The sequence below is a fragment of the Epinephelus fuscoguttatus genome, linkage group LG1 (genome assembly GCF_011397635.1).
Source record: "Epinephelus fuscoguttatus linkage group LG1, E.fuscoguttatus.final_Chr_v1".
Lineage (NCBI taxonomy): Eukaryota > Metazoa > Chordata > Actinopteri > Perciformes > Serranidae > Epinephelus > Epinephelus fuscoguttatus.
In genome coordinates, this window is record NC_064752.1 from 5,827,580 (window position 1) to 5,899,668 (window position 72,089).

Consider the following 72,089-nt stretch of genomic DNA (forward strand, 5'->3'; position numbering starts at 1 on the left):
CATTGCCAGATTGTTCTTTGACACTCATGCACATTTCTCCAGTACTTAATTCGGGAGTCATTTCCCGTCGCTGACCCTGCCTGCCTCTGACCTGCCTGCTTCATCTGATTCCAGGTAAATGCAATAGCATTTTGTCCCTGACCACGAGACCTGCTTCCATGTCCTTGGTTCCCCTTTTTTCTGTGGCTGCTTGGTGTTACTATCCAATGCTGCGATGAGTGTTCCAGCCCATGGTTTTTCTGTGGTCCAGAGATTTTCACCATGTTGCCACACGCACCATTGTGCATGTGTCCTGTGAGTGTACCTGCTGGTGTCTCAACCAGCTTAGACTTAGACTCACCTTCAGTCTGTTTCTTACTGGTTCTTCTGCTTGGACCACGTACTTACCTGGTTCTGGATCTTCTGCCTCCACAAAAATGTTCCCTGTGTGCTCCTCCACAGTACCGTTGCCTGTTATTGAAGTGAACTGTGTTTGTTGTAGGGCTAATGCCACCACTCACTAGCCTGCCTCTTGGCCCTGTTCAGCCAGCCAAATGAGTCAGGCTGCCAAAAAATTTGTGGAGAGACTCTGCCGGGGTGTTTTATTGAATTGTGTGCTGTTTACCTGTCCTATCCTGTTCCTACTGAGATGTAACAGTAAATGTCATTATCAACTGTTTCTGGTTTCCTGTGTGTTGCTATGGGTCCGAATACCACTTAGGCTATTACACAAAAATTGTATGTCAAAAAAGTCCCATCATAAAAATGTCAAAACTCATAGATTGTCATGAAAGTTATATTATAGTATGCCATGAAAAAAGTCATGAATTAGTCACAGTGTAGTATGTTATGTCAAAAAAAGTCATAGTATAGTACACAATAAAAATGTCAAAATGAAAATGTAAACAGTCATTATAAGGGATGTCATAAGTTGCAATCAAACATATGTCAAAAAAGTGTAGTTTCTTATTCAAAATATAGTATGTCATGAAAATGTCATAAAAAAGGGTCTAAGTATGGTTTGTTTTAAAGAGTAAATAGTATAGTATATAACACAAAAGTCATGAAAAGTCAAAGTATAGGCCTAGTATTTCAAAGCAATATCAAAAGCCATAGTACCTTAATAAAATGTCAGAAAACGTCATACTATGGGATGTCATCAAAATGTCTAGAATAGTGTGCAGTATAGTATGTCAAAAAATTCCATAAAAATTTTCAAATGCCATAAAATATCATACAAGAAAGTCATTGTATAGTTTGTCATAAAATGTCATAATATAGTGACATAGTCATAAAAAAAGTCAAAAAATATCATAATAGTATGTCAATAAAATAAATCATTGTATAGAATTTTATTTTAGAATTTCATAATATAGTGTGTCATAAATATGTCACATAATACTGCATTAAAAACTTTTTAAAAAGTATGTTTTTTGTTATTAAAAATGTCCAAAAAAGTCATAGTACAGTATAGTATGTCAAAAACAGTCTTATTCCTTTTTCCTATATCTTATTCCTCTGTGCAATAGAGCTCCATCGTTGTCCAAAAAGTTTATTTAAGAAACTTTAATGTGCCTCACTGTTGCAGTGGGTGCGCTTTTTATTTTAAAGATGACTCATTCAGGAACCAATGGGTTTAGACCTGAGTCCCACAGACAAGTTTAAGGAATTCAGAAAGTTTTTCAAGACAGACTAACACATGGATGGTTTCGGTCTTTTCCTTTTATTTTTAAATATACCTGAATTCACATCACTTTGGTCCCGACATGAAATAAAACACCAAACACACTGTTTCATAAAAAAATTCACATGAAGTTTATTCTTACAAAGCTTCATAAAATATTTGCTTCTGCACTTTTAATATATTTCTGTGTCATAAAGCAATGAATAAAATAATTTGAGCAAACATATCAAATTTATGTGTATTGAAAGCTCAAAGTAAAATAAACATTTGTGATTGTAATATCAGTTTTATAAGCAGTAAACCATGTACAATATTAGGGAAGTTCTCTGTGGCGCAGTCCTCTGTAATAAAGTGCTTTCATGCAGAGAATTTTGGGCAACGTTACAAACAAAGGACTAGAATTGAGTGACCTCTTACTGTTCACTTCAAGTGGTTGGCTCTAACATGTTTTGTTGTTTTAGCTTGGGGCTGGGCCGGACTGCGGGTGGCTGTTCAGCATCGAGGGTTGCCCATTCGACAGAAACAGACAGTTCTGAAGAGCCGACACTGGCAGAAAGCACAAAAGTCACAGCACACATTGTTTGGAGATTTACAGCTTCCCCACAAGGGAATGCAGTTAGCAGGAGGAGGAGGACGCTTCTTCACACTTAATTTCTTCTGAAACAGAGAGCGACAGACAGACAGAGAGAGAGAGGCAGTAACAATTCAGGAGATTGAACTCTTGGAACAACTGGCAAAAAGAAGACAAAGCAGATTAGGTTACACAACAGTTTATGTTGCACGGAGGCCACTTGGAGAGCAGAGGGCAAGTGGGAGGGGGATAAAAATGGACGGCATCTGCCCTTGTTCAGCTCGTTCAACTACTATGACTCAACCGCCAGCTGTAGGCTTAGAGCCGCACTCCCTTTTACAAATCATCAGAAATACCTGCAGACTCATTTCAATCAGGTAAAGGCGTCTTCTGCAGATACTTGCAATACATTATCATTTTAAGGTCCTGTACCTTGTATACAAAGCCCTACATGGGCTGGGCTGAGCTACATTGCTAACTCCCTTTTTAACTATTTGCCTTCAAGAACACTGCAACCATCTGCTACTGGTTTGTTGGAGGTTCCCAGCAACAGCTGGAAGAAGATCAGGGGTGCAGCCTTTATCAATTACGCCCCAAAGCTATGGAACACACCACCTATAGATATCAGGAAAGCTAGCTCGCAAAGTATTTTTAATAGAAAGCTAAAATGTATCACATGTGTGATTTTACTAGCCTGGAAATCCAGACCCAAATCTAGAAAGATTTAGGGTCTGGCCATGAGTAATGCAAATGGCCCAACTCGAGGGGCGGCACCAAGCATTCATTTGAAAATATCACTGCGTGCAATTGGATAACACTACGACCAATCAGAACAATACACAGGGTAACGTATCCAGAGCTTAGCTACCAGCGGAGCTAACTGGTAGATTAGACTCTTGCCATATGCGGTTGGCAAAACAGCAAAAACGTCCTTGCAAAGGAAAGACTCGAGCGCCGTCTTCTGTTCCTCTTTTAGAGAAAAAGCCAAGTCTAACTCGTTCATTGTAGCGGCCAAAGCCGTTTCAAACAACTGGTGTTCATCCGTAGCCATCTTGCAATGTTTATTGACTGATTCCGGACTTCGTCGTCGCAGCGCTGTCGTCATCTGTTTAGCTCGCCTCTGGCCCGCCTATATCAGATACACTGATGTGATTGGCGCAGCTCGGCTCCAAGGGCATGGGTAATGAGCATCATTACTGATTACTCATAAGCTGTCCATTCTGGGTCCATACCCACTTAGTATTCAGATGGCTCTACCATAACCCATGTGGGGCCTTCTTGGGTAGAACCACCCAACTGACAATTGGGCAGTTGGCATAAGGCCATTATGGAACCCGTGGACAGTCCTATACAGGGCACATTTTTCGGTTAATTTGCTAGCCACCAGAGTGTGGGGTCTGGGGGGACATATTGGTAGAAATGGAATATAATATCTACGTAATAAAACTGAATTTAAAATCCTTCTCCACACTTAAATGGCCAGGCTCTGTCATATCTTAGTGAGCTCATAGTATTTTATTATCCCACCAGAACACTGCTCTGAGAGTGCTGGGTCACTTGTGGTTCCTAAAGTCCTCTTCTGTGAAACCAGAACTGACAAGCCAAACCCTGAACCTAGATAGGACCATTCATGTTTTTGCGCTGGCCACCATAGTCAGCAGGCCCTCTGAGACAAGAGTGTCAAAGAAAACCCGATTTTATTTAATGTGAATCTGGTTTATTCCGTGTTTTTACCCAGTTCTTTTGATTTGGAGAGGAAGAGACCTCTGTGGGTGATTCAGCTCCCAGTAAAAACCTCTTTAACAATGAACTTTAGCTCGTTGCAATCTGCAATCATCACCGCAAGATACCACTAAATACCCCTAAATCTTATACCCTTAGGCAACCATAGTTTTACAAACATTACTGCAGCCTAACCATGGATGTATTTTCTTCCACCACATGCCTAACAGAAATTGCACTGTGGGTGGTATACACCTCTGGAGTGACTATGGTTGCTGATTGGCTCTATCAGCCCTCCAAGGATCAATCTCACCAAGTCCAGTTCAGTTTTTCAGACAGATGGAATGACAGTTAGGATGACAGCAGGGATTTCCCTGAAAGTAAGTCAACGAGGGCGTGTTGAATGACTAATGAAACACAGCCGTGATCGGGACCATGTGACGCAGCTGAAAGTTTAGAGGGAGCTAGTAATCGTATCTTTTGAGTTAAATTTATTCGATTTACTTGTACTGTGTATCATCTAATAACGCATGTTGCAATAGCTACGACATGATTTCTGAATAAACTGTCATCATAAACAGTCAAAAACATTTCTTTTTTGGAAATACCTTTTTTTGTTTCTTTGTTTTCTTGTTCTTCCTCGACGATTTCGGCAACTCTGAAAGAAAACATTCAAAAATAAAGATGCTTTAATAACTTTTACAAGAGAAAAAACATGTATCATCTGCATACAGGATGAGAAATGGGAGAGATTCTGTTTGACATCCCAAAAGCCTGTTTCAGAGTGCATCAGTTGCACAGCATCCAATCTCACAAACACAGTTGTTTAAGTTTGACTTTATATTAATTAATTTGTGGTGGAGGTTCAGTTAACCCGCCACAGTTTACATTGTGCCGAAAAATGCAAGATAGCTAGTGACCTAACTAGAACAGTGTTCCCAGAAGTTATGGTGGTTGCCACTGGTCAGAGTAAAATGAATTACAATGGCAGCATATGTTAATTAATTCTCCTAGAAGAAGAGATAGAAGAAGAGATAGAAGAAGAGCGTTCTTTGGCACTATGCTGGTCTGTTCAGTTCAGGCGCTGTATGCAGGGGCTGAAACTATGTATTTCCAGATGTTGATGTTAAATGCTTGTGATAAAGTGAAAGATGAAGTGTTAAAGTGTTACCTTAGTGTTGAGAAAATTATCCTACCTGTCAAGCTAAATTAACTGTTTAGAAACCCCCTTGGATCAGATGTTTGTGATAAACTGAAGGCGAATAAGTGTATAATGCAAAATCATGTTACTTGCTTCATTCACACTGTTTAATTCCTGTATTTTGTATCATTCGTGTTGCATGCATCGCACCGCCCCTTAAGAATTCAGGTCTAATCAGGTTTTACATTGACTTTACATGTAATTTACCAATTGTTTATTCGTGCCCAGTGTGAACACAACATAAGAGATGTGTGGTTCTCACAGGACAGTCTTCACCACAACGGACCGGTTAAGCGCCTGCATTACTGCTGATGCCGCCCCAATCTGCCTGTCAATCTCCCGCTCCATCCTACCCTTACTTGTGAACAAGACCCCGAGATACTTAAACTCCTCCACCTGAAGAAGGACCTCCCCCCTGACCTGGAGTGGGCAATCCACCCTTTTCCGGCTGAGGACCATGGCCTCAGACTTGGAGGTGCTGATTCTCATCCCAGCCGCTTCACACTCTGCTGCGAACCGCCCCAGCAAGAGCTGGAGGTCACTGTTCAATGGAGCTAGGAGGACCACGTCATCCGCAAAAAGCAGGGACGAGATCCTCCCGTCACCGAACCTGACACCCTCCACCACTCGGCTGCGCCTAGAAATTCTGTCCATAAAAGTTATGAACAGAACCGGTGACAAAGGGCAGCCCTGGCGGCGTCCAACCCTCACCGGGAACAGGTCCGACTTACTGCCAGTCACACGAACCAGACTCATGCTCCTTCGGTACAGGGACTGGATGGCCCTTAGCAAGGGGCCACCAACCCCATACTCCCGGAGCACCCCCCACAGGATGCCCCTGGGGACACGGTCGTACGCCTTCTCCAAATCCACAAAACACATGTGGACTGGTTGGGCAAACTCCCATGCCCCCTCCAGCACCCTGGCGAGGGTAAAGAGCTGGTCCACGGTTACGCGTCCGGGACGAAAACCACATTGCTCCGCCTCAATCTGAGGTTCAACTATCGACCGGACCCTCTTCTCCAGCAGCCTGGAGTAGACCTTACCGGGTAGGCTGAGGAGTGTGATCCCCCTGTAGTTGGAACACACCCTCTGGTCCCCTTTCTTGAAGATGGGGACCACCACCCTGGTCTGCCACTCCAGAGGCACTGCCCCCGATGTCCACGCAATGTTGCAGAGGCGTGTCAACCAGGACAGCCCTACAACATCCAGAGCCTTGAGATATCCAGGACGAATCTCATCCACCCCCAGGGCTCCGCCGCCTCGGAGTTGTTTCACTACTTCAGCAACTTCTGCCCCAGAAATTGGATGACTCGCCCCCGAGACCCCCATCTCTGCTTCCTCACTGGAATATGTGTTGGTGGGATTGAGGAGCTCCTCAAAGTATTCCTTCCACCGCCCGACAATGTCCCCAGTTGACGTCAGTAGCCCCACTGTAAACAGTGTGAGCAAGTTGCCCCCGCGGTTTGCCAGAACTCCTCCCACGCCCGAAGTCTTTTGGCCTCCACGACCTGCCGCCGAGCTGCGCCTCCGCTTGCCCGCCGCTGACCAACCATGCCCTGTAGGCCTCCTTCTTCAGCCTGACGGCTCCCCTCACCTCTGGTGACCACCAGCGGGTTCGGGGATTACCGCCACGACTGGCCCCAGCGGCTTTGCGGCCACAGCTCGCAACAGCCGCCTCAACAATGGCAGAGCAGAACAAGGCCCATTCGGACTCAATGTCCCTCTCTGCCCTCGGGACGTGGTCAAAGCTCTCCCGGAGGTGGGAGTTGAAGATCATCCGGACAGGTTCTTTCGCCAGGCGTTCCCAGCAGACCCTAACTGTTCGTTTGGGCCTGCCAGGTCTGCGCGGCATCTTCCCCCACCATCTGATCCAACTCACCACCAGGTGGTGATCAGTTGACAGCTCTGCTCCTCTCTTCACCCGAGTGTCCAGAACATATGGCCGCAGGTCAAATGATACGACTACAAAGTCGATCATTGACCTGCGACCTAGGCTGTCCTGGTGCCATGTGCACCGATGGACATCCTTATGTTTGAACATGGTGTTAGTTATGGCCAAACTGCGAACCGCACAGAAGTCCAGTAACTGAACGCCACTCGGGTTCAGATCGGGCAGGCCGTTCCTCCCAATCACGCCCCTCCAGGTCCCGCTGTCATTGCCCACGTGAGCGTTGAAGTCCCCCAGCAGAACAATGGAGTCCCTGGTCGGGGCACTGTCCAGCACCCGTCCCAGGGACTCCAAAAAGGGCAGGTACTCTGAACTGTTGATCGGTGCATAAGCACAGACAACAGTCAGGACCCGTTCCCCGACCCAAAGGCGCAGGGAAGCAACCCTTTCGTCTACCGGGGTAAACCCCAACGTGCAGGCAGAGAGTCTGGGGGCTATCAGAAAGCCCACCCCGGCCCTCTGCCTCTCACCCGGAGCAACTCCAGCGAAGGAGAGAGTCCAACCCCTCTCAAGGACTAGGGTTCCAGAGCCGGAACTATGTGTCGAGGTGAGGCCGACTATATCTAGCCAGTAGCGCTCAACCTCTTCTACAAGCTCTGGCTCCTTCCCCACCAGAGAGGTGACATTCCATGTCCCAAGAGCCAACTTCTGTAACCGAAGCTGTCAATTTACCGGTCAATCTACGTTCCAACCCTCACCTATGGTCATGAGCTCTGGGTAGTGACTGAAAGAATGAGATCACAAGTACAAGCGGCCGAAATGAGTTTCCTCCGCAGGGTGGCTGGGCTCAGCCTTAGGGATAGGGTGAGGAGCTCGGACATCCGGGAGGGACTCAGAGTAGAACCGCTGCTCCTCCACATCGAGAGGAGCCAGTTGAGGTGGTTCGGGCATCTGGCAAGGATGCCTTCCGGACGCCTCCCTTGGGAGGTGTTTCAGGCATGACCAACCGGGAGGAGACCTCGGGGCCGCCCCAGAACACGCTGGAGGGACTACATCACCCGGCTGGCCTGGGAACGCCTCGGGGTTCCTTCGGAAGAGCTGACGGACGTGGCTGGGGAGAGGACTGTCTGGGCTTCTTTGCTGAGGCTGCTGCCCCCGCGACCCAGACCCAGATAAGCGGAAGACGACGAGTACGAGTACGGATAATAGAAACTAATATGCACAGATCTAAATACAGCAACATTCTGTCCCTGAATTGCAGGTTTGTTCCTAACAATGACTATTTTCAACATTGTTTTGACAGTGTAAGAATCAGTGCCATGTGACATATGTTTGTATGAGTGAAGTTTGTGTGTGCCAGACAAATGTCTGCAAGTTTGACTAATGTTAATGTGGTGACAAGCGAGAGGGGTAATTTTTATGACAATATCCTGTCTGTCATCTATTCAGAGGGAATTTTTCACACATATTTACAATTCATATACATTTTAAATTCATGGTTTTTATCAGTTGTGTACAAATCTAGATGTTATGGAAATTCATGGTGTATTTTGTAAGTTTGGGAGGACAGGGAGACACTAAATTTCTCTTTTAGGTGTTGAGCTGAAAAAGTTTGGGAACCCCTGAACTACAGAAGCTAAACAGTGGCATTATTTGGAGAACTTTGTGGTTTGGTATCAGTATCCCCAGCCTTTAAAGAAAAAAAGCTACCACTTATTAAATTCTGCGGCTATCAGCTGGTCTGGCTTGCAGCCTCGAGCATTTGTGTCTCATCAGGAAACATCAGTATTACCAGTTTGATATGCACATGACATAAATCATAAAAATTGGAAACACTTACATATTACTATTCAATCTGGACTGTGACCTTAGTGATAAAGTGAAACACTACAGTTTAAAATTGCAAACTCACCTACAATAACAACAGGAGGTGGGCCTGTGTCGAGGCTTTGAGACAGAGCATTGGATACAAGGACCTTATTGGTGGCGAGTCTCTCATCAGGGATCATGTGGGCTGAGGTGAGGAGGTACTCTGTCGCAGCAAGTAAAAGGCAGCCAAGCAGCAGGAAGGCATGCATCTTTATCTGGAACGAAAATTACAACAGTGGATATTTAGAATCAGTTTGAGCAAGCAAGAAACTGAATTCAAAAACATAAAGTACGGGAAGGTCTGTTTTTTTAATTTAACTTGAGGTATATTAACATTTCTTAAATCAGCAAGTGAGTTCCAATCATCAACTTTGCATCAGGTTTGATCACTGGTGGAAAATCTTTTCTACCCACAGGCAAAAGAACAGCTGATCAGTCACTTTGGTCCAGACTGAAATATACAATACTTTTCATTAGCCTGCTCACTATGTCTTGATACATCATATTGTTTGTCTGTAGCATCATGTGTCCATGAATGGGATATCACTGTCCAACTGCCAGAAAAAAAGGCATTGTACATTTCTGGAAACCATGGATACATTATATTTGTGCGTTACTCTGCCAAATCATACAAAATAATAAAGTAGCCTAACATAAATATGCAGATGACACGCATATATACGTATTACTTTCACCAGGTGAATATGGACCCATAGAATGTCTGTGTCACTGTGTTGAGCAAATCAGTGATTAGATGCATCAAAACTCAACAGAGATAGGACTGACATAATTGTCTTCGAGCCACGGAAAGAAAGACATAGTGTCAGCTCTCACCTTGAATCCCTCTCGCTTATAACTAATAGTCACGCAAGAAGCCTTGGTGTTATCCTGGGCTCGGATTTAATTTCCCATGGCCACATCAAATCAGTAATGTCATTTGCCTAGTACCATTTACAAAACATTACCAGAGGCAGATTCTAATTCTAAAATCCATAGCTACCTGTCACTCAGAGAATTAATTTAAAAATGTTGCTGCCTGTGTATAAATCACTCTGTGGCTCACTGCCCAAATATATCTTTGACATGCTTGTGACATATGAAGCTTCTAGGACCCTGAGGGCATCTCAGTCCAGCCCACTGACCATCCCAAGAGTCAGAACAAAACATGGTGAAGCAGCATTTTGTTATCACGCAGCACAAACCTGGAATAACCTCCCAGATGTTAGACAGCCCCGACTTCCTCTCTACACTGCCTGCTCCACCCTGTAATGCCTGCAACCTCAATTCAAAACTCAACTTTAAATCATTTTAAATAACATTTTTATCTTTGGACCTCTTATCTACATTTTGGCTTTTTTTAACTGTGTTTTTTTTTTTTTTTTTAAATTGTAAATCCTTTAGTAATTAATTTGACCTTTATATATATTTTTTCTCTTCACTCTTTCATTGTAAATCTGAAAAAAAACTTTGTGTTTCAATGTCACTGTGGTTTACGTGTGGTTACGTTTAGGCACAAAACCCACTTGTTTATGGTTAGGAAAAGATCATGTTTTGGGTTAAAATACCTACTTTTCATGGTGTTTTCCCAGCAGGAAACATTGCCATGTCTCAGTAAAAAACAACCGCTTTTTGTTGCTGTGTCCCCACTGGAAAACAGCAACGGGACACTAACAAAGCACCCACGTTTGGTGGCTAAAAAGCTGCTGTAAACAGCCACTAAAACACAACCATCTTTGCTGTTTGTTGGTCTCAAACAGTGGTCTGCAGCTTGGCATGCGTATGATCTCGGTGTCACACCTTCTACCATCACCTCCACCTACAGATGACAAAGTCAACTCGTATACTACGTCACTTTAGAAACATTGGTATGATATGTACAAATATAACGTATCCATAGTTTGCAGAAAGGATGACTTCTTCAGGACTCTGAGTCACCTGCATGTCTCTCTGCTCACCGCTCCTCAGCATTACATCCAGACCATTACATCAGTTATTTATTTGCCTGGAGTTTATGAAGCAGATTTATAGCAACTGTCTGCTGATTCTTGAATTGTTCCAGTATGTGTTGTCATCTGTAAAATCCGCTCGATAAATTCCAGGTGGTGTTTTATTTAAACAATAACCAGTCCCTGATGCTTTTTTGCAAATTTGACACAATACAGGTCAGTTCCTGCTGCGGATAACACTGTGGTCACGTTTTACATTCAGTGTTGAGAATAAAAATGAGAAAACCCCTGCACTTTCAAGCACTTCATTCAACTAGCATGTCGTTAATTTGATGAACGTGGGGCTTTTTTTTATTCTCGCTTCATCTTGTACTTCCTCCAACGTACGACAGGTATGTTGGAGGAAGTACAAGATAAAATGTGCAGAAACTACAATTTTTCAAGGACATCTGTCATTTTAAATTGAGAAGCAGAGTGCACATTGACCTAAAAACTGAGGTACTTACAAACTTTTTCTTGTTTTACAATATATCAATGCCGTTTAAAGTGCAGTCTGCAACATGAGCACACTTTATGAATGGGGCTTTGCATTTGTTGCTGATCAAAGCCATAAACCTCTGAGTTACGTCATTTGAAAATTGGAGGTTTTGGATTTAAAAAGCTACATTCAGAAATGTTTTCCAGCAATAGAACTCCAACTGAAAACTGAACTGGCCACAGAGGGTCAGTACTGCACAAAGTAACACAATGCTTTCATTTAATTACCAGAGTGTAGATGTAATACTGAAGTATACATCATGTCCCACACAGCAATTGTCAGATAAATAGACAACTAAAATAATACAGACAACAACAACAACAACAACAACAACAACAACAACAATGGCACCAAACAGGGCACCTTTCCATTATCATAGACAGACCACACATCATGAGGCCTCTGAAACATCTTGGGGTGGCAAACTCAAACCTCAGTTCCACCATGTTGAGTTAGTTGATGTCAATATTAAGAGTTCAGGAACTCCATACTGATATATTTTGGTTTCTTATTTCAGAACTATTATTACTAATTATTTGATCTGCACAGACTAATACCAGTACAGTCACAATTTAACTTCCACAGCAATCCTGTTTAAATTAGGGGTGGGGGAAAATCAATACAGCACAGTATCATGATATTTTGCGCAGTACTGATACATGGACGCCAAGTTTCTTTTGTTTTAATGATATAAATGATTAATACTGCAAGTACAAATGAAACTTTTGCTGACCTACTAGAATTTAAAAATCTATTGGAACACTATTATTACACTGGAATTTCTCAATTGTGGGATCAATAAAGGTGTATCTTATCTTATCTTATCTTATCTTATCTTATCTTATCGCTTTGTAGTCCAGTGGATACAATTTGCTGCAATAAAAATGACTGAAGTGACAAACGTTGTATTTAAAACTTTATCTAATTAGACAAAACAGATGTTGACAATTTCTTTTTCCTTTGGGGACGCAAGTTACAGTTGAAAAAAGGTCATAAATTGCAAAATATCACAATATCTGTTAATGCAATACTGCATAGCGTGATGTATAAAATTGCAATAATATTGTATTGTGACCAAAGTGTCGTGATGACTGAAAACTGTGAGGCTGCAGCGTTTGCACTGTCTGAGGAAACTGTCCAATTTTTATGTAGACTAAACCATCATGACCCTATTTTATCGTGCTTTTATTGAATCCATTTTATCCTTTTCCTTGGTGTCATGGTTCGGAGGCCTCTCTGTTAAGAATAAGAACTCTTTAAATCAAATTGTGAAATGGTCTAGTAAGCTCATTGGCGAGTCCCAGCTGAACCCCTCTTCCCTCTATACCAAACAGTTACAGCAGATAGCCACGACCATTTTAAATGACAGTTTGCATCCTCTGGACAGCGAGTTCCAGCTTCTTCCCTCTGGACGGAGGTTTTTAGTCCCAAGTTGTAGAACTAAACGATACAAAAACAGCTTTGTTCCAGCTGCAATGACACCGGTAAACAAGCTGTAGGATCTTGCACAAGTCAGTCACTTTGGAGCATGTATCTTATTTTTTATTCATTGATTGATTTTATCTCATTGTTTTATTTTTATTCTATTGAACTGTTTTCATTCCTTTAACCTATGTCTTGTAGGGAATTTTGCTCTTGGCGTTTTTTAATTATTTGCTTTTATTTCATGGATTGCAGCACTTTCTGTCGTTTTAAATTTCTTTCTTGTATTCTGTGTTCTATGTTTTGTTTTGATTGTTCAAACTGTGATGGATGTTTTGACTCTCGACTGCAAAACTAGCTTACCCTTGGGTATCAATAAAGTAACCTGAACCTGAACCTGTGATATTATCATATCGTGGGGCCTCTGGTGATTCCCTCCTCTAGTTTTAATGTGTTACGTTATCTATACAGGTTTGGCGATTCACTGTTCTTCAAATAGGCTTGCTGTCCTTATCTTTAAAAAGACAAATATATGACTTTAATTTTAAGGATTACAAACAAGCCTTCTCAAGCTTAGGGGAGACTAGTGGGTACCCACAGAACACATTTTAAATCAGATACTTTGAGGTGAGAGTTTAAGGGACCCCTTTGAAAATGCCGGTCGTTCCCTGACCAAAATTTGGCGAAATTTGGAGTGTTATTTAGCCCCTTTGCCGACAAGCTGCACTGAAACTGCTGGTGTTAATGGATGCCTTCTGTTGTGTAGTTTCACAGGATACCACTACCACTACCTGGCTTAAAAATAAGGGTGGGGGGGCAGCAATTGTATCAGCAGCACCACTGTTTTTAGGTGCTAAATAAAGAAAGATTGCATGGACTGAATATGCTTTGCCTGTTTCATTTGTTCAGTTTTACCAATGCGTTTATTTCTGAGATATTATGGAAACAGTGTTAAATTATTTTCTTTTATATTTTAAAAGGCAAAAATAAGGAACATTTGTGGACCATGTATTTATCCCCTGAAGGGACTTGACATGTTTATTCATCTTTTATCCACGACGAACACAGTCAGTGAAACAGGAAACAACAAAACTCTTTACAGACACCTCTAAAGCCCACGGGGGGTTCAAGTGTTTGATACTCAAAAGATACATTTCGGACGAAGAGCTCCCTAAGCATTAAGCAGTCCCTTTGAAAGCAGTGGAAGCATCCAGCAAGAATTCCAAACACATTGTATATGTTAAATAGCACCTCAAACCACCTTGATACATCTCCTGCCCAGCGTCTGTTTCGACTTTGAAGCGTCAACGGAGGATCAGAGTGGCTGTTTTTCATGAGGTTTTGGAAACCACACTTTAATGCACTGATCCCTTTCAAAGCGGAATGATTTAAAGAGGTGAAACAACGACAGAAAACTCGGTGGGGAAGTTTACAAGCAACAAAAACATGTGCAGATGTGTGGGCAAAATATATAGTGTACAGTCAAGTTGCTTTGCTGTCCACATACACAATGCAGACTGTGAAACAGTGCAGGGACAAGCAAACACTGTCATTACAGCATTTCCTCGACACAAACATTCAATCATTACAAGGGGATTTGGAGGTAAGAGTTTAGATTTTAACTGCCTTTTAATGACCACATTTCAGAATGAAGTAGATCCTAACTACATGTGGAAATAATGGGCCCTATTTAAACCATCTGGAGCTCTAATGTGCGTGGTACAAGTGCATTTAGGTCATGTCAAATTCCACTTTAGCTCATTAAATGGCACATAGTCTGGGTGCAAACTAAGGCGCTAGGGGCAAAGTGGTTGTGGTTAGTCTCTAAATTAATCATAGGTGTGTTTTGGGCGTAACATGAGTACAATCAGTCAGAATGTCATCTCCCATTCCCTTTAAAAGCCAGGTGTGCCTGCACCTGTCGTGTTTACATGGGGGATTCAGCAAATTGAAGAAGCAAGCGTGTTTTCTGCAATTTCCTGTGTAATAAGAGCAGTTATGTCTCTGCAGCAAATACCATGGCACATTAAAAGTGCAAAACTAAACAGTAGATATTAACTTTACAGGGGAAACAGAATAAAAATGTTTAGCTTTTGAACTAATCAATGGAGTTACTCTGCTCCCTGTGCATAAATGTGCACAGCGTCTCTCTTAACTGCTCTCTATGGAGTAGAGAACAGGCCCTTGCAAGTGATTCAACACACATTAAAAAATGCTGTTAAGTGCTATCTTTACCCGCAAGAAGGCAAACCCTCTGTTAATGTTCCTTTATTGTTTTGTTTTGTTAAAAAGTCAGTGGCAATCTATAACAACATTATATGTTCATTGTACATAAACTATATAAACTATAAATAAGCTATTTTTAAAAATCAATTTACGATTAATTCCTTATTTTATCTGCTATTCTACAGATTTGTGGTGATAACTGATAATATGTATGTTGATGCTGTCCATCGTCAAGTCTGCATTTGATCATGTGACGATACTATAAAATATACAGAAGCTATTTCAAGCAAAGTCTGGCACTGGGGCCCGTCATCACAGTGTGCACTGGGGCCCATCCTTACTACTGTACGCCACAGATGTGCCCTTTTAATAGTGGAAAAATATGGAGCTATTGACTTTAGACCAGGTTTCTTTCACAGCATCATCCATCTGGGAGGATGCCGTGGAGGCGGCCTACGAACGCAAGAGCCTTAAGAATGTCGAGCTGGAAGCCGACGCTGAGCAACATGGCTGGAAAGCGAAAGTTTGCTGAGTTGAACTTGGCTGCAGAGGCAAGTCAACTACCAGGCCCCTTAAGATGATGGTAAATCTGGATTAAGAGGAGAGGCACCACTTGGGCCCCAAAATAACACCAACAACAGCAGGGATAGAGGGAGTAAAAGCAGAGGGGTGGTGGACCTGCGCTGCCAAATGTTACAGATGAGTCCTCTGGAGGTGTTGTAGGCCTATTATCAAAACGCCAGAGAAGAAAGGTGCCCAACCTATGACCCCAGTGAAGCTTTTATCCCCCACCTGCCAACGTGGCCCCCACTCAGAAACCCTCACCATCACTGATAATCTCAAGTATGTGCAGCAGCAATGGACTGACCAATCTACACTTACAGAAGTTAAATTGCACCTCAAGTTTTCTCCTTTTAGTTTCGTCTCTCTTCTTCCCTCTCTTCCCTCATAAAAGTGATGGAGCTGGGGGAGGCAGAGTGTAGAGAAAGTTCAATCCAAACAGACATCTATCCTCGGCTCTACCTTCCCTGTGCTCTTTTTTTCTTTCCTATAAATCTAATCTTAACCTAATGGCTCCCACTTTCAAACCCTCAGATGACTCTGTCACTCCCACTCATAGTCTCAAGTACGTGCAACAAATAAAGAATTGCATCATCTAGTGCTACACTGATCTGATTGTTGGTCAATGTTTCAATCACTTTCTGTTGCCTCAAACAGCAACCTGCCTCACTACACGTAATTTAAAGACTTAGACGCCTATGGGTCCACAGATGGGCGCAACTTGCTAACTAAATGTTGGTGCTGGCCGTGTACATCTTATACAAAGAAAGTCTTGTTTCAGCTTCATTTATCAGTGTCAGATGTTTCTCCTTAATCCCAACTTTGACATAATACTTTATTAATAATTTAAAGAGCACAAAGATGATGTGAACCATGTGGACATGTGCTAAAAAAATCAGCAAATGTTACACAAGGTTAAAAGAAACTAAAATTATATATCTCAACAGACCTGCCAGATTTATGACAGTCTGATCTCTCCTGTTGTCCTGTTCATTGGAAAACTTTTTATCGCATTTCAATACAGGTGTAAATCAGTGGCGGCTGCTGGTCTTTCAAACAGGGGAAGTTCACTTTTACATCATGAAATTTGTCATATTGTAGCGAGGCAGTGACTTACAAAAGGAACATTTAATTGAAGCTGCGAGACCAGCGAAAGCACATGAACACACATGAAGGACGTTTTAATTCAATTCAGTGAAATTTTGAAATTGTGTTTTTATGTTCATATTCTCAAGACCCTCTGCCATCATATGAGGACATCACATGGGTTTACTTGTCCTTATACTTTATTCTACTTGACTTAGACCTGTTGTCCTCGTTTGTGGACACTTTTTGTGCCATCTAGTGGCAGTAAGAGCACAATACACTAATCCATGTAAAAACAAGATGGTGGCCATCTCTGCCAAGTCAGTCTGCAGCCGATCCCGACACAAAAGTGGACAAAACCTGATCACATTTTTGGGTTGAAACTTGTTTATTTATGATTAATAATGTTTGTAGTTTGACCAATTTTAGCAACAGTAACAAGCTAAGATGCTGTTACTCAGGAAGTACTCATTTGAAGACATTGAGACTTTATTATCGTCTTGTGTGAGGACATTGGGACTTAATTATCATTGAGAATATTTCGTTTTTTTATACTTACCAGGTCCTACTGATCCCAAATAGCACAGAGAAATTAAAAATGCACACCAAAGAAAACTTCAAGTCTCAGGAGGATATAAAATAGAATTAAATGTCAGACATAGGTCGTGTGACACACTTATTTTGTGTCTGATGTACTCAAAACGTTTCTGTTACTGTATTGTACCAAACCTATTTTGGAAGCAGCTTGCACTCAGGACTTTTAGTTGAGTGAGCCAGTTGGAGTTTACAGTACAGCACATGAACGACAGTATGTGGTCTCTGGAGAAGTGGAGAATCAGATTTCTCTTTCCTTTGCCCTCCGACAATCGGGTCAGTTTATTAGAAGTTTAAAATAGCACAGAGAGTACGCACGCACCAGCGCTTCCAAATGATTGTAAATCATCTGATTATTTGCAAAATGGTAATCATTACCCATGATTACATGCTGCCAATTGGAAAGCGGGGAAAAGGCAGTTCGGCTGCGCTTAACGGGTGCATACTTTGATTAAATTAGGCACATCATTATTAGATTAAAGTGAAGAAAGTAGGTGAACACAGACCTTGACAGCAGAACAGATGGTACCAGTTTCAACAAATGTGCCCCTGAGCAATTGGCTCTCACAATCAAACAGGAGTTTTTGCACTGATGCAATCTTTTTAATATTGTGACTAATAATGGGAACCCATATAAACATGTAAACATGCTCAACAACAGAAGGCAGAAACATGAGTTATTTAAATAATATGTCGATATGAAGACTGTGTAAGATGGAGATCTGATAGGTCAAAAAAAAAGTTCAACTGTAGTTGATCAGACAAACAGGTTCTTACATCAAAGATGGCCGGACTGGGTTTTTCTGACCACACTAAGACAAACATCTGACTTGCATTAGGCAGAAATTAATCCAAGGATCCTCCTCTGTACTTTGTTTGAACACACACACACACACACACACACACACACAGGTGGAAATAAACACACAGAGTTCCTTTTCAAACTGATCTGCTCTGCTGCAGAAGCTGCTGTTTCCACTTTCACACACAGGCTTGTGTTACTTCCATTTCTTTTCTTTCTTTTTATCTTTTTAAATAATGACCTAAAAGAAGAAGATGTTGGGGAAACAGAGCCAAATCAGCTTTTGTTTATTAATATAAAAACAAAAGCCATTTAACATGACTGAAAACAAACGTATTAGAAATCAGAAACAGAACTCGACTGGGACACAACACAATCACTAACTTTAGTTTTAAAAGACAAATATTATATAAGTTATAGATAAATAATTAACATTTAATATGCATTTAATTTAAAACTGTTAAAAACTGATGCAAAAAACAAATAATTTATTAGTTGCCTTTTTGTTTTTTGTTTTTTTATGAACTTCTTGTCTCAAAATATACTGTGACCAACAACACTGTATTGAAATGTACTGTAAATTCAATTAAGAGAAAGTGTACACTCACCCTCTGAAACCTGGAGCGGCATCACTTTTCTTGTGCTGCTTTTAGACATCCTTCGCAAATATTTAAACCTTTGAACCACGAGCAAATTTGTGCAAATTCTTTCACAAACATGACAAAAAAAGGCAATGAGCAACTTGGTAAGAAATGTTCCAGAAATTGCAAAAAAATTCATAAAGAAAATTATATTTAAGAAAAATAAAACTAGGGAAAAACTTTATTTATAATTAGAATTAAAACATTTTAAAATTGTTAGATTTATTTATTATAAATTTTAAGCACTTTTTCATTTCCTTGTTTGTTTTTAACTGCCTGTCTTTCCCTTAAATACAAACAAACAAACAAACAAAAAACGAATTGTCTTGTTTTTAACTCTTTTATTGGAAATTTTTGGGTTCGTTTCCTCGTTCATTGCTCGTTGCCTCCTTCCTTTGTTTTTGAACGAAATCGAGCCAATATGCTGAGGTTGTTTACAACAATCTAATCTAGCGCTCATACTTTTATGATAGAGTCGATTTTTTGGCCTTTGCAGAAAAAAACCCAGGAGAGTATTTATGGGATGGAGGAAGGCACATGTTCCCAGTTTCACTTTGATTTTCTCAATGAAATCTCTCTAACAAGTTGTTGGCCCCTGGTTTGAGAGGAAGTCTACGGTATTTCCAACTCCTCTGTACAAGTAAATAAAACATGAATCAATGTTTTTATTTAGTGCGAATCCCCCATCAAAGAATTTTACATGAATCAAAGACAAACATTTATTGTTGCAGTAACGATGCAAATGCAACATACTCTGTCATTATGTGTCATGTCTCTATTCAGGAATACTACTACAATAATTTTTTAAAAATTGTTATTATGGAAGTCACATTAAACAAGTTGTTTTATGTTGTCTTTTGCAAAATAAGAAGACAACAATAATAACTCATGAGAGTGTTTTCTAAATGACGTTTGTTTTGCGGTCACATCTTTGGCAGATCTCACTCTGCAGAACTAAATTATTCGCTTATTCACTTCCCTCTGCGCCACATGTCTGTGTCCAGTCCAGCTGGTTAAACATTGTGTGTGTGTGTGTGTGTGTGTGTGTGTGTGTGTGTGTGTGTGTGGCTCCAGGGAACACAGACGGAGAGCATGATGAGCACAGTAATTCTTAAAAAGAATTATAGTTTCAAACATTGTGGTCTTACAGAAATTTGAAAATGTTTTTATCTCGCTTCTTCATGGAAAAACGGAGGACATCATTGGATTCCAACAACAACGCAGTTTCACAAACGAATACAAAAAAATTAAATTAAATTCCACAGAAACTACACAAACCCTCCTGCAAAATAATAATCCACTGTTGATCCCAACCTGGTCTCACTCTGAAGTCATCAGATTCTCACAATGGGTCAGTGACTTCCAGCATCAGACGCCAACGGAAAAAGTTCTTCTTTCATGTCAGCATCATACGCAGCATGTTGCCGTTACTGTTTAACAACGCCCGGCGGCATCAGAAGGGAAACGCAGTGTGATGATAACAAAAGTTATGCCAGCGGAAGTTCAAGTAGAATGGGTTAGAGCAGTGGTGGACGCCTTTCACCCAGGAGACCAGAGTTCACTTCCCGTAAGATTAGTAAGCCAAACCCTGTTAATTTGTCCTAAACCCTCCACTGTGCTTTTGTTGCCTAAACTCATCATGCAGAACGTAATGCCCCAGAGCATCAACAACCAACGCACCCTTGCATGGGGATCTTTGCATGTCGTATCTTGGCGTGGAAAGTCCATGACCAAACGTCGATATGTGACGAGGTCAGAGTAAGAATGTGTTGTTGATCCATGTGTTCTGCGTGTTCGAAACACTCATAGGCGTAGGATTCGGGTGGGATGCACCAGTATAGTAGGGGGCAGTATGCAGCCTAAAATGCAATGGTTGCAATCTGCCATGAAACAGAAGAAACAGGCTGTGCGGAAAAATGGATGTAGCCACAGTGATGTCACTAATTGGTTCGTGAATCCCAGTTTTGCCATCTTGGATCTCTAGAGCCAGAAGTGACCATATTTGCAGGAGAGGGTGAAGCTGTGAAGGAGTGAGAGGTGGATCTAACTCAGAGACTGTGGTGGTAGCTTGCAGACAGCCGTCACTCAGAGTCACCACGTCCTAAGGCTGTAAACATGTTTATTTCAGCTGTAAAGTTTGGCATTTTAACATAGAGATCTAATGTGATTGACTTGCTCTTGGAGCCAGCCTCAAGTGGCCATTCAAGGAATTGCAGTTTCCGGCACTGTGTTGGCTTCATTTTTAAGCCCTAGAAGTTGCTGCAGTGGGAGGAGTCCTGTGGGAGGACGAAACACGGCAAAAGCTGCTCTAATACAGCTGCAGCTCAGTTAACCAAAGGGTTGGATTCAGCTCTGTTAAATACAATATTTTAGGTCGACTGTTAAAAACAGATCATACTTAGAAGAAAAAAGAAAAGGTTGCTCTGACTCTTGTGTGCATGATTTAGTATTTCCTGATAGCAGCCTTGGACTTGTAAAGCGTGGTGTCTTTCCTGTGAGCGGTACCTCTGTGTCTCTGTGTCTGCGTCCTCCTGGCTCAGAGTAACCTTTGCTCTATATGGGACTGTCTCACTCCTCCGGCATGCTTCCCACTGAAGCAGCTGTGAGCTGCACTACATCAGAGGTGATGATGTTTAATGTTTTTTGGACAACAAGCCACACAGTGATGGGATTTATACCTGATCAGAAGTGTTTTGAGTCACTTTCAGTTTTCCACCTCTGATGAAGAGCAGTGCAGCTGCTCAGCGAGAGAAACCCAAACTGGGTTCTGTGAAAGCATCAACATAATGCACAGCAGACCTGGGCAAGTTTTATTCTGAAACACTCTGACGTTATTCTCATAATATCAAGACCTTTTTTATATCAAAATATTATAACTTTAATCTTGCTCCAAGAGAACACAGATGGGGGATTTTAAATGTGCAGAGCGTTTCAACATGAGCAGAGATCTTGCTTAAGTAAAATCAATTAAGACACAAAAGCAGCGGGCAGAGTAAATCATGCCTACATGTGCTGACTCAAAGCATTCAATAAGAAAACTCACTTTACTGGAGAATAAATACTTAAAATCAATACAGTATGCCCGAGAGCCTTGCTACATTATATTCCACTATATTCTTATATTTTGAATTGTCACCTGCCACCTGAATTGTGTGTTTTTCACCACAAATAAAGACATTTCTACCCTAAATTGGTGCTTACACATTCACCAGAAGTGTTTGAGGCTTAAAATTTCCTGGAAAGGTTTAACTTTCTTTGCAGCATAATTTCTGTTTACCTTAAATGAGAAAGTAGTGTTTTCAAAATCTTAAAGCTGGCTACTCAGAGACTGCATTTTTGTCAGTGTTTAACTAGTTTGGATTTTAAACGGGAGCTGTGATCCTGTTTTACACGAGTCGTAGAATTATGGCCACTCCTCTGAAGATGAGCTTAACCAGAAGACGAAGAAAACTTTCTAGAATAATCCCTGCGGGGAAATTCAATTTTTCTCACTGTATGTTTTACATATGTTACGTTCACACAGGCCTGTATACACACACATGCACACACAGGACTTACACACATTCATTAAATGGAGAGATAACATGTTTAATTTGTTTAGAAATATATCACTGATTTTGCTTTATCCAAACTTTAACAAGTCCATTTCGGCTTTGTACAAAAACACAAAAGCCTAAATTATGTCAGTTTTCATACATTAAAACATTTAAAAAACAAGGAAATTTCTCCGGCATTTTAGAAACAGAATTATTTCTTTAGTTTGTATTTATTATATAACTACATAACTACATTTTATTTTTCATAAGGAGCTGTTTTTGTTTTATATGCTGCAATAAAGACACTCTAGAAGACGGGTCACTTAGGTATCGCTTCATCATTGTTCAAGGTCACAAAAGATCATACTTTATGATGTTAGTCGTAATAAATAAATTGATTTAAATAATCAAATAAAATAAAAATTAAAATCAAGAAAATTTCTCACTTTTTTGGCTGTATCAAAAACATACCAGGCCGTTACACCACTGCATCATATCAAACCATGCTACAAACTTCATAATAACCTCCACACACCACACAACAATCCTCCAGATGTCCCACTTTACAGTCCTGGAGAAGCGAGGCAGCTTTCAGAGGAAAAACCAGAGACTAATGGCAGATTTGCGGGGATGACTTTGGCAGGATAAATCAGGCCGAGAGTAGTTTTTAAGTCTGAGTCACGTCTATCTGACATCTGGGCCTGCTCCACTCTGCTCGCCTTTCATCTGTGAGTGGTTCCACAGGTAGACATAAATTATTCTAATCAGTAAAGTGTTTTGCGTAAAGGCATTGCCTTATTAATTCCCTTTAGCTCTCCACGTTGGGGGAAAAAAAAGTTCATCAAATATGTTCTGACGTCCCGTTGTAATTTAAAGATGTTTTTAAACTAAATATACGAGAACTCAAGATAATATCTGACCTCAAGGATCATAATAACACGACTTCTTTCTTTAACGCCATCCAGCATATTAAAGTAAGCATACTCCGCAGGGTGGATTTAAAAACAGAACAACTGAAGAAGTACTGTGATACAGACGATATCTCTTTCCTTTCGTATCATGACACAAAACCACACCGACAGGTTCGTTTCCTGGAGATACAATACGTCTCATTTGCTGTTCTGTCACAGTGTGTGTGGAGTGTGAGAAGAAATAAGAAAAGCCACAACGGCAAAAGAAGTTAAAAACAAAACCGATAAAGGCATAGCTGGAGTGGTTAATTGTTGCTGCTTGTTTTAACTTGATTTCGTAGACGTCATATTCGTTCTCCTGATGCATTGACCGTGTAGCAGCACTGACCTCATGAATATATCCAAACCAACAATGCGTCAGTCCATCTGTTAACTCTCTATCTGTGGCACTCAGCACAAAGCCCACTGGCTCCATCTTTAAATCAGCTCACAATGTTTAATAAAAACAGGATGAAATAGTGCATTTGATAGGGACTATTTTCAGTGGCGGATAAATCCACATTTGGTGCTCTAGTGAGTGTTGGGGCAGCAGGACAGGAAATGTAAGATTGCGTCACATAAACTACAGTTGTTGTTTTTTTATAGGAACGATGCACTTTAACATAGTTCCAGAGTTTATAGCTGCACAATACCTCTACTACTACAGACATGCCACTATACACATATTAAAGTACACATAGCACGACACACCAATACACTCACACTAATACCCCTCAAAAGTCTGAGCGCAGTGTGTGCAGTTGTGCTCATGGTAATGGCGGAACGTTTCAGCAGTGTGTCTCGCTGATGTGTTTTTTCTTTGCATGGCGACGCAGCTCTGTAGCACAGAGAAAGAGGACACATCAGACTTCAATACACACGATACTTATTAACAGGCTTAATCCTGTTGGTTTTGGTCATTTCATAGGATTTGATGACAAGTATAATAAAATATTGCCAGACTTTCTGCAATGAGGAAAACCCAGTTTCTGTGAGTGCATTTGTTCAGAAAAAAGTCGATTTTGAAGCCAAATATCCGGGTGATCAGGTTTCGAATCAGCTTTTTTTCATGTACGCATGTGCAGGAAAAAGCTCAGAGAGGGAAAATAACATTAACACTTAAATATTGTGCTCAAAATAATCAAATTCAAAGTGCGACAAAGTGACACTAAAGAGCGTTAAATTCAGGCAGAGTTGTAGAAAATGCACTTCCAGTACCACACACACACACACACACACACACACACACACACGCTGAGGCTGGGTTCAATAAATAATTCCAAAATTATTCTGAAACTTGCCGTGTGCAGATTTCACAGTAACCAGTGCAGGAAAACGCCTCCGATTTTCTGCCAAACGCGATTATTAAGCTGAATTCAGTTTCTCCGGCGCACGTCAACAAACTGACACACGAGGAAACAATTTGTTGTAAAATCTGTGTGAACCAAACCATTAACGTATTACAGAAAATTACTGCAGAGAAAAGATGACAGCAATGGATATCTCACATATAACAGCTTACAGGACGTTTATTCTCAGGCTGTTACGTGGATGCAACGTGTTGTTAGTCTTACAGGACGGACTTTGGTAAAAAAGAAATGAATAGGCTTTTTATGGTTTGATTGTCACATAGTTCGGTTGATTTACTACGGAGTGTGTGCAATATTTCACCCCAGTTTTTGTGTCCATGTCATGTACATTGTTTTCTATTTATGTACTTGTTTATTTGCTTCATATGTAAAATGCAAAGTAGATGTGATGCATACAGGTTTCTAAGCATGGCTAATTTGCAAAACACTAAGTGTAAGATTACTGAGCGTGGAGTTATTCCATACAATAATACGACACAGTGGATACAGTAAAATACAGACAAAGACTACGCCGAAGACAGACCACAGTCAGAGCAGAGACAAAATATGACTATGTTACTTAAGTATGAGGGCTTTGTGTTTGTGTGTCCGTACACTGTGCCTAACACATGTATCTGTGCATGTGTTTATATGTGTGAGCAGAGACTGTGACCTGCATGATACTGTGTTGTATTGAATGTCATGAAGCTCGACTCACATCATCATCTCATCTCATCTCATCTCATCTTATCTTCCGACAGCAGAGAGAGTACAACAAAGCACAGGTTTCACATCTGGACGTAGTTGTTGAAAGGTCAGAGTTCGATTCTTCTGTTCCTTTGAACCGTCTTTGCTAGAAGCTTTTATTTATTTATTTATTTATTTATCCATTGATTATAAACAGAGCTCAAGCTGGACTTCTTCCATGAATCAGTTAAGTCCATCAGTTAATACCAGAAATTTTTAAACACGTTTTGGTCATCTGAGATCCTTAATAGCAGATAAGTCCCCAGACTCTGCAGCCAGTTTTTTTTTGTTTGTTTGTTTTGTTTTTTGTTAAATAAATGCTCCAGCAGTACGAGCGCCTCGAGTCGAGCAGTGATCAAATTTCTAAAGGAACGAGCAATGAACCATCAAGTTGCTGGTTAAAATGATGTTTACCCAGAATTCTTCATGATAATAACCATCGCGTCTCACAGTTTCACCTCAGGAAATATGGTCACGTACGGTTAGAGGCGCTGCTCAGTGACCCAGTGATAATAAAGCTTAATAATTACAGCTGTTATTGTTCATTATTATACATGACTGTCTTTTGTACTGCTGATGTTTAACAGCTGAATTAATCTAATATTAATTGGATTAGATAATTATTTTTTAATTTGATTTACTTTATTAATCCCCCTGAGGGGAAATTCAGTTTTTGCACTCTTTTCGTCATTAACACACACACAGGTCCGAACACACACACACACGCACAAACAGGACCTATACATGCACAAAGTGGAGAGATGTCAGAGTGGGGCTGCCTTGCTCAGGCGCCCCGAGCGGTTGGGGGGTTCGGTGTCTTGCTCAAGGGCACCTCAGCAGTGCACAGGAGGTGAACTGGCACCTCTCCAGCCACCAGACCATGCTCCATATTTAGTCCAGACGGGGACCCTCCGGTTCCCAACCCAAGTCGCTATGGACTGAGCTACTGCCGCCCCTTAATGCTTTAGATTTACAGACAAAGATTAAATAGTTATAACACCAGTGCATGACATCTGTTACATTACGCATTATACATAAAATGTCCAGATTTAATCATTATTTTGCATTTAATTAATTTTACTGCCGTTATCAGAAATAATATGTTGCAGAAATTTCATGTTTATGTAATGATATGTTGCTCAGATTACACTGCATTGTTTTCTCTAAACTGAAAAGTGTGTTCTCATTTAACGGAGAGCCGAATCAGCGATAAGGTCTACGAGATGATAGCTCTGCTGCGTTTATGTTAATGCCCGTTTATTTTTCACATTTGACATTTTTAATTTCTATTTTTTGCTGTCACTTTTTTATGTCACAAGCAGGACGGCAGAGATTGTTTTCCACATTAAAAGAATTTTGACTGATATTGAAAAGCAGCTTTAAATTATTTGACAAATGCTACAATTATGGAAAAATGTTTTTTTTTTTTTAGATATGTATCATATAAAAGATAGAACTTTATTTATCCCAAGTGATTTTTTTCTTATATATATAAGTCATGTTTTATTGACCTTTTTGCAACTTTTGGCTGCAGAGGTTAGCTCACAGAAAAGCTCTTTAACATTTGATCACTGTCTTAACAATTATAACACATTTGTGAGTTAACAAAATTAAAATATGTGCTTTTAATGTTACATGTGATGATGTCAGAGGTGTCATTTAAGTGTTAAAATGAATCCTGAGTGTTGAATTTTTCACTGCAGCAGCTTCAGTATCAGACAGATTCTCATCTGATCAATAATCTGCAGATAAGAGAATAAAAACCAGCTGTTGTGCTCAAACACAGCTGAAGCATTTCAGCTGACTTCTGATGATGAAATGATTGTGACCCCTTATCTTTCCCGTTTAATCTATTTGTTTCTGACGAGGCTGGAGACACACTGATGACTTAGGATTGATGATAACCGACTGAGAATCGTGAGGTCGATAGATGGAGCCCTGACAGCGTCGCTGCTTTGCTTCAAACTGAATCAGGAAGAAAATGCTCACATTTTCCGCACATGTAGTAGTGAACATATACATATAAAGATGTGAAGGAACAACTTTAGTACCACTGGGATTTACCACAGAAGTTGGTGTAAGCACTTATAGTTCTCCGCCATAATTTACAACCTGATCAACCCTGTTCCTGCCGAGCGTGAAAACATTCCAAGTCCCATCACGGAAGCGATCCAAACATTGGAAACATGCAACAAAAATTCCACTTTACAGCTCTTTAGTGGATATGTTCATTTGGGATTTGTTCATTTTTATTGGGATTGCGTAATGTGCGATGCACTTCACAGGCCACATCACAGGAAATGTTTTCAGAGCAGCTGGCACACAGAGGAGAACTGTTGAGGAATTTCTTCTAACAAGCTCACAGAGGATGATTTACTCTGAATTCAGCTGTTTTTTTCTCTGACATCCAAAATTAAGGTGAAAGGAACATTAACGATTCCTCATATGTTCTACAAGTGCTTGAGCCTCAGATGTCTCTGTGGTGAACTCTCCTCGCCGTGCGTTTTTATCGCTCAAACGATTCCATGGAGCTGCAACTAGATAAGATCAAAATTTCTGTTCACCTTACCTGTGGTTCCCGGCTCAGTTTCTGTCTCGTGTGTCGCTCTCCTTTTGTCCCCTTTTTCTTTCTCGCTACACGTCTTTATTTCTCTGCCTCTTTGGTCCACAAGTCACAACTCTCCTATCCTGTCCTCTGACTTCACCTCTGACTCTCTGTTGCTGTTTTTTGCCTTGTTTATCTTCTTCTCTCTCACTGTCACGACTTCCCTTGTCTCTGGTTCTCTCTCACTCTCTACAAGGTTCCCCTTTTATCCCCCTCTCCTCCGCTTCTTTTTCTAGCACTACCTTGCCCTGCTGTTGATGATGAAGACATACTGGGAGGTTTGTACAGGAGGCGGGACCAGCATAGCAGCCGCTTGGGGGATGGGAAAGGTCAAATTATGCAGAAGATGGACAGATAAATGTGAAGCAGACCCTCCTGGGAGGTGTTGTTCCTGGTAGGTGTTACCACGGTAGCCTATATCGGAGGCCGGCGTTGGCCTTTAAGGGAAATCTTCCCTTTCACCTGTTAGATCAGTGAAGTTTAGTTATTCTGTGACTAATGTTCTTCTCTGTGAACCCACTCACAGGTTAGTTCTCATTCTGTGTTTGATTTACTATGTTCAGGACACACAACATGAGCTGTGCATGCGCCCTCAGTGTGTTCACACTGTAGAAGTGACAAAGACTGAGAGTCTACGGCCACACTCGCAGCGCTGTGAGGCTCCACTGGGTGCTGTGAGTTAAATGCTAATGCTAGCATGTCAGCATACTGGCAATGACAATGCTCACACGCTGATGTTTAACTGGTGGTTTCATCATTTCCACCATCTTAGTTAAGCACGCTAAGATTTGCTAATTAGCACCAAACGCAAAGTATACCTGAGGATGATGGGAGTATCAGTGTTGAGCCATAAAGAATGAGACAAATTGAAATTCTGACCTGAAGATGGCACTAGATGAAAAGTTAGAGAGCCAAGGTAACACAGCCAAATCATCCTGAGGGGCAGGGCCGTGAATGTCTGCAGTGTGGGCGGTGCGGTTGCACTGGGACCTGTGAGGCAGGGGGGCATATAGTGAGAGTGGGCCCTTTAACAATGTGTTTGGAGGAGAATGAGTGAGTTTTGAGTGATTGCCATCATGAACCTGTGTTCAGAGGATAACTCTCATTAAATTCAAAACAGTGCCATTTGCTATGAAGCCCTAACCCTAACCCTTTTTTCTTTTTTCGTGAAAATAGTCAGCAGCATCTGTAATAAAATGAGATGCTTATTCCAAATAAACTATTAAATTGTTAAATTAAATTAATAGTTTCTGCTTTTCTTTGGTATATTTTGATTTTTTTATCTGTGTCATGCACACTTACATGTGCCCAACCCTCATGGGTTTACAGGACACCATTATAATGTTGCAGTAACAATCAAAAGTACATGATTATTTAACCACTCAGTCCAGAAACAGAATACTGTGCTTTCTATCCCAGGCCTGGTAAAGGTATTCAGCCACAAAAAAGATTCCACTTCTGAAACAAAACTCAAATTTTTCATGATCATCCAACCAAAAGAAATCAACGTAGATAGAGCTCATTTTACTGAAAAGTATGTTCCTTATGTCCTCATATACAGGACAGTAAAACTTCTACACAACAAACAAATTCTGTCCTCCTCTGGGGTGGCGTTAAACCCTCCAGTCTCTGAGGGCGCATTCACACCAGGATAGTCCGGGAGACTCAGTTTGATTGGGCGGGTAATGCCAAAAAATTTCACACTTCATTTGGTTCGGTTCACTTTCACACTGCACATTTTAAAGTGGACCAAACCACCTGGACAACATCACGCAGTTACAACAGCTGCTTGTTTGGGGGCGGTATTCTCAGAACCCATCGGTTGTATTCGGCGTCTGACTTCCGGCAGACAGCGATATAGCCTCTGGAGGCAGACCCCAATTTTTTGGCATTCTGGTTTGATTTGGGCGGAGGAGGCGAATTTCCATTTCCGACTAACATTTATATATAAGTAAATATGCTTGTTCATGCTTTCATTTTCAGCAGGCTGGACTATTGTAACGGTGTCTTCACAGGCCTGAGTAAAAAAATCAATCAGGCAACTGCAGCTTGTCCAGAACGCTGCTGCCAGAGTCCTCACCAACACCAAGAGAGTGGAGCACATTACACCAGTGCTTAAGTCACTGCACTGGCTTCCTGTGTGTCAAAGGATAGACTTTAAAATCTTGTTACTTGTCTATAAAGCACTAAATGGTCTCGGGCCTAAATACATCTCTGATATACTTGTACGTTATGAAGCATCCAGACCCCTCAGATCATCTGGAACAGGTTTACTCAGTGTTCCCAGGATCAAAACCAAACAAGGTGAAGCAGCCTTTAGTTTCTATGCTCCCCGCCTGTGGAACAAACTTCCAGAATATCTGAGGTCGGCTGAAACTGTCAACTCATTTAAATCAGGGCTTAAAACATTACTATTCACTGCAGCTTACCAGTGAAGTAGATATGTAACTTATTGTTAGGATAATCTGTAGCTATTGGTTTTATATTTGTCTGCTGTTGCTTTTGCTTTATGTTTGCTTTTTAAATGCATTTTCTGCACTGTTTTTCTTGCTTTTAGCTTTTGTTTTTAATGATCTATTGTTCCTTTAATGTTTTATCTTAACGTATTTCTCTTGTAAAGCACATTGAATTGCCTTGTGTATGAATGATGCTATATAAATAAAATTGCCTTGCCTTGCTGAACCATCGCAATGGATTCAGAGTTTGCAGTGACGCCAATTATGTTCCGCCTTGTCAGTTCACCGCACGGACCGTTTAACCTGGCAACAACTGCAGCCGGCTCAAACGTGATTGGTCAATATCACGCGGACTACAAACAGCCTACAACCAGAAACCAAGGCTCTTCCGCTCTTCTTTGGAGATCTCCGGGGTTTGCCTACAGACTGCATTCACTGAATGCAGAGTCTGTATAGAGACTACAAGTCCACTAATTAATAGTTGTACAATTTGTCTATTTTATCTATCCACTCTTCATAAAGAACAAACTTGTCTGGGCAAAAAGGACCTGGCAGCAGGTGAAATAAAATACAAGAACATTTTCCAGGCTGGTAAGTGACTTTAGTGTAGACAAATGAGGCGATGAGGAAAGGTGTTTGCTGACATATTGAATGTCTGTATGATTGCAGCAGTCAAAAAAAATCCAGCCTGTGGCCCTTTGCTGCATGTCATCCCCCTCTTTCTTTTCAGCTTACCTGTCCTGTGCATTAAAGGCAAAATGCTGAAAAAAATATCTTTAAAAATAAAAAAAGGCCTATAAAACTGGCACGGGGGGCGGCCCGCCCAGCCAGGACCTGACCACAGCAGAGGAGCTGGCACTTGATTTGAATAAAGTGAGGCCAGTGATGGAGGGGATCCAGAGAGGGACGGTGACAGACTCAGTCCCTGCAACAGAAACTGGCTGCTTCATACAAGGTACACATTGCAGTACTACTGCACATGGAAGACAATCAAAAATATTATACCGTCTGACTTTGGATTTCATTGCAGTGTCTGGGGACACACTTCTACTTCTGGAGCCACCAGAAGATGATCTGGCTCGTACTGTACATTTTATTGAAATCACAGGCTTGGCATGTCCTGTCAAAATTCTAAATACATGTTCTCTTGGTACATGTATGTATATGGCAGGGGGAAGGCACATCTGCAGCTGTAGAATGCACATCTGCAGATGAGGAGACGGTGTCACTGGACTCCAGAAGGCTTGAGGTATCATGTCAATTTTGTGGAAATATCCTGCTTATTTAGTCCATAATGGATATGAAGTCAGTGATGTGGTGCTAATAGAAGATGTTATGTGTGTAACAGGACCCAGACACTGCACAGCCTCAGAAGCAGCCTGGTAACATTGTAAGTATTGGCTAAAGTAAATCTACATTATGCACAGATCCTGCTGTGCTAACTGACATTTCTTTTACAGAATTCACAAACTGTCAGAGCTCTATATGGAAAACATCCTGTGAGACAGATAGAGCTGGCAGAGGTAAAAATTCAAGTGGAGAAAAGAAAGCTGCAAGAAATGGAGATTGATCTTGAAGTTAAAAGAAGGACCCTTGTGAAACTGGACCTAGAAATCCAGAAATTAGAAAGTGACGTGAGTATTTCAGTGCACACTGTAACCATATCTGTAATACAGTGTATTAATAGTTGTTACCTTTGCTTTCTATTTCAGGTTCCAAGCAGACTCCCTTTTTCATGAATGTGTGGTATACCATTGATTTGGTGAAGTGGAATTCAAAAGATAACCACACACTGTGTGCTACCAATGCCAGATAAAATGCACATACACAGCAAAAAGTAACCTACAAGATCCTTTATTGAAGAGAGGCTAAATTTGTTGATTTAACCTAAGTGGAAAAGTGATGCAACATATTTAGAAAAAACATGGAAATGATGTACAACACATGAATTTGTCACAGGATTGACAGTAAAACTACCAGATGAATCACTCGGATAAATCTTAGCCTGGTTGTTAGCCTGGTCTGGAGCAGGCTAGCTGCAGAGAATAAATCGCCATAGTAACTGGGTTAAATTTGACCTGCTTTCATGCAACTGACTTGAGGCTAAATTCAGCCAGGATAACCAACATATCCCGGCTTAATCCCTTAGCTTGGTTTTGTGCAATACCCCTCAGGTCAGGCTGAGCATCAAACGAAAGGTTTAAAGGTCAATTACAACACGGCTGGATCACTGATTGCAATCAGCCACACAGTGTTTCAGGTCCCTGTGGGGCCACACAGGATCATCAGGGCCCTGACTGAGCAAACTATTTACTGCCTCAATCTCACGAACACACTGAAACGTATTGGAGTGTTTTCTAAATTCATTATCACTTAATGGTCTAGTGTGAAGGATTTAAAGGGATTTAGTGGCTTGTAGCAGTGGGGATGTCAGATTGTAAACAGGTGTAATAGTACTCATTGTTTTCTGGAGGTTTGTTTTTACCAGCAGCTGAATTATCCACAGAGGTCTCTTCCTCTACAAAACAAACTGAACCAGTGATTCACACCTGTAAAAACACTGAATAAAACTGTTCCACATTAAAAATTAACATTACTCCAAAGCCACTGGGCATGACAGAGAGGAGCAACTCGCCCAAGTAACCATCGTCCTTCACCTGGGAGGGCAGTGCTTGCTTCCCCTAAGATTGTAAAGACTGGGTTTGTTTTCCTAAACCCAGCCACATGTGTGTTGGAAAAACATAACCACGTGAGTTTGTTGTTGAAGGGAAAAATTGTCCATTCGCGGTATTGTGCCGAAAGAGACTGTTTGGAAAAGATACAAAACTGACAATGCTTGTAACAGGCAGAACTTGACAATGTCAACAACCAACACAAACTGAATAAATCCAAATGTCAGCACTCACAAATATCATATATATCAGTCTTTTAATAACGCACAGCAGTATCACAAACGGACGCATTTCAGCACTTGGCTTTCCTCAACGTTAATGCACAAAGTGGGTATAGCCCACATATCTAACAGCCGGGACCTTGCTGAATCACTCCAGCTGGCATGAATCAGTCAATCATCCAATCGGACCCAAAGATCCACAGAACAAGATATAAAGACAATACAAAGAGTGGCCAGTTATTGTTAGTATGTAAGGCAAGGCAAGGCAATTTTATTTATATAGCACCATTCATACACAAGGCAATTCAATGTGCTTTACAAGGGAAATACGTTAAGATAAAACATTAAAGGAACAATATATCATTAAAAACAAAAGCTAAAAGCAAGAAAAACAGTGCAGAAAATGCATTTAAAAAGCAAACATAAAGCAAAAGCAACAGCAGACAAATATAAAAACAATAGCTACAGATTGACCAGCCTTGTTCCAACTGGAATATTCATAGGATGACATCCTGCTTACTAGCCACATATTTTCCTGTTGTATTTTGAGCTATCTGGGCCAGGCCCACAGTCTCCAGTGGCACACTGCAGGTGATCCACTTACATTTTTGTATATTTTTTGATTTTATACCTATTATTAATTATGTCTTGATGAGGTAGATTAGATACTAGTCTGGCTACTGTCTTACATGACACTGAACTTTGAAAGAGAGATGTTTGTTTCCTGTATTATTCCATAGCTGGGTATCAGCATGTGCACATGTTACCTTTAGAGGAATTACACTTTTTTCATGTCATTATTTTGTTTCTATCTGGATGTTTACATATGTATTTATACTTGATCTGTTCAATATTTTGTTGATCAGTCACTGTTGAGATAGTCTTTGACGTACTAAGGATAGTCATCTGATTATTTTAATTTTAATTTAATTGGATTGTAGGCTTTTTATATCTTGTTCTGTGGATCTTTGGGTCCGATTGGATGATTGACTGCTTCATGCCAGCTGGAGTGATTCAGCAAGGTCCCGGCTGTTAGATATGTGGGCTATACCCACTTTGTGCATTAACATTGAGGAAAGCCAAGTGCTGAAATGCGTCCGTTTGTGATACTGCTGTGCGTTATTAAACTTTTGTTATATAGATTTTCCACCATTTTGAATTTTTTGAAAAACACTTCAAATGGATCTCTTCCTAGGAAGTTTGAGCGATCTGCATGAAACTGGGTGAACATAATCTAGGGACCAATATCTAAAGTTCCCTCTTGGCAAAAGTTGGAAAACTTCCTAAAACTGAGCTTCTATAAGGCAATGAATATTGCGGAGGGCGTGGCTCATCACATAAAGGTGTATAACATCTCAAGGGTTTCACCCATCACCACGCAACTTTGTAGGCATATGACCACACATAATCTGAGGGGACCCCTCCATTAATGACCCCATCAAACAAAATGGGGGCGCTAGAGAGCTCATTTCTTATCTAGGCCTAACCGCCATATGGATTTTTACTAAACTTGGTAGATATGTAGAACAGGACGCCTCAAGGTGACTGGAGAAATTTAACTCTAATTGGCAACTGGGTGGCGCTATAACAACAGAAAAATGCTTAAAAATGGCTAAAATGTGACCGATCGCTGTGGCTCCCCCTGTGGACCAATGTTGTTGTTTTTTTTCTAATTTTTGGTATGACTAAGTCATGGTATTGTGTGCTGTACTCAATGGGGACTAGTATATTCCATTTTATAATCCATTTCTGCCAATATATCCCGTTAAATCCTACACACTGGACCTTTAACATGCTTGTAATGATCTGGTGTACTGGGGGTGGAGGTGTTGGAGGATGGTGGGAATAAAGCTGCATTAAAAAAAATAATGTCAATACCAATCACATTTAAAGAACACATTAAAGTCAGTTGTATTTAACCCTCTCTGAGTCTCTAAGAAACCAAACAGATGTAACATGTTTTCAGCATATCCCACTCAGACTCAAATCCACTCCGCTGATGTCTGTTGTCTCTTGATCTCTGTATTTAAATAAAAGTAATACAGTCACACCCTGCGCACTCAGACATGTTGGTCCATTTTGGTTTATTCAATCACGAGACTACAAGCAATGCAGCAGCATGCCTTGGAAGCTTTGGAAGGCTTTCATTTCCTCTCTCGTGAATTATCCCTGTTTTGGAATGAAACTCCTCATGTGGCCTTAAGTTGTTTCTTATTCTTCTTTTGAAAAGAGCCACCCTGTGGGGTTTGATTTAAATCTTGACATGCAATAAATGAAATACAAACAATTTGGAAAGTGTACTTTGATTTTCGTGCATGAAAGCAGAACTCACTTTGTTATGATTTGCAGGAGATTATTTGGAGTCCCTGCAGGTTTCCTTATTAAACAGTAACATCCGTGAGGCTGTAAGGGGTTTCTCCTTTTTCCAGAATGTCTAATTTTTCAGAGTAATCATTGAGTGAAAGTTGTGTTTCCAAATACTTTGCAGATTAGAATTTATATTCACTTGTGGCACCGTAAACAGATAAAAGGCGTGCACTGTTTAGCAGCTCCAGATGTCACATTATATACGTGACACAGACGTTAAAACTGTCGGGCTAATTTATCCTCCTGAAGTCGTCCCCCCCAAATTTGCCTCTCCTCTTTTAAAGTTACCTCAGTGACTGGAATAGGTAAACTTCCTCAGCTCTCAGATTCCTTGGTCTGATGTTCTAAGGTCCGTCTCAAGAGAGAAAGGTCGAGACACGCGGGAGTATTATCCTTGTTTGACCTCTGACCTTGCTACGGGCGATTTCTTGAATCGTAAAAAGGAAGATTTGGTAGGTGACCTTACGCTCTGTAGAGGAGAAGTCCAGAGTGTGAAGACCACTTTATTGTAGCTGACTTCTGAGTGTAACATGGGACACTAAAGAGCACTGCCTGTAAAGATTTTATTACTGCTATAACTTTATATAAGCATGTTGATGGTGGCACAATATATTTTAAAGCTGCTACATGGGTGGATCTACCAGGGTGGCATCCCTGTAAGAAAGCCTTACCACCCCTGCTGCCACCCCAGTTGGCAGCAATGAATTCAAAGAAAAGTTATGGCCAATTTGACATTTACAAGCATGAATCTCCAATGTCTGACAGCAGTGAATGCAGCACGAGATAACACCAGAGCTGCAAGAGACTGCTTTGTTTGGAAAACTGAGTGAAGCCAGGAGTCGCGAAGAAAGAGGTAAAAACTGATTAACCATCTATCAAGAAATGAAATAATGAGAGCACAGTGCCAGTATAGTTGCGATGCTGATTTTGAAGACAAGGTGCAAGGAGAGAGAGAAGGGCAACAGAAACGTGACACAGATAGAATACAAGGCCAAGGCAACCAGGGCGCCACAGCGGTGAAGATATGGAGGAGGGAGAGCATCACGGAGACGAGGAGGGAGAAAGCGAGAGACAAGACAACGTGCAGGGCTCAGACAGTGAAAGGGAAAGGAGAGTGCCTGAGCCATCACCAACGATCTCCAGTCGAGCTGGTCCACATGGTATGGAAATTGTTGCTGCATTTAAGAAGAATAAGAAGAAATGACAAAAACGGACATTTTGCTATAAGGTGCATTTAAGAGACATTGCTTAGACTTCTTCAAATAAATATAAATATTCATGTTTGCTTAAATATGAATAATTGGGGAAACTTATAAGTGTGAAAGTGTGATAAGATGGGGACAGAGTTTTAATATTTTGTGTACAATGTATTGTAGATCGATTGCTCAGATTAAATTCCAAAATTAAATTATAGCTGCTGCACAGTGATGGGTCAGGTCCAGGCATTTTTAGGCAATTCTGAGCAACAAGCAGAAGAATTGGAAGACATTTAGGAATTTAGCAACACAATCTGCCTTTTGCATCAGCTGAGGCTTGAACTCACAAACTCTGAGACTAAGAATCAATTTCTATCTCACTGAGCTAATTAGTCAGTGACAATTCATGTGTAGCTTCACAGATTAACTAAGCCAGACGTGCAGGTTTAGCAGCCGTCAATGCATGGAAAAGCAGATTTCAAACCACTGTAAAAAAATTCAGTTATCGAAACAAAAATCTGAAAATACACATATTGCATCTAGACAGCATGGAGATGTTGGTAATTTGTTTGTAACAATGATTGATTTGCTCCATACGTGAAAAACTGATGTTTAAAATTGCCATTTTTACATTGACTCCAATTGTTCACATTAGAGCAAAATTCAAAATGCTGTCAAAAATTCAGTTTTTGAGATAAAATTCTGAAATTTGCCACACATCATCTACCATGACTCTAGAATTTTGTCTTTTTTTCATGAACATTGAAGATTTATTTAGCATGTATATGTTTACAGTACCGTTTACAGGTGAATATGGACCAGTGGATTCACTCTGTCACTGTATCCAACAGGTCAGTGTGTGGATGCAAAACAACTTTCTCCAGCTAAATTCAGACAAGACTGAAGTCATCGTATTTGGTCCACAGAAACAAAGATAAAGTGTCAGCAGTCACCTCCAGTCTCTCTCTCTAAAACCTACAAATCAGGTTAGAAATCTCGGGGTAATAATGGACTCAGACTTGAACTTTAACAGCCACATCAAATCAATAACATCAGCAGCTTTTTACCATCTAAAAAACATTGCCAAAATCAAAGGTACAGTGTCTAAACCTGACTTGGAGAGACTTATCCATGCATTTGTCTCTAGTAGGTTAGACTACTGTAACGGCCTGCTCACTGGCCTCTCCAAACGGGCTGTAAGACAGCTGCAGTACATCCAGAATGCTGCTGCTCGGGTCCTGACCAGAACCAGGAAGTATGAGCAAATTAGTCCTGTGCTCAGGTCTCTACACTGGCTTCCTGTGGCTCAGAGAATAGACTTTAAAGCAGCTCTGCTTGTGTACAAGTCTCTCCACGGCCTAGCATCAAAGTACATCTCTGACATGTTAGTGCCATATGAACCATCTCGGACTCTGAGGACCTCAGGGACCGGCCTCCTGCTGGTGCCCAGAGTCAGGACTAAACATGGGGAATCAGGATTCCAGTTTTATGCAGCTAAAATCTGGAACAGTCTTTCTGAAGATGTGAGACAGACCTCTACTCTGACAATGTTCAAATCTAGGCTCAAAACAGCTCTATTTCACTGTGCATACGACTGAAAGGATCTTATCTGCACTCTTCTCTTTTAAAGTTCATTTTATAATGATTATTTATGTTTTTATTTTGTATTGTGATTTTAATGCATTTTCTTGTTCTGTAAAGCACTTTGAATTACTTTGTGTACGAATTGTGCTCTACAAATAAACTTGCCTTGCCTTGCCTTGCCTAGGCTCAATTTTTGATAAATCAAAAACTCTGAGAAATGTAGTTTTTGTAGGACAGTCTGAAGATGCTCTGTAGCATGTTTGGTGTCAATGGAGCACAAATTGTGGGAGGAGATAGGTTTAAGAAGTTTTACAGTTTTTGAAAAAAAAAAAAAAAACAGAGTGATGAACTTCATAATTTTTAATAGGTTTAAATGTTAAAAGTTTCTTCAGTATTGGGGCTACAGTTTGATGAAAATTGTGAAGTTGTAGCACGTATGGTTGATTTGTTGTGAATTTTCAAAGTTTTGAACTTGCTGTAGCGCCACCATCAGGACTAATGGCTTGAGTTTACAGCTGAGGATATCTGGCTTGAGACTGGACCTTTGTGCAAAGTTTGGTGAGTTTTCACCCATGAGAAGTATGATTTTCTCGGAAGAAGAAGAATACCTAGGATTACAATAGTGTCCTGGCAGCTTAGCTGCCCGGACCCTAACAAATGAACCTAAAAAATACTCTCCCAGGCTAAAATGTTAGTGTGTGTGTGTGTGTGTGTGTTAACAGTCTCATGGTTAGAACTAATGAATGACAGTTCCAAATTGATTGTTTTAACTAGTTGTTATATTGTATAATTACTTAAGATGTAATGCAGTTTGAATCTTTCCTCCCCTCCATCTTCTAGACGTATCCAAGTCCAGGCGTGAGGTGCCAGTGCAGCCAGTGCGACAGAGTTTCCCTAAGACCCTCCAGGGAGGAGCCAGGAGAATTGTTCAAGCTACTGAGGGACAAATGGGGAGAATGTGTGTTCTGAGTAAACAATAAAAGCGATGTCCAGTACCTTGTTTGAGTGCCGTGACCCATTTATTTCCACACTGTATTTATGCTCACCTTAGTACAGCTCAGTCCATAGATCTTCATGGGTAAGTTTTTCTTTGGATAATTTCTTCTTGTACAAATGCTGCCTGCAACGCTGCCACTCTGACACAGTCAAAAACTGTTTGCTTCCCCTCTCACACATCTACCACTTACCACCTGTGTCTTACCTTAATGCCTTTCCTGTGATAATGCCCCACCTACAGTAGTGTTACCATACTTCTATCTCCTGTTAAGTGAGATCACATTGTATGGTCACTTATTCCTAATATGAACTGTTTCACATGAAACCTCAAATGCAAGACATTGATTGCATGAGATTAAGTTTGTCTGTATGAGTTTGTAAATGGCAGCCCGTACTCTTATGTAGTGTGAACATAGTATTTCTCATCAAACTGTGATAACTGTGATTAAATTCAGTACATATACGTCTGCCATATGTTGCCACCCCTCAAAAATTCCTGCCCCCCTCTCACCACCCCATAAATATTTTTCTAGATCCGCCCCTGAAGCTGCAATAATCCAGAATAGTAATATTAACAGACAACTGTAATGCTTGTTGCTCATGGCAGCAACACACAAGGAATTATTATTATTATCATTATCATTATTATTAATGATTGCTATGCAGTTTTATGCAACGCGATCATTAGCATCAGTTACTGGTGAGGCATTTCCTGTACACAAAACATGTCATTCACCAAATTCACCTGTATGCGTAACACCGTAGTGAAGTTCCCGTCCCACCAAGGATGAGATAGCAATAACAGGTAGGCTATCACAAGTGCAAGAGAACCAATGTTCTCCATGAAAACAGTAGAAATTTACTGTTGTAAAATCTCTTTCAGTGCAGTGAATGTCTAAACCTCTTTCCTTGACTAAGGACACCTTCTAAAAAAATTCTGTGCAACACCCTTATGTATGTGCCTTAGCTAAGGAAAAAACTAAACCTTAAGTGTCATACTTAGGGAGCAAATTTAAGATGCTTTGCGTAACCAGCGCTTGGATCTTAAATTAGTGGGGAAAAAGATAAGCATACACTGATAGGCGCTGGGCTAGTGGCCCATCTGCAATGCATCACACAGCGTTGGAGAGACACCGATTTTCAACGTGAAACTGCGTTAGTCAGTGTTTATACCTGTTTCAGTGTCTGGTTGTGTTTGTTTTGGAGAGGAGGAGACCTCTGTGGATGACTCAGATCCCTGTAAAAACCTCCTGAATGTCTGGATCAGATAAAGGCAGCCAGCAGCTCGTCTGCAATGGATTGAACAGCGTCTGCGAAATGCTTATTGCACATGAAACTGCTTTTCTTTAAGTGACATTACAGGCACCAATATGACCTAAATTAAAAAGTTGGTACTCTTGACAGCACAAATTCAGATAACCTACTGAAGCAGCACCATCCTCCTGCAGGGAGAAACAGCAGCAAAACAAATGCTCCCATGTTCCAAATGGGCTTAAAATCTGTAACAACCGTGGGACACATCTTGCCTCGCTGCATGTCAGCATTGAAACTATTCCACTGTAGTCCAGTGATCTACCTGGTTCAGGCTGTCACAGTGATGCCCTGATGCCAGGTTTGATATTAGTACAGTTTGTAATGTAGGGTGACCAGGACCTGTAGAGCACCGTTCATCCTGGGCTTAACTTTATGTTCAATACTTCATCAAGTATCAGGAAGTCCACGGCTGGAGGAGGCTGCTGGTAAGTTGAGTTGGAGTTGAATCAGAATCTATGTCTAGCTACTGACTGTCTAACGGGGAAAACAGCGAGAGTCCCAGGGCAGCTATATCTATCAGTGATGGCTGAATTTAAACCACACTTAAGGGTTGGAGGGTGGGCACTACACCTCTGTGACTAGGGCAAAGCAACAGCGATTAGCTAGCCAGTGGGATACACACACGCACTATATGTGTGCACTGCCAGACCAGCTTACTGCAACAAACAACAGAGAAACTCAGATTACAACACACAGAGGTAATGTGATTTTATTCTCTGGGGTCCCCTCGAACGCAGCCGCAAAACGCCGATATCCTTAGTCCAAAAAGCCAAATCCATTTCCGTAATCCTAGTCTGTAACACACTGTAAACTGTAATCACTGTTGTCTCTGATCTCGTGCCTACTCCCACAAACCAGATGCACCTGCTCTTCCCCCTTTTATAACCTCCCAGACGAGGCCGCCCCGCCCTCCCCAGCAAAACTAATGTGAAATGCAAAGTAAATACTAGTTTAAAAAAGTTATACTTTTGTATTTCTCTATCCAAAAGCATTTTTCTGCACCTTATTTTGAAGATACAAGTCTGATCTCAGAGGAGTTGGACAAGATGTTCAGCATAACGTTGCAATTAAAAAAAACCTAAGACGAGATAACTCGTCTTTGGCAGTGAAAGCGTTAAATATGGATCCGGATACAGACGGAGCCTTCTGTCCGTGCTCCGCAATTATTTCGTCCGTATTTCTGCACGTTTCCATAAAGCTTACGGATACAGGCCAAATGGAGCAGTACCACCAGAAACCGTGGGGGCAGTGTTGCTGTCACTACCCGATAAGTAGCTCTAGTGAGACACGAAGAAGAAATAACAATAGCGGAACTTTTGGAGGAAAGGTTTGTGCGAGTTAGTTAGAAACTATAAACATCTCTATGATGTTACTTCTCCTGGACACCGGGATAAACACATGCTACAGAACAGCTGGGAGGAGACTGGAAGGGAATTAAATGTGAGTTGGTTGGTAGCGAAGGAGAAGTGGAGGTCTGTGCGAGACAGATTTGTTGGAGCCCACAACAAGTCCATGAGCAAACAGAGTGGGGATGCTGCTGATGGGGTGGATCCACCAATTCTTCAGCGTCTGGGATGGCTCAAGGCTTATATAAATCATTGAGCAACGGCGACCAACTACCCAAATAATGACATGGTAAGGATTCATAAACTTTTGACTCTGGGCTGCCCCCTGATGGATATATTGGTTAACATCCATGCCAACATAAAAAACACATGGAAGTATGTGGGCAGTGCTGGTAACATCGTTTGAAACGGACGTATATATTTTCGTACATAAAGGGAGTATAAATGGGCCTTAATAAGGTCCTGTGTTTTTGCTTGTTTGTATGAGTCATAAATGCTTGGTGTATTTTGGATTTGTCCATTTGTTCCTGTTCCCACCATTGTCATTGGGCAATGCCACCTCTTATGCTAGTCAATTAGCCAGTGTGTCTCACCTACCTGTTGGTTTGTTTACACCTGAGGGGTGTACCATGAATCAAGTTCGGCAGGGCCAGGCTTTCTTTGCCTCAGCTGGCTCGACAAACCAGAGATAACAGGTCCGCAAAGGTGGTTATCTACTTATCTACAGCTTTCAAACTGACATTGTTTGGCAGCAAATCATATCACCATGATAGGTGTCGTCCTAACGCTTTATGAACTAGCATCACCTGTCTGTGTGTCATACTGCTGCTGCAGGCGCCATCCAGCCAACCGGTGGTGTGTCCACCACGAAAGGTTATGCCCAGCCACAATACAAACTGATGCCGCCTGGCAGTGTAATGTATCACCACAAGAGGTAACTTTTGCCATCAGTGTCTGACACTGAAAGCACAACACAGCGGTATCTGACAACTTTGGAATGAGAATGGGCCGGATCAATGTATAGAAAAAGAGTTGCCTGGTTGAATGGTACTGTCCAACATTTAGCCGAAGAATCAAAGGTCCTGATATCCCGTTGGAAACTGACCTGGCACAAAGGTCGTCCAGGATGCACCATCAGCTGGGGCCCATTCTTCATCTTTTTCTTGACGTTTACATTCTAAAATGTCGACCTGGCTAGCTAGCAGAAGTCTTCTGTTACGCATTTAATGCTATTGGACTTCTGGGTCAAAGCCTGGGGCAGAAACTGTGGAACATGCGCAGAACATCTCGGCCAGTAATTCAGTTCCCAGTCGCATTATCTGGGTGTGTTGGTTCGACTTTGAGAAATTCGATTTAGCATAATTTCTTTCAGACTAAAACATTTACATGGATTTTAAAAGTCTGGTTTTAGTCACACGAACACAATAAATCAATTTTCTCTAATGTCATGTAAACACACTGACTCTTGGCTGAGTGGTCGATGTGTATTTGAGATGCACTGTGAGACTCTCCACATTTCGTGAGCACCTGACATTATTCTGCCTCTCATGATATATTGAGATAATTTCTGTGATGTATTTCCTTTTTATGGTATACTTTAAATTATTATGTACAGTATTTCTTGGATTAGCCCACATTTCAAATCTGCTCTAAAACATTCTTGAAGAGCTTTTCTCTGCATGGGTTTGTTTTTTCAGCAGCAGAACACATTTGGATCAGTTAGAGCCAGTCTTCTTTTTTGTTACAGATATGTGTTGGAAAAACTTTACATTACATCCGTGTGTGTTCCTCATAAATGAACTGGCAGCAGTAGATCCTGACAGAGTCAGAGGGTCCAGAGACTGAGAGTTACAGCAGGCAACAGACAAACACTCTTTCCCAGAGGCTTTGCAGCAGAGCTGACATTTTAATTGCTGCTTATAGCTTAATTTTGAAGAGTTGCAGCACAACTTAGAAATTAAAAAACAGATGTTTCTGTCCAAGCTGTAAGCATGATTTTCTTGCCATGCCAATACGCCCCATTAAACATAACGTTTTGCTTTATTGGTTGAAGTTGACATTGTAACTTTTCTTTATGGAGTTGTCTGCATAGCATTTACCATTGCATTGCACCATAACATTTTACCCAAGTAGGACTGTTTGACTGAACCCAGCAGTTCAATAAAGTCTTTCAGTATCACATGAATACATAAAGTATTCAATATAAATGCAATTAAAACACAATTCAAAGTTTTTGTAGTCTGTCATTGATGGAGGTCATCAGGGGTGGACTGGCCATCTGGACTGATTACGCAAACTGGCTTTGCGAGGTCATTGTATCATGAGCCTATGTCAAGTTTGACATATGTATATACACATACATACATATACTGTACATATACATATAAATATACATATATACATATATATATGGCAGGAACAGCGTACATGGGACGCCATAGACAAGTGGCTGGCATAGTGTACAGGAACATCTGCACTGAGTATGGGCTGGAAGTCCCAAGGTCACAATGGAAGACACCTCCTAAGGTGGTTGAGAATGACTGAGCTAAGATCTTGTGGGACTTCCAGATCCAGACTGACAAACTGGTGATGGCTAACCAGTGGGGCATCGTTTTGATGGACAAACAGAAGAAGGCAGTGGTGATAGATGTAGCAATCCCGAGTGACAGCAACATCAGAAAGAAGGAACACAAGAAGCTGGGAAAAAAAACCAAGGGCTAAAAGAAGAGCTAGAAAAGATGTGGGGAGTAAAGGCAACAGTGGTGCCAGTGGTAATTGGCGCACTGGGGGCTGTGACCTCCAAACTGGGAGAGTGGCTCCAGCAGATTCCTGGTACAGATTCCTGGGGCGGCAGTGGCTCAGTCCATAGGGACTTGGGTTGGGAACCAGAGGGTCGCCTGTTCGAGTCCCCGGAGCGTGGACTGGTGGCTGGAGAGGTGCCAGTTCACCTCCTGGGCACTGCCGAGGTGCCCTTGAGCAAGGCACCGAACCCCCCAACCGCTCGGGGCGCCTGACCAAAGGGCAGCCCCCTCACTCTGACATCTCTCCACTTTGTGCATGTATAGGTCCTGTTTGTACCTGTGTGTAATTGACAAGCAAGAAATGTGAAAACATTGAATTTCCCCTCAGGGGGATTAATAAAATAAATAAACTTAAACTTAATGTCTGGGGTCTCTGGGGAGTGCAGTCCTAGGAACAGATAAGATACTGAACCCTCAGACTTCCAGGGCCTCTGGGGAGAGGGTTATATATGTATGACATTTCCACCATAAACAGAAACAGAACATGCAGAAATTAGTGCATAAAAAAAATCACCAGACTGCAGGAAATGAAGTGATTGATGCTCAAAAAAGAGACCAAGAGCCCCTCTATAATATGTGTCCCCTCGAAGGTTGAAAGAAACCTACATCTTTGTATCACATGACTTGTATTTGTGCGATTGACTGTGGTGGGCTGGTCTGGGCCAAAATGCCAGGGCCAAGTTTCTGTCCTAGTCCATCTCTGGAGTTCATTACATTTCATTCACATAATTGTGGTAGTCTAACAGAGTTATATCAGAACAAAGCCATAAAGCCTAAAATGTGTGTGATCACGGTCATGGTAATATGTACTAAACAACAGGCCACATCCATCATGACAGCTCTGTGAGGCTGCACTTAGTCACAGTCATGCTTTGTGCTAAATGCTAACCTCAGCACACTCATGATGACGCTAAGAAGCTGATGGGATAATGTTTACCATTTTAATTTAACATGTTATCGTGCTAGCATCTGTTTGTTAATACCGCCAAGGCTGATGGGAATGTTTTTTGTTTTGCATTCAGTGTTCTATAATAATTCAAAGTATTGGATACATTTTAATTTTGACCTGCATCATATGTCTGTATAAACTTTAAAGGCAACCTATCCAATAACTGTTGAGACCTTTCACTAAAAAAAAAACAACAAAATGACAATCACATAGTGGCACAAGATGAAAAGTCAGGGGATTTATCATCAGGGTGCCGTCAGTGCATTGATCACATAATTGCAGCCTTCCAAGATATGTATGTTATAAACCAGTTACCAGCACAACGTTACATGGACTACATATGAATTCAGTTGCATTACTTTTTGTAGGAAAATGTAGGAACAGTTCATTAGAACAGTCTGACTGAATAGACCTACATGAGCTGTTTCAGTCTGGACCAAAGTGGTGGAACAACTAACCGACCAGCATTGTGATCCACTGAGCCACACCACAAGTACAGCTGAAAACAGTTTGCTATGGGAATCAGAAAATGTATATTTGTCAGTAAGGTTATTATATTAGCTAAAATTGGAAGTTTAATAAGTTCATAGAAAATTCTGTTCAGAGTTGCAGGTTTTCTAATTCCAGAGCAATAACTCAACATGTTTGCAATCAAGTGACTTAAAATTCAGACGAAGGGCAGGAAGTGAAAAATCCATACACTGTGTGAACTGGATAAAGAGGAAAGCAGTCCCTCCGGGATCTCGCTGCAAAAAAACTTGAATTTGCGGCCAATTTTGTCAAGAATTGCGATAAAAATTGCTGCATTTTTATGTGATTTTCTGCAAGAAATTGCGGCAAATGACAAAAGGAGAAAAAAATGTGATTTTTTTTAAAATTACTACCTCCAAAAGAATAAGTCATGTAATCACTTGCTATGATAATCATACTGAATATTACAAAAATAGCTGCAAATGTTTTTTTATAGCTCTCTTCTTCAGTTTTATTTAATTAGTTTAAAAACATGGACTCCTATAATGTTGCAAAACATCCTGAGTGAAAATTGTAGCTCTCAAACCAGATGATGTGACTGTAAAACAACATGTAAGCTACATCTTCTGTAAAATTTCAACACATTCAACACATATTGTATGCATTTACACAGTGCAAATTCTTATGTCAGTACAGAGCCTTTCTCCATACTGCAATGCCATTAGCGCATTTGATGACATGTCTGATGACATTTCAATCTTTTTCCAGCCCAAATGCGGAAAAACGCGGAAAAATCGTGGGACTTTTGAAAAATTGCAAGCCCCCGCAAATATAGCAGACTTTTGTTGAATTTGCGTTAATTATTGTGATTGCGATTTTCTGGAGGGACTGGGAAAGTGACAATATAAAAGGGCTGGATGAACCTGCAGGTATAGTCAGAAAATTGAAACTTATGTTGGATGTGATACATACAAAATAAAGAAAAAATATTTTTTCCACAGCTTGATCCATTTACCAGATGTTAACACAATCGTCATTTCAAGAAGCCTCCAGATCTCCTAACATTACTAATGAACCATGGCGAGCCGATCAAAGCATACAAGAGTCTATAACTCTTTTATGTGTGATTGGCTTCACGACTGAAATGACTGCTGTCTTGTTTTTGGCCAGGTGAGTAAATGTGCTTGAGTCTTATATTTCACTTCTGTACATGGATGCATGCGGTCAGGCTAACATTACCGGGTTGCATCCAACAAACACCAGACTTTCACCCAGAAGCCCACTGTTGGCTTCACATGTGAATGTTGACCCAAATTATGATGTTTGGTTTTTTTTCTAAACCTAACCATGTGCTTTTTTTGCACAAGGAAGTAACTGAAAATGTGAGGCGTTTTACTGACTTTAAGTTTATTTTGAAAAAGACTGTATGCACCTAAGGAGCAGAAACTGTACATTTCCTGTGAAAACAGTTGTGTATTTAAGGCATGTAACATGCATAAATTAACACGGTGTCCTGGAACATCAACAACAGATGTGTCATATGTAGACGTGAAAGTCCACTGACAAAGCAGCAGTATTTGATGAGTTGGGATGAGAATGTGAGAATGAGAATCTTTACCAATACAATACCTTCAGAAGTAAACGTAACCCCTGCAGACATATACCTAGACCATAGAGTGGTTCAGCGTTTCCACCACAAACAGTAATGCGGGTGGGTTTTTGTCACTTACTGCTCCGTCCAGGACTCACTGTATTTCCTCTTCACCGATGATGCAGTGGGAAGTCTGCACCTCATTTATCATCCACAGAACACGACTGCATGCAGCAGGCTGGAGTCAGAGTCTCTCTAGATGGGATATTTAAAACCAGCGGCTTTGTGCATTGAGTCCTTGTCAGGCAACAGCAGGGGTTTGTGGCTCCCAGAGCACACCACAACGACGCTCTGCCATGTTTTTAACATACATAATCCAATCAAAGTTAATAGATATTTTTTAAACATTTATAGGTCCATTCATTACTATAAGTGTATGTCAACCAAGAGAGAGAATAAAATCAAATGGAATGGCAAGAGTTGTCATATTAAAACTTCTTGTACTCCACCCCCATTTTGTAGCGTCTGAACCGCTCTGACTACATGCATGCATGAGGTCTTGCCAGAAAGAAAACTCTCTGAAGTTTCTTGTGAAAGTGTCACTCTAGGTGATAAAGAGACAGAGTAATGGGCCTCTGAAGTCAGTAAAAATTGAAGATTTTGCCTAAAATGAAATAAAATGTGGGGCTGTAGGCACACTATCAATGAACATTTGTTTCAAATTTTAAGAAGACTGCTCAAAGTATGACCATTCTACAGTGTTTTTTCCATGCAAAGATCCAGGCAGAGCTCCAAATGACAAGAGCGCTCACTCTGCTTCAAACAGTACCATCAGTGATCAAACAACACTCAGCTAGGGCTGTACCCAAATATTCGGATATTCGAATATTCGTTTCTATGGGCAGGTATTTGTTATGAAAATTTGGTATTCAATATTGTTTTTTTGTTTACTTTTTTTTAAAACATATTTTTTGGTGCTAAATGTAGTCTTTTTGTTGTTGGTAAACGTAGGTCATCAATAAAAATCAAAATATTTAAATTGCATTGTTAAAAATGTTTTACCACTTTATCACTATTCCCTCTAACTTGTAGCTGTTTTTTCGTTATCTTTTGAATTTAATATGAATTATGGAACCGTTTTTGTCAACGTTTGTTTCCCCCGTTTTGTACAATAAATTATTGTTTAAAGTTTCAACAAGTTTCTTTTGGAGTGTGTGACACAAGCGTGTTTTGAAAACGGCCGCGGACTGTCATCTGCTCAACGCACCAGTACCTTCGGATGCCATGACAGTAATAGCCAATAATGTCAAAATATCATTTACAGACCGATTTAACAAACGATCACTGCTGCCCGACCCGCAGGTCCATTTGCGGGTCCCGTGGGTTACTGGACGACCCGCGCATCACTACTCAGCTCAGTCTATAAGGCTGTACACAACAGTAGACATTATACTCTATTCAGGCCAGCAGAACCAGCAGCGCATCGGCTCTACAGTGCATGGCACTGCTGATTAACCATTTTATTTCAGCACAGAGTGTCTGCCAGCAACCAATTACTTGCAGAGGCTTTCTACATCTTGTTTCAACGGTTCCGATTTAATCAGAAGACAAATTAAACAGGATGACTAGCCAATGTGAAAATCAAAAGAAAGCATAGAATAATGTACTGAAGGAGACTGTTGTGCCATCACAATGTTTTGTGGTTTGATCCGGTCACCGCTGTGCAAAACTCCAAAATACAATTAGGTCCGAAAAAACCCCGGAGTCCCCGGAGTAAATAAAAGAAAACAATGTTATTTTTGAAAAGTCGAGAGCTTCCTGAATCCGGCAATGCCAAACATCACATGATTTGATGACGTAGTGCGCCTGTGAGATACCATTTAACAGAGGAAGGAGCGAGGACGTCTGCTTCCTAACGGAGTTAGGCAAAACAGCAAAACATTGTTTCATTGTAGAGTTCTAGTTTACTAATATATGTAAGACTTGGCACGGTATGAACAGTGGTTACATGAGTTTCAAAACCAGCCACAACTCAGCCCTGAGAAGAGTGACCGTCCTCTACTGACCAATCAGACTGCAGTGTTCACAGCTCCACCTTTTAGTACCAGATCTGTGTGCTAGGTACCCCAACAGAGGGGGGACCCAACATGGGAACGATAGGAGCAATTCTGTTGATATCATCCACAACTTTTCACAGTGGAAATGGAACAAATGTGTACCGAACTGAACTGAACCTGATTGCTTGGTGGAAGCAATGAGGCTATAGGCATTTGTGCAGTGTTGGTATTCTTCTGGAGAGCACACCTATGTGTGACGTCAAAGGAAATAAGCTATTGTAGTTCATAACTTCGAGGGTGAAATTCTTACACGAGAGACATAATTGCTATCCTGCACCAATTTTCTACAAATGGAAACATGTGCAGTCTGATGCCTGATGCCAGTCTGATTTTTGCACATACAATCACTTGCACTAGATGTGCTCATTTTTATCCACTGCTCATTATTATTGTTGTTATTATTACTACTGTTATTTATCGCCATTTCTTGTATTTTTTGTACTTTTGCATGCCTAGTTTTTAAGTTTTAAAGTTTAATTTGTGAAATCTTTAATCTGACTCTTTCCCCTTGACTGCTGTAACACTGGAATTTCTCAATTGTGGGATCAATAAAGGTGTATTTTATCTTATCTTATCTTATCTTATCTAACTGTCTTGGATGGTTTACTGAGGGGATCAGTGTATCCTGCTGCGTTTATTCCCCGTTAGCTAAAGAATTTGGGTTCTTGATTTTCTGGGCAATTAAATAAAACAATAGACTCTATATCTGGTTGTTTATACAGCTCATTAAGTTATTGTATTTGGAAGCCCATTAAAAGCAGCTACAGGCCGCAAGCTGCAAGTTTTATGGCACTGCCTCAAGGATCGGATGAAGAGTATGAGAATTACATGGTTTAACACTAAAAAAATGTTTCCAGGATAAACCTCTGGACAGTGCATCTGTTGCTCCTGGACCACAGGCGTGAGCAGTTTTGGCCTAGAGAACAATGGAAAGAGACGGAGAGTTGTAAGAACCTGACTTCCTATGATGAAGATTGGAAAATGAATTGGATAGATGTTGGAGAGAATTGGATACTGAGTAAAGTGACTACATAAAAGACCTTGATGAACCTGCAGGCAGCAGATATGGTGAGAAAATTGAAACTCATGTTGGATGTGATCCATACACGAGGAAGAAAAGTTATTTTTCCCACAACTTGACCGATTTGTCCAGCGTGAACACAGTCGTAGTTGCAAATTACCTCCAGATCTCCTAATGTTACTAACTGCACATGGCGAGCTGATGGAAGCATCCAAGAGTCAAGTGGACTGTAACTATTTTGTGTGCGGTTGGCTTCATGACTTTACGCCACACTCACTGACAATTTTTTGGAGATCAAAGACAAAAAGCCCCAGACCAGGCAAATTGGCACTCGCTCCTGTGTGTGAATTTTCAAGGACTCGATCTGAAAGATTGGACGCAGACACCTGAGCGATATCTAGGAAGTTAAATATCTGGCCGTCTCTGCAAGTCCAGATCGTGCAGTGTTAAATTTGATGTGACTGGCAATGGCAGCAGTCAATGAAAGTGCAAGCTAAAGGGCGAGGGAAATATTGGGGAGTCGTAACACCTGCAACAGAACATGAGCAAGAATACACAATCCTTGCTTACGACTTCTCGTCAACAATTCCCTACATATTCTTTTCTCTTTTTTTTCTTCAAATGAATGTGCAAACAACTTTACTAGCTTCTTGCACACATCCATTCTGGACAAAAAAAACATGCATGATTTTGCAAGACTTTAATCATAGTTTGGAGACCAGAGAGACTTGTTGGGAGTTCCTCTTAGTGAAATGTCTTTTAATATAAGAACCCTTGATGCCAATAATGCGCATAACAGCTTAAAGACAGCCCATTATAAGACGGGTAAGTGTCAAGCAATCTGTCAGCTTTGAATGTTGCATAGTGTGTAGTTGCCTCCAGGAGTTGAGTTGGACTAACCTTGTGGTTATTTGAGGACAATACAGTTATTTCTTCGTGAATTTATTGGGGGGTGGAGTGTCCATTTATTTCTTTGTTTGTTCTTTGAGACACAAGAGTCATCATTTGCATAGCCACAGGGGTAAATGCACAAACAATTCTCTGTAGGCATTTGTGCAAATAACAATGCTGTCTCCACAGAGCAGCTGCTCGGAGAATAAGCTGACAAAACAGCAGCGAGTCTGAACCACAAATGAGCTGCATTTGTGCAAAGCACAACTGAAAAGATTTCGTCCAGACCAAGAAAATAACAGCAGAATAACTTAGAGGAGTGATTGACCGGACCACACATCAGCCATCAAAATAAAGTTAATGGGCTTTCTACTGGTTTAAATCTCTTGGTAGGCAGAACGAAGTATCATACCAGGAATAATGTTGCAAATTAGGTTTGGTCTTCCAGCTTGTTTTTCCATTTTGCCACCATGCAACATTGCACTCTGCCACAAAAGATGCTTCAGGCTACACCAAAGAAATGTGAGCGATTGTCACTGACTAGAGTTAGTGTGGAACTACAATTCTATGAACTCTGAATGGCAGTGATGTCAATAATGAGCTCAGTCGCCATGTTTCAGATGTGTTCATTTCAACTGATTTTACACAGTCTTAAAGGGCCACTGTGTACAATGGGTTGAAAACTGTTGAAAACAGTGACATCAGTGGCCAAATTCTAGATTGCAGGGCTCACTCGCTCACCCCTCCCGTTGGGTAAATGACGGTGGCCTTGTAGGGACAAAAAGCCTTGCGCACGAGTTTTTCAGGAGTAGGTCTATCTAGCGACGAGGTGAATGTTTATTTAGAAATGTAAACCATGTTACGATACTGTAATGAATCACTCACGAGCAGGAGACCAGAGGAGCGTTCGGGAAAAAGGCCAGTTTATTTGAGCACTCCAAAAACTCCGGTAACACTCCAGGGGGTAAAAGACTCCGTCCCAAACTCTGACTCTTCTAGCGTAACACACACACTCCATACACACATACTCGTTTACCATAACTAGCGGGTACCCCCTCCCCTCTCTGCTCCACCAATCTCCAGTCCGCACACTGACTGACAGCGTAGCCTGTAAACAGAGCTCAGCTGTTTATTTAGCCTAGCAATATCTCCGGACTATAGTAGCTGCAATGGACGACTCTGAACACGATTTTGAAGAGTTTCTTGTAGCGGACACAGACCCAGAGCCATACCTGTTTGAGCTGGAGTACACAGATGAGGAACTCCATGTGTTTGATGCTGAGCGGGCGAGAAGAGAGGCTGAATGCACAGAATGGGATTCGGTGCTGCCATCGTTGGGGAGATATATCATCAGGAGGAAAAGCGCCGCAGAGAGTGCATCACAAGGAGTGAAGCTGCGTCTTCTTTTCCTCACAGATGACGGTTCGGGTTCATTCTCTCCTGTTGCGTGGTAAGTGTGGTCCATTCGCAAACTTTATAACTAAAAAAAACTTTTCACTACTCTCTATCGACAAACTACTAACACTCTCTGCTGTTTCCTCCTCCTTCTTCCTTCCTTCCACTGTCTTCGTTGGTTTATTTATACACTCAAAACGCGTTCTCTGGCTGGCTGGATTGTCCGCTCGGTCTGCCGTACGTACATACATGACGGCGCAAGATGGCGACCTCTCTAAAGCAAGGCCCTTGCAAGGCCCTATATATATATATATATATATATATATATATACACATATACATATATATACACATATACATATATATACATATATATATATACACATATACATATATATACATATATATATATACACATATACATATATATATATATATATATATATATATATATATAAGCATAATTATAAGGCTACAAAAACCAAACAAATTTTATTTTATAGCGATTATACACTTATATAAACATATTAATGGGTAGGATATTCAGATTCAGATTCAGATTTGACAATAAACCATGCCAAATATTACACACTGGCCCTTTAACACTATATTGGATATTGATCAAATATTTTTGTCATAAAATTGGATGGTCTGGGTCTTTGAGTCTTTCTATTAGGTTGTTTTCTAATGCAGAAGGAATACTAACCCAAGCATTAGTTAATATAGTTGAGCTTGTTGACCCATGGATATATAAAGAGCCCTGGATACAGGCGGAGCCCCATTCATTCCTGTGAAAGTTGCTCAGTGGCGCTTGAAGCCAAAATGGTTCATTTACCACGTATGAAATTACCCAGATGATCAGCACTGCTTCTGCTCTGTGCAGCCCATAATGCAGGTGCACGGGAGACTTCTATCTTCTATCTATTTTTAGTGTGTAGCCTACCACTTGCAGGGGCAGAAGCTGGACCCCCTCAACCATTTTATGTTACATTTAGCTAACTATTTTAACAATAACTGTGTCCATTAGATGATTGATAATTATTTCAACTGTTTATCCATTACTTTCAGTCACCTTTTTTGACTTCTCTTCTGGCTGAATAACTAGTTTTAATGAAATTTATCTAGCAAAAAAACAGCTTTAAGGTGTCACTGGCTACTGTTAGCATGGACAGGTGGAAACTTTCCATGGGGAATTAGCGAGAATTTATGGTAAATAAATCAGTCTGTATGTCATATGCAGGTAGAAACAACCATTTCCCCATATAATAAGCAGATATAATCCCTTAATCTGCGAAATGAATCCATGAATATGTCGATACGTAATGTGAAATGGGCCATGTGGTCAATTAACTAGCTAGCACATTAATGGGGAAAAGTACTTTGATTAATTAACTCAGTTTGATGCAATCAACACGCTAAATCAAGCAACAGCATCCCACAAGCTAAAAACAAACATAAGGTGTTAACAAGTTTCAACTGTGTACTTTGCTTTAGGCTGCCATCTAACGCAGACGAAGGGTGTTCCATACACTTTTCGCCCTTTAGATAAGTGTGTTTGTGTGTTCATTTAATGGGGGAATATCCACGGGAAAATCTACACTTTGATTTTAAAACTTTCACCTATGATTCGTAAGATCAGATGGTCAGTAGTGTTTCACACAAGCGACAACAGTGTTCCACACAGAGCGCATATAACATGATTTCAATGGCAAAAATGTCACGAAACACATGAAATATCATGTTATTATAATAATATATTATCATTTGCTACTGTTACAACCATTTTAAATACAGCATGATCAATTATATATAACTGTATCATCATTAGTCGCAGGACGACATGCAAACAGCATCTGTTCCATAGATTTATAATAATACTGGTCTGTTATGACAGACTTGCAGCTGCAGTTTAAGTTTGTAACCTTTTTGTGTAATTTTCTCAATAAAGTTTTTTTTTTTTTTTTTTTTAAATGGCAGCTGCAGTCTGAGAGTACTGCCAAGAGGTCATCTCCTGGCACTTATTTTAAAAATGCCCTTTTTAAATGTACGCTTTTGCTGCTCTAGTCATCTCCCCTCTAAATCTGCGGTCAGGACTGGAGCCTCCTCTCCCTCCATCATAAAGCGCTGCAGGCGCAGCGTGCAAACATACTAAAATTTCACAGGAACAAATGGCGTGGAATGAAAGAGGGGGACTTGAAGATGAAAAACATAAATTTTGTTCATGATCTGGAAGTATTTAGTAGTAAGTCAATATTACCATCCATATATTTATTTTTATACATGTATAATTTTCACTTGAGTGATAAAAACGTACATGAAAGCTTATAGTGATATTGATAGTGCAGTAGTGTTGGCAGTACTGTGGGCTGCACATGTAATAGAAGAAGCACAGTGCATGCAGGGGGCTGTAATCTCACTGTATTCCTATTTAATAGTATGCTGGCAGTTGATCTGTATTTGTGATGGAAGAGTGTGTTGTTGAAGGCAGCATGATTTCAACTCAATAAATGGGCGTACTTTTAACTAAAACATGCCAGAAGACCTACTATTGCTTTTTCATATATTTTCCCCACAAATAAGACCACTGTTGGCGGCACGGTGGAGCAGCAAGAGGGTTCGAACCTGGGGTGGGGGAGCCCCTCTGTGCGGAGTTTGCATGTTCTCCCCGTGTCAGCGTGGGTTTTCTGCGAGAACTCCAGCTTCCTCCCACAGTCCAAAGACATGCAGGTTAATTGGTGACTCTAAATTGTCCGTAGGTGTGAATGGTTGTCTGTCTCTATGTGTCAGCCCTGTGATAGTCTGGTGACCTGTCCAGGGTGAACCCTGCCTCTCACCCAGTGTCAGCTGGGATAGGCTCCAGCCCCTCCGCGACCCCTAACAGGATAAATGGTGATGGAAAATGAATGAATGAATAAGACTACTATTAAAAAAGGTTACATTTTTATATCGGATTTGAGCAAAATTCACCAAATTCCCGAGCTTAATGTCCTTTGGGAAATTTCAGTAAATCTTCCTGACATTAGGTGCGTTCGAGATGAGCCAGTCCTGCGCAGATTTGATCACCGGCGATCGCCGCACATTGCGTGCCGGTTAGTTTTGTGTCCGACTTCATCCCAACTTGCTCTGACGTATTACAAAAGTGGACGGCGATAAAGCCGCAAGAGCGAGGCAGCCGCAGTTTTTAGAGCCAGGCGCTGTAGTTGCTCTCCACTGACTGCACCGCCTGGCTCTCACCTGATCTAACAGCTGATTGGTTTAGATGTTGACTCAACAATTCGAATTTTAGAGATTAAGATTGTATTTGTCTGACCTGAAGGTTTATTCTGTGAACAGAAAACATGTTGTGTGACTGATGGTGAAAGCAAACTGATATATGGGTCTGATCAGTTTTTTAATGAATTGACATCATTCCAGACAGGATGTTAGTGTTTCTGTGACTTCCTGTACAGACTGAAGGCTGCTGGAAACTGTCGGGAAACTGTCCGACTTCACCGCAGCTTTTTGTCACCGCCCCCTGCTGCGGGCACCTGCTCTCGTCTACTTTTCAGGCGAGACGCAGTTCATCTTGAACGAGCCTATTTACTGACCCTTTTAAACCCTAGATAGCAGCACCTGTTTCATGAGCGTGTGCAGATGATGATGATCCGACTACACTCTCATGCTCATGCCCTCAAAGACTGTCAGGAGCCCCTGTATCCTTCTATGTTGAAATACATTGTAAATATTAAAGGGATAGTTTGGATTTTTTTTTGAAGTGGGGCTGTATGAGGCACCTATTTATAGTTAGTGTATTAAATACAGTATATGGCGGTTCGATTTGGTGACAAAATAAGAATAATAAGAAAAATAAGAATATGTATTTGTTGATGAAAGCCGGTGTTAGACTTGTTGCATCCCAGAGATCCAAACGTGCACATGAAAGTCCATGATTACACTTGATAATTGATTGTAAACGTAATTTGTTCCTGTTAACGTGTTGTTATTCTCATAATTCAGGCTGTAAACTCTCCCAGAGCCTCATCTGAGTTTACAACATGCAGTAATTACCACTAATAACAGACATATTTTCTAAACACAGGCTTCTAATTTGCAATTTCTTGTTATTAGGTCTAATAGTTGACACATTTCTACCACCAAAGACTGATACTGCAGTGATGGCGAAATGGAGTGTAAATGAAAACCACATTGGTGCATGGAAGAGAGCCCCGTGTTGGCCCAGTTGGTCAGCCAAAACTGTAACCACATGGAAATTAAATGAAATGTCAACCGGCAAAGACACAGAGAGGGCAGCCTCGGGACGGGAAATCAAAGCAATGTTGATCCTTTCAAATGTGAAAAGATAAAGAATGTCATACATCTAAATCCTATAATTAGAGAACAACTATGGAAACAAATTTACTGGTGCTCTCTCCACAGATTTTTGTCCGTCTGTTCACAAATCAGTAAAACATTGGCTCCATGAAGAGATACCTTTTGCTCTCCCGAATGCATTTTGTATTTCTCTACACATATTACTTACAGTGAAGCTCATGGTGGTAGTTGAGATGAAAAACAAGAGGTAATTTCATACTGATGTGTGTGTCTCTACACTGACTCTGCCTTTTCAGAAGACAAACCAGTTTTAAAGAGGCCCCCAGGAACGCTGCTCAGCATGGAAATCAGTTTTTCCCAGTGGCCACCAAGAGGCAACCGCTGAGGCTGGAATATGAAGCATATGCTGAAGTGCCAAAAACTGTAAATCCCCACAGTTAAAATACCAACTTCACAGCAGAAATAATCAGGTTTACAGCCTAGTAAAAAAGATGGTTTTGGTCCTTATAGCAGGGATTGTGAACTGGCGGCCTGCTCAAGGATTCTTGTGATGTGCCAGTATCCCAGATGTACCCCTAATCCAAGGTGGGGCCTCCTTGGATCGGACTTGGCTCTGACCTGTGGAGGCATGGACACAGGATCTCTGGGAGTGTCCTGCGGTGTCTGGCACCAGTGCGTTGAGGCAGATCCATTTAGTCCAGTGGGTTGTGAGGTGGGTTAATGGCACGTGCCACAGATGCTCATTCAGATTGGGATCTGGGGAATTTGGAGGCCAGGTTGACACTTTGAGGTCTTTGTCACATTCCTTGGGCCATTCCTGAGTCATGTTTGCAGTGTGGCATGGTGCATTATCCTGCTGGGGGGCCACTGCCATTGGGGAGTACTGTTACCATGAGGGGGGGAACATGTCAGGTGGTATCCACATGAATGCCAGAACCAAAGGTTTCCCAGCAGAACAATGCACTGGAACTAAATGATCACAGTTATTCACTTCACCTGTCAGTGGTTTGAATGTTTTGGCTGATTGGTGTCGATGCAAAATAAGGGCAAGGCCATTTGAGCAACAGGGTGTCTGCGAGGCATCACTGCACTCTGTGAGTGAGTGAGAATGCGACTTCTGATTTCAAAAAGCCAAGATGGCGACGGCCAAAATACCAAACTCGAGGCTTAAAAACAGGAGTCAACAAACCAATGGGTGATGTCACTGAAGCTACATCCATTATTACATAAGTCTGTGGTGGCCATTCACCAGTGGTGTCCCCAGAATTTTTTCAAAGGGAGGGCCAGATGGGGCCATTGAAATTCTTGAAAATCATTGAAAACCAAAACCGATGACTGAATTTGAAATTTCTGTTATGTTGTTAAATTGAATATTAGAAGCTGAAAAGTTTATCAGAGACCATTTGTCCTTTCCCCTAAAACATTTATTACAACTTAATATTCATTTCAGACTACACAATTCTATTATTCGCCTGTTGTTGTGTCTTTTCACCTCCACGAAATCATCTAGATTCACAGCCGTAGCTCTTCTCCATTCTACATCCAACGGCCCAGAGTTGCTCAATCGCTCATTACTCATCATATTTCTCAAGACAGTCTTGATTAACTTCAGTGCAGAAAAACTGCGCTCACATGCTGAGGTGCTCACCAGTAATGCAAGGGCAATTTTGCAAAGTTTAAACATCTCATCAAAAACCTCCCTGTGTGGCTCAAGAAAGATTGTCAGCTCTGATAAACTGCTTGGTGTCTCCAAGCAGTGTCTGAACTCTGGGTAGTGACTGAAAGAATGAGATCGCGGATACAAGCGGTGGAAATGAGTTTCCTCTGTGGGGTGTCTGGGCTCGACCTTAGAGATAGGGTGAGGAGCTCAGACATCTGGAGGGAGCTCGGAGTAGAGCCGCTGCTCCTTCGCATCGAAAGGGGTCAGTTGAGGTGGCATCGGGCATCTGATCAGGATGCCTCCTGGGCGCCTCCCGCTGGAGGTGTTCCGGGCACGTCCCACTAGTAGGAGGCCCCGGGCAGACCAGAACACGCTGGAGGGATTACATATCTTGTCTGGCCCAGGAACGCCTTGGGGTCCCTCAGGAGGAGCTGGAAAGTGTTCCTGGGGAGAGGGACGTCTGGGGTGCTTTGCTTGGCCTGCTGCTCCCACGACCCGGCCCCGGATAAGCGGATGAAAATGGGTGGATGGATGGATGGATGGATGGATGGATGGATGGATGGATGGATGGATGGATGGATAGATGGATGTCTCCAGGCCACTACTCTGTTTCCTAGAAAGAATTCGCTTGAGCTGAGGGACTTCATATTCAAGTTCTTGGGTGCTGCAGTTGTATTGTGAGGCAAAAGGAAATGTGACTGTAAAATATCTGAGGAGTTTTTTCTCACCAAAAACATTGGTGAATGTGACAAGGAGAGTGTCAAACTTGAGGTCTATTTGGGCTAAAAGACCTCTTGCCTCCACAGCTCTGTCTCCATTTCATTCTTTGGATATTTCCCATGAGTTATACCTGCACGCCCACTGTGTCTCTGTCAGCCTTTGTAACTCTCTTGGAGCCCGTTCAAACATCTCTCTTTGAATCTCTAGCCATCTTTGGTGCACATATGACCCTGATATGAACACATACATCTTCTGAAGCAGTGAAAAGAAAGGAGGTTCTTGACACTGTCCACTAGTACCAAGTAAGGCTAATGAGGCCACTGATTTCATGTGTGCTTGCACACCTGTGTTCTTCCCACTCATGACCGAGGCCCCATCACATGCTTGGCCAACAAGACCCTTTTTCTGTACAAGGTCAATGATTTCCTGTGTCAGGGCAGCATCCAGGTGCTCTGCTGCCTCCAAAGTGAGATGATTTCATGTACATTCCCACTGTAGTGGTATCAAATGACAAAGGACATCTGTCCCTTCTTACTAATGTCTCTGCTCTCATCAACTATAATACTGAAGGCTTCATTTTCCATGACTTCTCCAGTTATTGAATTTCGGACCATTTCAGCAATGTATCCAAGGTATGTTGCATTTTTATGACCAGTAAATTTAATTTATTCTGTTTCTTTGTGTGCTCTCTGTGTGATGTTTTGTGTGGCTGTGAGGAGCAACAGTTTTTATATATTCTCTGTTTTCCCTCACTAACTTGTCATATTCAACATTCAAAGAGGCTGAGATGGAGGATTTCCTTGCAGCTGACTGTTCATACTCTACACATGCTAGCATAGCATTAGCGTGTTATTCAGATTTAGCGTGGCCTACTAGTCCACCATCTTTATAAGTAGCTTTTTTCCAATTTTTGAAACCCTCATCGGACATCGTAAATACAGAATCTTCTGAAGAGGGGAGACCGAAGTGCAAACAGGCATAGCAGTAAGCATAGTGTTTACTCTGAGACTACTCCAGCCATTCATGTGTACGGTACCACTCTTTCATGAAGCTGTGCTGTCGATATCCCGGCAGTTGGAGGAAAAAACTTCAGTTGTGGCTGTTTGGGCCTCGCTGCTCTGGACTGGGAAATATATACGATTAAACAAAAGGAAAGAAATTTAAGCAATCTGGTTTAACCATGACAACACATATATATATATATATCTATACATATACATATACATATATTCTATGCGGCTAATACAGGCGCACGTGTATAAATTAACAGTCCCTTTATTCCAAAAGTCATAAAGAAAGCAAGGGAAGAACATTTAATAAAGCCCTGGAGGGTGGGAGTGGATGATCCCGGTTAAAGAGTACCCGCCTGGATGGGACGCTCTAAATCCAAAGCGAGTGCGCCCGCAAGGAGGCAGGGACCATTTCATTGGTCAACAATAAACCCGGCGTTCTATTGGTTGGGGGATTTTGACAGGGCTGTTACACAAAAAAATCCAAGCACAAGGCAAAAATCTGAGAGCAGAAATTCCGAGCACACAGTTTGAGCAGAAACAGAGTAGATCAAAGCGCAAGTAGAGGCTATGTGAGTGCGAGGGCAGGGTTTGAGGGACAATATTACAAAATCTGAACGTGAAATCAATAAATAATGCTCTCAAACTGATATACCACTCTCTTGAATAAAGATAGGAAAAAAGTTCCATATTGAACTGGGTGGACTTTCTCTTCATCCTCTGAAAACTGACACAGCACTGCAGTGACTAAAAAGCTAACTCGACAACAGTCCATTGCTTTAGCTGATCAGATGGATGCTAAAGTAAACTGAGTAATACCACATCAACGCCTTAAAAAACGAACAGTTCAGTAAATACACACATTTTTACAAAAATAAATTAAAAAAAAACAACTAGTTTACTCTCCAGGGGTTTCTCTCCCTCCTGCTGTTGTGTAGGCACTCTAACAGTGCGCTACCTGTCTGTGATGCATTGTTCGATGCTGCATTCACAGTCACTGCATTCACAGCAAGTTTTCATCACTCAGCTCGGCCTCAGCTCATACATGACGACATCTTGCTGTGCGAGTATCTTCTTCACATTAATAAAAACCAGGTGCAGCTGTGACTTCAGCCTGTAGAGGAAAGAGCAGGTTATCACAGGATGACACTATTTCCTTTTACAGATGTGTTTACATATCACTGACAGAGTTAGAGACGTGTGAACAATTTTGCCAAAGCTCAGGCTTATTGTAAGATGACACCCTGTGCAAATCTAAACTTTAGGTTTCCAGGCTTTGAGTGAGAGCTGGCTTAGCTTGTCATGCCTCAAGTCTCGGCTGAGGCTGTAGTACAGAGAAACTGATCCAGTTATTTACACTGACATAAATTGACTGCAGTTGTGCAGCTGGCAGCCTGTTTGTGTCTACTGTGCCGGACCCTGCTGTTATTATTCAGCAGTGTCTTTGTATTCTAATGCGCTGCATGCTACATGCTGCAGTTTTGCTCTATAGCTACAACACGCTTAATGAAACTGGGATTCACTTGATCTTCATCCTCACTTTCCTGGCTCAACTGAAGTCTTCTCTTGCTAATGTGTTAACACCTTTTCACGGGTTTCACACTGTTTTCACACTTTGACAGACATAGTTAGAAACCTTAGGTCCACTACCTGCTGCCTTGACACTCTGCCTACAAGCTTTTTTAAAGATGTTTTTAACTGCATAGCATCAGATATACTACAGATAGTCAACTGTTCTCTTCAGTCAGGCCTTTTTCCAACGGCCCTGAAGACCGCAGTCATTAAACCTCTCTTAAAAAAGCCTAATCTGGATGCCTCAGTAATAAATAACTACAGGCCTATCAAACCTACCATTTTTAGGAAAGACCATTGAAAAGGTTGTTTTTCAGCAACTTAACACCTTCTTGGAGCAAAACAATTCCTTTCTCAATGTTTTTGTTTTTTGTTTTTTGTTTTTTTTGTTTGTTTGGGTTTTTTTTGGGGGGGGGGGGTATTGCATAACGGTGTCATAAAACTGTTGGACAATTCTAAATAGATGGCAAAGACAGGCTGTCCTCGCAAGAAAAACAACCACATATGTTTAAGTGCCAGAGAAATAGTGTGGCATTATCGACGAGCTAAAGAGTCCACAGAGAGGATGTCTGTGAATAGGTCAACAAAAACAAGACACAGCTGTTCAGTTCCCATTTACAACTCTAAACAGGACCATTACCTAACTTTATTAACCTTAACCACATGGTTTTATTGTCGCTATGATGACAAAGCTCCTACGAGAAGACGTCATATTAATCCAAACCACAAATTTTTCCTAAACCTTAATGTCATTACGTGCCTAACCCTGGATTAATCTAGATTTGGTTTTTACTGCATTGTTTTTGGATGCAGAAAAAGCACAGTGAAACTTTGTTTATGTGTTTTTTTATTTACAAGATGTTGGAACATTGTGTTTGTTGTGACTCCCACATCTGGATTCCAGTTAAATAATCTCAAACCAGTGGAAATTAAAGACAATTTGTGAAAAGGTTTACGGTTTCCTGTCATTGGCACCAGTGCCATCTCAACGGGATCGGGTTAAAGACAGGAAACTGTGTGAATATGAAATATGGTGGACTCACACGATCTTCCTGTCAATGGCTTGTTATCTCTTTTAAAGAATGACTGATGAATGTATTGATGTGTTTTATCTGGGAGTAATACAACATTGTAAACAGACTTAATAATCCTATTAAAAAGGGACTGGTTAATTCGAAACATTTTCTGTTGCATTCCATGTTTCACAACATCTCTGGGACTCATCAAGAATCCAGTTATCAGGTTTTCATGAACACTTTAATGTAGGGGAAATACCTCTTTGAGAATATTTGCACTCGTAATAATAAATTCTGGGGCACCACCCTCCTAACGAGGGAAGCAACTAATCAAATTAATAACTCTGTAAATCACTTATTCATTCGTCAGCACGCTTATCAATAATGAATCAATCTCAATATCTGGGTTATGAATTCTCTAGACAGTGATCTCAGCTCCTGTCCAAAAGATATATACACAGACAATGACGTGGCGATAAATGAAGATTTATTTACTAAATAAGTAACAACTGAATAAATAAATAATGATGATTATATGACACAACAGAAAATTAACAGTATATAAATGGAATGAAATGAGAAGTAACACTCGTGTGATGTACTTTGTTTGGCGATAGTGGGAGAGTATATCAAAATAGCCTATATTATAAATGGGGAATGCAGGAATGCGCAAAACCATTCACTTAGACCTAATGAAACTTAAATTAAAATCGGGATAATTAACTAAGCTTCCTGCTCGACCTCCCTCTTCACCGCACAGTGGCTAACTGAAGTTATGGAAGTTTTGGCCTACTTTCAGCAGCGGGGATCAAAGGCAAAGCTCCTCAGGGCCCCTGGACTGTCGCTTCGCTGCTCCTAGATTTTCCAGCAGACTGGCACGGCTGTTTCACAGTGGGGAGAGCGGCTGAAGTTGCGATGTCTTGTGGGTGCCCAATGGGCCGGTTCACGCTGCAGAAGGCCTGTGGGCTGGCAGGAGGACCACTGTGGCAAGTGGCTGGCAGCCGGTTCCGATGAATCTGGAGCAAAGAGGTTGGTCGGCAGGTGCTGGTCTACTTCGTTCTGGTTACTTATAATAATGTGACAACAATATCGCTGGCCGTTCGATATTGCTGTCAAAGTTACTATTACGCGTAAAAATGTTGAAAACACTGCAGATAAAAGAAAACTGGATCGATAAAATTTCAAAGTTCAAAATAACTTTGCTCGCGAGCACAAAAGAGTTAAAAGCGTAATAAAGGAAATTACGCACGACAAAAAGGTAAAATGCAAAGAAGTACGGCAGAACTCACAGTACGAATAATAGGGAATAACTAACAAAAGACATAGAGCAAAAGAACAAGAGAATAAGACAAGAGCGCAAAAAAACGAGTAAAACAAGAGAAGAGCGCTGAAAAAAACAACACAAGAGCCGGAGAAAAGAGAAAGATCCCTAATTATATCTTCATTAAAAATATATAAAGTTGACTTCTTTACGGTAACTCTTCTTAACTCCGCCACAAGATGGCAGTATGGCTACATGTTAGAGAGTTGAAACTACTATTGAATAACAGGGTTCAAGCAAAGTATCCTTCAGATAAAACATGATCATGTGCGTGTACCAGTTCGGACATGTCAAATGGTCAACAAAGAGGAACAAGAAGAATAATCACTTGCAACATACATTTCAGTCTTAGCACACAGAAACATTTGTCCCCCCCGAGGTCACATGAAATGGCAGGATGCGGTCATCAAAGGGTGCATTGTTTTTCAAAATAGAGTTGGTAATCAAAGCGTGTAAAAAGGGGACACCCTTTATAAGTTCATGACTTTCAAAGTCATTTAAATTATCTCACATGATCTTCTTGCAGCCATGCAGACTGCATTTCTCCAGTTTGGGGGCAGGGCAATAAACATCTGGCCTTGCTGAGGTTAGACTCATCAATATACCCCTACATTAAGTATGAGCCAAGCAGCGACCTCCGAGGCTGAAAAATGAAGCCAACACAGAAGTGAGCAAAACTGCAGTACCTCAAACGGCCACTTGAGGCTGGCTCCAAAACAGAGTCAATCCTCTTAGACTCTTACCTAACTTTACAGCAGAAATAAACATGTTTACAGCCTGGTACAAAAACAGTTTTGGTCTCTATAGCTAATTCAACATTCACAGCAACTGTACGGGTGGTGAATTTTTTTTTTTTTTTTTTTTTTTTTTAAATCAAAGCCCAAATTTATGCATATTTAAGGGTAGGCTAGATAGTGTTCTCGGCGTCTCAGTCAGATCCATCCCCCTGCTTCTCCACAGCGCCCACCTCTCCAAAAAAACAAGAAGATGATGGTTGAAAAACCAAATTTGAGGATTCAGAATGGAAGGCCACCAACCAGTGACAACCAATGTATTATTTATACAGTCTATGGTACGGTATGAAAGGGAGACAAATTCACATTTTACATGTACAAGTGCTGAACAACAACCATCAGGACGGAGAAATCTGTTAATATACTGTATATTAAGTTTCCTCTTCCATCCTCTCTCCCTGCATGTTTCAGCCTTCTCCTCATCCAAAGCATATACTCTACCTTGAGCCAACATGTTGGATATCCGTATTATAGCAACCATGCACAACCAAAGCAGCACAGCTAAAAAAACGGCTGTACCTCGAAAGCGTTCTCAAACACTCCTAGTTGGGTGTTTCCTGAGGAGTGCATGGGCATTTTCAGCTGGGAAAAAAAACACTTTCCTTCTGCCAATGTGTTTACTTCTGCGGATATTCTGGTTCATAGCAAGCAGACTCAACCAAACCATCTCAATAGAAAAACCACCGGACCTCCAAAGCACTCCAAAGCGCTCCTAGCCGGGTGTTTCCTGACGAGCCTGTGGCTTTTTTGAGGGCAGACCATGGAGGCATGTGAGGAAAATTCTCCACAAATCTTCAGACATTCACAGTAACATGGGGTGAGTAATTGAACAATACAAATGAGTTTGCTGATGAGCTATTTTTTAAGGAGACCTTTGAGGAGATTTTATGTTCTTAGCAATTTTTTTTCCTCATATCAAATGACTAGTGTTTCCAGATGATGTTATACTCCTTAAAAAACGTGTGTCCTTGAATTTGCAGTCAAATATGATTTTCTTGACTTTAGACATTGCTATCTCTGAGGTGCCTGAACAGATTTTTACCATTCAAAGTGCATTTGAAACATCTTTTGTTCTTTTGGTACTTAAATTGCCAGGATAGCTCTTACCAGCCTTTTACAATGTTAGTTTCCATCACGAACGTAGAGCCCTGGGAGTATCGGAATGACCCCATCTTCACAAGCATCTACTGGAAAAGGGATTAATGTGAAATTGTTTTTACGAGCATGGGCTGCAGACCTCTTCTGGAATTGTTTAAGAATATCAGTTCCTTATTATTATGGATTTAAAATTGCATTCACACACATGCACTCACTCACATGCATTTATTTCTATTTATTTTCAGCTTTCCTTTTATTAATGCCCTCTGGTTACAGAGTCTCCTTAAACTTCTGAGTTTTCAATGAGCCAGGTTTAAGATTAAAGGTTGCAACCCTGGTTTAATGAATTGAGGATAAGCGTCATATTGTACTACACACATACGTACTGTGAGTGGATCCCAGGTCACGGCGCAGCGGGAGTTAAGATTTTGCTAAGGGCACCTAACTACGGAACAATCTGCATGACAAACAAGAGCTTTTTATCTTTTAATTGCTTTTACTCTCAAAATTAAGGATTAAGAAAGACCCCACAAGGTGCGAGAGAAAAACGTTCTGGAGCTCCTGATGAATTTTTAAGATCAATCCAGTTGTGAGCTTTCTCTCTCTCACACACACACACACACACACACACACACACACACAATCAGCTGTTTGAAGCAGCAAACACATGCACAAACAATCTAGCAGTTCACAAGAATACAATGGGACAAATGTGAGCATGCACAAAAGAAAATAAGTCTCTCAACAGAGGTGATAATTTTTGTATGCTGCATTACTTTTGTTTGTGGTTAAACAAAAGGGATCTAACAGTAAACAGTGTTAGACTGTTCAGCCACAACAAAAGGACTTGTAGTTGTTCAGGCTGCAGATTCCTGCATTGTAACATAATTGCACATTGTCAAAACAATGTTAATATGGCATTGGGAAATGTTGGTGCAGCTATAATAGAATGTGCATTGAATTTACATGTATATTACATCATAGCGTTAATGGTGGTAGGGTACTAATATTATGGTAAGCTTAATTAATCACATCCATCGTAGGCTAAATGCAATAGCGTCTTTCAAGTGACTTTAAAACTGTGCTTTCCCAGCATTTACAGGCTGAGGGAAAGGATTATTTTTCCCCTCGCCAACACCGCCCAAACATGACTATCCACCTTATTCCTGAGGGTGCTACTGTAGAATTGATTATGGGTGCAACTTCTGGTCAGATAGCGAAAGTCACAGTCAACTAGTTAGTTGCACTGACTGTCTATGGTTAGTCCCAGTGGCTAATTTTGGTGGCTAATCACCAAAAGCAGATCTTTTCAAAAGTAATTCACCTTCAGTTTGGCAAATGCTGCTTTGTTTTTTAACAGATATTTAACAAATGTTAAATTAGCATTTTCTAAAATACCCCTGTAGAGCAAAGGCACTTGTTGCACTGTCCAGAGAGGAGTGTGTCTAAGATAAATAACCTATAAATAACATTAAGGCAGATGAGCAAAGCATAAGATTAATGTTCGCCAAATGTGTTAGCGTCTGTTTTTAAGTCGTAAGAAATAAAAATTATATAAATATATATATAAAATCATATTTTAGAAGGATGTAGATGTTTAACGTAAGCTAGCTCACGCTCCGTTAAATTTAACAATATGTTAACGTAGCAGGGTAAGCTAATCGCTAACATGCTTGGTTGAAAAAGAAAACAACCAAAACTTTGAGATGGCCGTCAGAAGTGACAGACGTATGATCACGTTATCCTGTCTGAGGTGTAACAGGTAGTGTGTTCCGCGTGCTTTAATTCTCACAAAAAAGGAGATTAGCATACAGTTAGCATGCGGTTACCAATGGAAACATTGGAGAACACCAGTTCCGATCAGCGCCAAAGTTGCACCCGTAATCCACACAGGGTAGCCACTCATGGGGGCTAAGCAGGTATATACCTTAATCATCTGGGGCTAGCATAGGCTAGCTAACACCTAATACGTTCTCATTTTTAGGTAAGGTGTTTACGCATCTGCATGAAACAACCACTTAAAACATACTGACCAATATCTAAAGTTCCCTCTTGGCAAAAGTTGGAAAACTTACTAAAACTGAGCTTCTATAAGGCAATGAATATTGCGGAGGGCGTGGCTCATCACATAAAGGTGTATAACATCTCAAGGGTTTCACCCATCATCACGCAACTTTGTAGGCATATGACCACACATAATCTGAGGGGACCCCTCCATTATTGACCCCATCAAACAAAATGGGGGCGCTAGAGAGCTCATTTCTTATCTAGGCCTAACCGCCATATGGATTTTTACTAAACTTGGTAGATATGTAGAACAGGACGCCTCAAGGTGACTGGAGAAATTTAACTCTAATGGTATGATATGCTGTACATAATCACGGAAACTGTCAGTGTGTCATTCTGTCAGTCAGTCAGTCATTCTACCAGTACATCCCCCAAGTTAATACAACATATAAACACTTTAACTATCTGCCTTTCAACGTGCTACCTCAACTACTAATGTACAGTTTTAGCCCACTAACTATCCCACTATTGGCAATGGTGCTACTGTACTTTCAATAAAGCAATCGTACTATCAAATTCACAAAAACTCTGTCTGAATACATTGCTCTTCTTAATGGGTTCAGTTGACTATTTAATTTGCAATTTCCTATGACCTGTATCTCAAACACACACCATGTGAAACTGTACGTGGGCAACTGTGCACTCAGTGGGTATGGACTAGTTTTGATTTTAATCTTTTAAATAAATGAAGACTTGATTAAAAAAAATACATAATGACAGCAAACACTTAAAAAAAAATCAAGTCTCTGGCAGCCTTCATAGTGATGTGAGCGTTTTTTTTTTGGTTTGGTTGGGTTTTTTTTTTTTTTTACACAGAGCAAAGCAAATAAATAAATCTGCTTCTTTTGGAAAATGAAATCCAATTAGGCATATATAAGGGATGCTGTTCTAAACATTATTATTTCTTTTAATATAATTATTAAATACATTTTACCATGCCGGTTCCATTTATATGTGTTACAACAGTAAATTTGACTGCGCCCCCCCCCCCAACAACAATAAACTTCTCGTCCGTCTATTTCTCGTCTGTGGTTTTCAGAAACTTACAATGCCAACATTTTCCTCTGGCAACTGTGCCGCCACTTCAGCTTCAGGCCAAGAAAAATGTTCTTACAAGCAAAACAACTGTTAACTGTCATTTTACATTGTAAAAACACTGTGGACAATTACTGGCTGACATATTTATATTGTTTAACTGTCACATAAAGACGTGTTGCTATCTGGGTATTGTACTTGAGATACGATGAGGGAAAAGTGCTCTCAGTGCTGCTTTGTCTGAAGAGCGAGGTCCACATGTTCAGCGACAGAGCTGAAGACAAAAAAGCACTTGTGTGTTTTCTCTTATATTCCTGCAGAGAGCCAAATACACCTGTTACACAGGCCTGATAGTCATCACTTCCTCAGTATCTTATTTCTATCTGAGACGTATGTCAATATTTTGGCTACTTGTTCTGCTCATTTTGTTGTCTCGAAAATATATTGCCATTGTATTTAATTCTATTGATCATGTCATCGTCATGGCATTTCTGCTCATCATCAAACAATTACTGTCCTAATTTAGCTCACAAAATTAACCCCACCTTTAAGACATTTAGTCCATTGTAGAGGTAGAAACTCTCAAGATGTCTTAATGTAGCTCAATGACCAATTTTTGAAAACATAGGAATGCATTTTTGCAACAAACCATTACATAAATACATAAATAACTGTATACATATACTTTACATTTTACTGTGATAAAGTGGCATCGTATAAATGAAGTGGGCAATAAATTAATATGTTGTTTCCTTCATGTTTATGAGCTCATATCTGGTGAAAGAGCTCCGGGTACCACGGACTGCAGAAACTGAATTTACAACATAACCAGCACCAAACCTTCACCAATACACTGAGGCAGCCATATGCAGTGCCATCTTGAAGTTATCCAACTCTTAGGATATTTACTCAATTCCATTAGTATCGTAAACCACATTCTCATGTTGGCTTGCAGCCGCTCCTTTGATAAATCCAAGACACTTTACTAGAAGTGAAAGCTGCATGTCAGCACCATCCTGCCTTATATTCGCACCCCTGCTGCCCACCAAACCGCAGCCTTCTCAAACTGGCCACCAAGAAAAACTGTACCAACATGAGGAGTTGCACAACAGCATGTTAAATTTATTTTCTAAGAAAGGCCTTTTTTTTTTTTTTTACTCACAATATTTAAACCACTGATTCTGTTTTAAACAGTCGAGACATGACACTAAACACACTGCTCAAGAAAACGAAAGAGACACTTATTGGTCACATTATAACATTATGTCAGTTAAACTTTAGGGATATCAATCTGTCCGTTTAAGATGCACAAGTGATTGTGAATCAGTTTCAGCTGCTTTGATGCAAACAGAATGGAGAGGCAAAAGCAAGACAACCCCCAAAAGAGAATGGTTTTACATGTGGTGTCCACACACAGTTGCTCTCTCCTTATCCTTCCTGACTGATTCTTCTCTAGTTTGGTCTTCTGCTAGTGTCCTTGTCACTACTGGTAGCATGAGGCGGTACCTGCAGCCCAATCAGGTTGCACAGGTAGTCCAGCTCCTCCAGGATGGCACATCGTAATATGTGGTCACAAGAAGGTTTGCTGTGTCTCCCAGCACAGTCTCAAGAGCATGGAGGAGACACCAGGAGACCGGTCGTTACATGAGGAGAGCTGGACAGGGCCGTAGAAGGGCATCAACCCAGCAGCAGGACCAGTGTCTGCTCCTTTGTGTGAGGAGGAACAGGAGGAGCACTGCCAGAGCCCTACAAGATGACCTCCAGCAGGCTGCTGGTGTGCATGTTTCTGACCACACTGTCAGAAACAGACTCCATGAAGGGGGCATGAGGACCCAGCATCCTCTAGTGGGACCTGTGCTCACAGCCCAGCACCGTGCAGCTCCATCATTCACCAGAGAACACCAGAAGTGGCAGGTCCGCCATTGGAGCCCCGCTCTCTTTACACATGACAGCAGGTTCACGCTGAGCACATGTGACAGGCGTGAAAGTGTCTCTTATGCTGCCTGTAAAATCATCCAGCATAAGCAGTTTGGTGGTGGGTCAGTGATGGTCAGGGGAGGTCTATCCTTGGAGGGTCACACAGGCCTCCATGGCCTCAGAGCAACTGTCCAACCTTATGCTGGTGCAGTGGGCCCTGGCTTCCTCCTGGTGCAGGTCAATGCCTGACCTATGTGGAG

General features: G+C 41.1%; 1 protein-coding gene across 2 annotated transcripts; it reads right to left on the reverse strand.

The window, feature by feature from the left end:
* Positions 1-1,770: 1,770 nt before the first annotated feature.
* asip1 (agouti signaling protein 1) lies at positions 1,771-28,206 on the reverse strand. Of its 2 annotated transcripts, none has more exons than XM_049590553.1 (4): positions 27,885-28,206; positions 8,961-9,132; positions 4,565-4,614; positions 1,771-2,317 (listed from the first exon to the last, which is right to left on the reverse strand). In XM_049590553.1, the coding sequence occupies exons 2-4, from the start codon at positions 9,124-9,126 to the stop codon at positions 2,156-2,158; spliced, it is 378 nt and encodes a 125-aa protein (XP_049446510.1). In that variant the 5' UTR covers positions 9,127-9,132; positions 27,885-28,206; the 3' UTR covers positions 1,771-2,155. The 2 variants fall into 2 exon arrangements, with proteins under 2 accessions (XP_049446510.1, XP_049446503.1); XM_049590546.1 differs by having other exon boundaries at positions 1,771-2,320; positions 27,885-28,204.
* Between the last annotated feature and the right edge of the window lie 43,883 nt (positions 28,207-72,089).

Bases quoted from the DNA above. Each gene is read 5' to 3' on its own strand.
- asip1 (XM_049590546.1), bottom strand. From the start codon at position 9,126: ATGCATGCCTTCCTGCTGCTTGGCTGCCTTTTACTTGCTGCGACAGAG. The intron at 4,615-8,960 runs GTGAGTTTGCAA...GTTTTCTTTCAG, and splicing joins ACCTCCTGTTGTTATTGTAG to AGTTGCCGAAATCGTCGAGG. The intron at 2,321-4,564 runs GTATTTCCAAAA...TCTCTGTTTCAG, and splicing joins AAACAAAGAAACAAAAAAAG to AAGAAATTAAGTGTGAAGAA.